This window comes from Lolium perenne, chromosome 2 (genome assembly GCF_019359855.2).
Source record: "Lolium perenne isolate Kyuss_39 chromosome 2, Kyuss_2.0, whole genome shotgun sequence".
Classification (NCBI taxonomy): domain Eukaryota; kingdom Viridiplantae; phylum Streptophyta; class Magnoliopsida; order Poales; family Poaceae; genus Lolium; species Lolium perenne.
This window is the reverse complement of record NC_067245.2, coordinates 82,371,787-82,443,561: the sequence shown is the minus strand read 5'-3', so window position 1 is coordinate 82,443,561 and position 71,775 is coordinate 82,371,787. Positions and strand designations below refer to the sequence as shown.

At 48.4% G+C, this 71,775-nt stretch overlaps 3 protein-coding genes across 3 annotated transcripts; all 3 read right to left on the bottom strand.

The window, feature by feature from the left end:
- Positions 1-13,829: 13,829 nt before the first annotated feature.
- LOC127333101 (transcription factor MYB41) lies at positions 13,830-15,645 on the bottom strand. Its single transcript, XM_051359414.2, has 3 exons — positions 15,339-15,645; positions 15,113-15,242; positions 13,830-14,993 (listed from the first exon to the last, which is right to left on the bottom strand). The coding sequence occupies exons 1-3, from the start codon at positions 15,469-15,471 to the stop codon at positions 14,207-14,209; spliced, it is 1,050 nt and encodes a 349-aa protein (XP_051215374.1). The 5' UTR covers positions 15,472-15,645; the 3' UTR covers positions 13,830-14,206.
- Positions 15,646-63,988: 48,343 nt separating this feature from the next.
- On the bottom strand, positions 63,989-64,534 carry LOC139835525 (putative F-box protein At1g30930). The gene has a single exon (XM_071825383.1). It carries the CDS (start codon positions 64,532-64,534, stop codon positions 63,989-63,991), a length of 546 nt encoding a protein of 181 aa, XP_071681484.1.
- A 526-nt stretch (positions 64,535-65,060) lies between these two features.
- LOC127333100 (putative 3'(2'),5'-bisphosphate nucleotidase, mitochondrial) lies at positions 65,061-69,600 on the bottom strand. Its single transcript, XM_051359412.2, has 9 exons — positions 69,443-69,600; positions 69,208-69,340; positions 67,652-67,754; positions 67,327-67,562; positions 67,184-67,243; positions 66,039-66,421; positions 65,679-65,757; positions 65,520-65,570; positions 65,061-65,407 (listed from the first exon to the last, which is right to left on the bottom strand). The coding sequence occupies exons 1-9, from the start codon at positions 69,541-69,543 to the stop codon at positions 65,264-65,266; spliced, it is 1,290 nt and encodes a 429-aa protein (XP_051215372.1). The 5' UTR covers positions 69,544-69,600; the 3' UTR covers positions 65,061-65,263.
- Positions 69,601-71,775: the final 2,175 nt, after the last annotated feature.

Genomic DNA, 71,775 nt, shown 5'->3' with positions numbered 1-71,775 from the left:
AATTAGCTTAGTTAGTTTCTATTCTTCAACAATAGTATAAGGCAACTTGAAAGTAATAAAAGTTATAAAAAAGATCTTTGGACCACCTGGTGACGACTATCAGCATTTGAACAAGCCAAAGGCATGCCGTCGTTCTCTTGCCTCACTCCTCACTCGTTGAAGCCGGACAAAGCTTGTCGTAGTAGATCTTGTCCTATAGAAAAATAGGAAGTCGTTGTGTTAAATCCCCAAAGGACCAGCAAACAAAAGCATCACCCATTGCCCATGAAAGGAAGAGTAGATTAAGAAACACAAACTCCAGCGAGATCCACCATAGACAAACCTCCAGACGCCCTTTGGTGGAGCTGGACGAATCACCGGAGCTGAGGCTAGATGGTGATGCCTTTATTCCATCTTTATGAAGTCAGGTCACCACCACGCTTTTCATGAGTAGGACACAAATACTAAACAGACTGGGGAAAACAACAAAAACTAAAGCACTCCCACAGTCCCACCGACAACGAACGGGATCCACCCCGCTTCCATGTTCCTAAGACCACATGAGGCGAGGCATATTGACGGCATGGCGCCAGGGAAACCCTAGTCGCCTCTTTGTCTCTCTAGCTCAATTAGTTAACTTACTTAGTTAAAGATCCACTGGATTCTAGCCTTGGCATTAATGTATTTATACCCTACAATGTGGGTGAATTAGAGTGTGTTCCAATCATCTCTCAACCAATATCTGCTTACACTTTTCGATAAAGTGAATATATTAATATCAGGAGATACCAATTACACATTGCCTCTGCAACAATGCAATACCCTAGTGGCAATACGGATCCATACAGCCAAAAAAGAAAAAGAAAACTAAGAAATAAAAATCCCCGCTGCGGTATTGCAGCCCAGTAGCAACAATACAACCACTACAAAGACAACACCTGAACTCCAGACTCTTCAAAGGCGACGCCTCTAAGAAGGGAACAATGCACTAACATCGTCGTCGCCCGATCAAAAGATCTTAAATTTTCACCATGAAGATAGTCTCCGCTCTCAAAACAATGTCTACAACAAGGTCATTACTAGGAACAACCAATTAAGGCCAGACCTCGGATTTTCACCATGAAAGGAAAGACTATGAAATTCACCTGTGTTGCTGCCCCCGCTTGCATACTACTGCTGCGAAACCTAGAACACCCGATGCATGTAAAATACATACATGAATTTTTTTCCTTTATCATATAGAATTCCCACATATTTGCAACATATATGATAATAATAACATGTTTTACATTAATTTATGGGGATTTACCAATGATACCATTTATTTAGTTTATAAGTCTGCAGAACAGGAAAACCCTGTTTCACATATTTTTCACTTTCAGAGACCTATATGGAGTCAAATTGACCTAGGATTTTTGGAGCGTCACTTTTTCAACTAGAGCTGCTCTTTCTATGGTTTAGTAAGAAGCTTCCTCAAGTATGTCGATTTGTAGTACGGTCAGTTCACTAGAATCCACTGATTTCATGCACGGGGACTCGACCATCAATCCTTTCTTGTGACGAGCTGTGACTGGGTGCTCTGAAACCTCCTTAAAAGGAGGGGTGGTGGGGTAAGGTAATTGAAGTAACTAGCCGGTATTAAGATTAGGCATAAGCATAATAAACTGATGCATCCGAAGACGGTGAATCTAGAATAGAGACCGGGTGGGGAAGCAAAACATGCAAGATTTTGGAGAAGTACACTGGAGCTTTGGAGGAGGCCTGGGGCCCAAAAGAGGGCAGGTGGCGCGCCCAAACATGTTGTTCGCGCCACCCAGCCTCTTTCGACCGTCGATCGCCCAATGGACCTGATTCTTTCGCCCACCGACGTATTTTGACCTAAAAGTCACTATATATATGACCCCGAAGAGCGCCACAGAAGACAAAAACATGAAAACAAAGGCCTGCAGCAGCGAAGATTGTAGGGGGGAAACTCCACCGGGACCACCGCCGGGGGATCTCCACCTTCTCCAACCTCTTCATCATCACCATGATCAAGGGGGAGTAGTCTACCTCTAGACTACGGGTTTGTAGCAGTAGCTTAATCTATTGCTCTCATGTTCTTCATAGTTCTTAGTGCCATATGATCCGTTCTACATGATTATGGCCATATTTGTAATACCTATGTGGTGGATCCTTATTCTATGATATTGTGCTATGAGATCTGACCTATTATGTGTAAGATGTATTGATAGATGCATATTATGTACCCTGTTCATAAGTATTTGTTCTGATCCAACATCTATGCAAGAGCGTGTGTGGGGTGATTGATGGGATTCGTAGCATAGAAAACAAAAATATTCCTACCGCAAGAACGAATAACAAGCCAAGATCTAATCTAGTAGATGGTAGCAACGAGAAGATCATGAGACTAACCCTCGAAGATTTCCAAAGCCTACGAGATTAGATCTTGTTGTTGATGTAGTCGATCACTTGCCGCTTTCAAAAGCGCGTAGAAGATCTTGACGGTGCCACAGTCGGGCAGCACCTCCGTACTCGGTCACACGTTCGGTGTTGATGATGACGTCCTTCTCCCCGTTCCAGCGGGCATCGGATATAGTAGATCCTCCTCGGAATCCCGCCAGCACGACGTCGTGGTGACGGTGGTGGTAGAGATCTCCGGCAGGGCTTCGTCTAAGCACCGCGGGAGAAGATGGAGGAGGGGAGAGGCTAGGGTTTGGGAGAGGGGGGCTGCTTGGGCGCCGGCCAGGGGGCCCTTTGGTGGTGCGGCCAACTTGGTGTGGCTGACCCCCTCCCTCTCCTCCTCATTATATAGGTGGAATCCCTAGGGTTTGCCCAAAGGTTCGAATAAGACCCCAATTAAAAAAACCTTCCATATGGACGAAACCTAGGGGGACAGGGACTCCTCCCTTTCCCTCCCTCTTGGCCGGCCAAGGTGGTGGAGTCCACCATGGACTCCACCCTCCCACATGGTTGGCTGGTTAGGGTTGGTGGAGTCCAACCGGGACTCCACCTTCCATGGTGATTTCTTCTGGAAAGTTCTAGAACATTCTAGCGCCTTCCATAAATGCACCGTATCATTTCCAAACTTGGAAAGTGACTTCCTATATATGAATCTTATTCTTCGGACCATTCCGGACCTCCTCGTGATGTCCTGGATCCCATCCGAGACTCCGAACAAACATTCGAACTCCATTACATATTCCATATCTACTTAAAACGACATCAAACCTTAAGTGTGTCACCCTACGGTTTGTGAACTATTGATACGTCCAAAACGTATCTACTTTCCCGAACACTTTTGCTATTGTTTTGCCTCTAATTTGTGTATTTTGGATACAACTAAAACGGACTAACGCTGTTTTCAGTAGAATTGCTCTGGTGTCTTGTTTTTGTGCAGAAATTCAACTTTCGGGAAAATCCTCGGAATTTATATCAATGGGCCTATTTTACCAGAAGACTCAGGGAGCCAGAAGGGCAAGCCAGGTGGAGGCCCGAGGGCCCCACACACCAGGCTGGCGCGGCCCAGGGGGGCGCGCCGCCCTAGTGTGTGGCCCCCTCGGCTGGCCTCCGATGCCCCCCTCTGGACTACTTAAAGGGTTCGATCTAAAAATCGAGAGGAAGAAGTCGAAGTCGCCAGAAACCCTCCAGTACGCCGCCAAATCGCGAAACTCCGTCTCGGGGGCTAGAAGTCGCTGTTCTGGCACTCCGCCGGGACGGGGAATTGGAGGAGATCATCGCCATCATCACCACCGACGCCTCTCCATCGACCAGCCATGTTTCCCCCATCCATGTGTGAGTAATTCCCCCGATGTAGGCTGAAGGGGATGGTAGGGATTGGATGAGATTGGTCATGTAATAGTATAAGATCGTTAGGGCATAGTGCCTAGTGTCCGTAATTGGTACTTTGATGATATTGTTGCAACTTGTTATGCTTAATGCTTGTCACTAGGGCCCGAGTGCCATGATCTCAGATCTGAACATGTTATTGTTTCATCATGATATGCATTGTTTTATGATCTTACCTGCATTGTATACACATGTCGCTGTCCGGAACCAAAGGCCCCGAAGTGACAGAAATCGGGACAACCGGAGGGGATGGTAGTGATGTGAGGATCACATGTGTTCACGGAGTGTTAATGCTTTGCTCCGGTACTTTATTAAAAGGAGTACCTTAATATCCAGTAGATTCCCTAGAGGCCCGGCTGCCACCGGCTGGTAGGACAAAAGATGTTGTGCAAGTTTCTCATTGCGAGCACGTACGACTATATATGGAACACATGCCTATGGATTGCTTTGTACTTGGACACCGTTTTATTATTATCTGCAAATGCCCTGCTTTGATTGTTACATGAGTTTCTCTCATCCATGCAACGCCCGTCATCCATCCATGTGCCTACAGTATTTTAATCCTGCTGTTTACTATAATCACCACTGCTGTTTGTGTTACTCTGCTGCTGTTATTTCACTACTGCTACTGCTATAAAACTGTTACTACTGATAAACTCTTGCGAGCAAGTCTATTTCCAGGTGCAGCTGAATTGACAACTCCGATGTTAAGGCTTTCAAGTATTCTTTGTCTCCCCTTGTGTAGAATCAATAAATTGGGTTTTACTTCCCGCGAAGACTGCTGCGATCCCCTATACTTGTGGGTTATCAACTATGCAGACATGGTCGAGACTCCTCTCCGACCAATAACCAATAGCGGTATCTGGAGATCCATAATGGTTCCCACACATTCAACGATAACTTAGTGATCGATTGAACCATTTACATACGATACCGATTCCCTTTGTCACGCAATACTTTACTTGTCCGATGTTCGATCATCGGTATCTCCATACCTTGTTCAACCTCGTTACCGACAAGTACTCTTTATTTGTACCGTGGTATGTCATCTCTTGTGGCCTAGTCACATGCTTGCAAGCTAATCAGATGACATTCCACCGAGAGGGCCCAGAGTATATCTATCCGTCATCGGGATGGACAAATCCCACTCTTGATCCATATGCCTCAACTCACACATTCTGAATACTTAATCCCATCTTTATAACCACCCATTTACGCAATGCCGTTTGATGTAATCAAAGCATCCTTCCGCTGTAAGTGATTTACATGATCTCATGGTCGAAGGACTAGGAAACTATGTATCGAAAGCTTATAGCAAATTGAACTTAATGACTTGATCTTATGATACGCTTATTTGGGTGTGTGTCCATTATATCATTCATCTAATGACATGTTCTTGTTATTAATAACATCCATTGTTCATGATCACAAAACCATGATCATCTATTAATCAACAAGCTAGTTATACAAGAGGCTTACTAGGGACTCCTTGTTGTTTACACAACACACATGTATCCGGTTAATACAATTATAGCATGGAGTGTAAACATTTATCATGAACACTAAGATATAATAATAACTATTTTATTATTGCCTCTTGGGCATATCTCCAACAGTGATGTGTGTATTAGATGGAGTAGCATGGTCTTAGTGATTGAATAGTGACAACAAATTCATGATCTATTATGGTTTTTCCTTTTATTTTGCTACCTCACTAGGGATAAAGTGAATGCATGTGCTATATTCGTCACGTGACAAAAGTGATGATCTTGTTTGTTAAAGGTAGCATATTTGATATTCAAACATCATGTCAAAGTAGTTATGGCTATGCTTTGTTAATTCTTAATACAAGATTGCATGGAATTTTCCCTTTCTTGTGTAGTATAAGAGAGATGGGTTGCATCCTCTCTATGTTATGACATGATGCCCTTATGAATGTGTATCTTTCACATGTTATTATTTTGCATCCTCATATCTCATTGATGAATTGCTATTTGTCCATTATAACTTAAAAGAGAGAATAGTAGAGTGAACCATGAACCATGGTCCAATTTTTATCATAAGAAACACTGTTATCTTGCTTTTATATTGTTCTCTATTTGCTGCATTATTTTACTCCGAAAATACAAAAATATTTACTTTTCTTATTTGCATCCAAAACACCAAAAACAATCAACCCTTTACAATTTATAGTTAGTTATTTATTCTATCTAGTTTTACTCAGTTTATTTTTACTTGTATTTTATTTACTTACACGAAACCTTCTGCTTGACAACCACACGGTGGAGTTGGGGTTACAAGGCTTTTATTTTACTTTGCAGGATTGCTAGAAGAAGAGAGAAGAGATTACTCTTTGCTCAGTTCCCTGAGAGTTTGATATAAATCCTTGAGTCACCCTTGTGGGAAAAAATACTGTGCTGACAGAACACTCTGCACTTGTAGTCCCAGCACCATCAAGATATTTTCTAGCGCTGTTGCCGGGGAGTAATCAAGACACTCCATAAAGCCCCATCAAGCGAAATCAAAGCATTTTCTGGCGCCGTTGCCAATGAGCTGAAAAGAGTTGCATTACAGTGGTTGTTGCGTGCGAGCTCCAAGCACTTCCCACGACAACAGCCCGATATTTTCTGGCACCGTTGCCGGGGAGCTGAAAAGAGTTACATCATAGTGGTTGCTTGATGCATGTAAAATGCATACATGAACTTTGCACTTTATTGCAACATATTACCACATATTTGCATCTTAAATAATGTTATTCCCATGTTTTATGATATTTTAGGGGATTTTCTAAACAATCTCCCCTCCTCCGATTCTAATTCTGTTTGGCAAAAATGCCACTTTTTAGTGTTTTTGACATTACAGAAGCTATGGGACTCTAAAAAGGGCAAGGTCAGGAGCCACGCTTCGGAAATTTCGAGACGAACAAAATAAGATTAAGTGGGCCACCAGGAGATCAAGGAGCTGGGAAAGAGTACATGTGGCGCGCCACCTGGTGTCGTTCACACCTCGTCCGTCTTATTCGACTGAATCTTTCGCGAACCAAACTTGTTTTTCCCTAAAATCCACTAAATATATGACCCCGGAGGTTTAGTCGAGGCTACGGCGGCGTAGAATAAAAACACAGAAATAGAGAGTAAGCAGGCTGCCACCGGCGAGATCAGAGGGGGGAGCTGCCGAAATCGCCTCTGGTGGACTCCACCCCCTCTGGTGAGAGCATCAACACCATCTTCATCATCTTCATCAACATTTACAGCAACTCTTCATCATCCTCCTCTATAATCTCGTGGCAAACATGATGTATGATGCAATCTATTGTTTTCCCATGATCTATTGTATCTCTATGTTGATGTTTGAGTAGTGAATTGTTCGTGGCAATTGTGATATAGTTTGTTATTGGTTGCATACAAGTATTTGTTATCTTCTATGATGATCTTTTGTATTGATATATGAGTGCACACATATGTCAAGGGGATGCATAAGGTTATCACCGTTACATGTTGATAGGATGAGGGATAGCGGGAGTGACAGAAACCTTGTCCTGATACTTAGATGCATGTTAACGGGGGGTCTAATTATCGGGACCTTTAAACTTACAACAGTGGTTGGACTTCATGTATTAATAATTCATTTGTTTTCTCATGAAAATGACCTTATGACCAATCACAAGGGGTGTATTTGCGCTTATCAATGGCTACACCTATCTATGGCTCCTATCTAGAAGAAACACTAAAAAGTCTACAATGAGCTTCAGTAATTGTGTCAACAACACAAATGAAATAGCAATTTTCCTGAACACTTGCTCTATTGAGTTACTCCACTTCCCTTCCCTTCCCTTCATCTCATTGCATTTTACTTTATTGCACTTTAATTTCCTTGCATTTATTTTACTTGCATTTCATTTTTAGCATATATAGTTATAGTAGAAACATCCACACACACACACACACACACACACACTATATCTTATAGTTTTGCATAGAAGGCCATATAAGTGGGTTATAGGGATTTAGAGAATAAATAGTTTACTTTCAGCTCCTCGTGGGTTCGACACTCAAGTACTTATCAAACTATACTGCGGTGATTCCCTTCACTTGGGGGTTTTCATTGCTGCGTAACAGGTATTTTCTAGAAGGATCTTCTTACAACTGCGTCTTACCTAAACTAGGGGAGGTAACACCACTGTGAGCTCTCTTATCTCTTTTAGATTTTGTATCATATTTTATTTCTCTTGTTTTTAGTCTTCTCTTGTTAGTTATTTTTCTTAAAAAATGAAAAAAACATAAAAAATAGTTTCCTATTAAGCAAGTATAATTAGGGAGCACAAAAGGGTGAGAATGGCAATGCAAGGTTGCAATCATGCTATCCATCATAAGAAACTATACAACAGCATAAATCCCATGATAATGATTACAATCTATAATACTAGGTTTGCTAATGGGAATACCACAACCGCTGAGTTGCATGTTAAAAAACTTGATGAACTTTGTGATAAAATTAAACCTCCTAATATGGATCCTGGGGTGTTAAGAGTCAAGTTATTCCCACACTCCATGATAGGACTAGCTAGGACATGGTATTAAGATGTACCCGAAAAAGAGAAAGTATTATGGTTCCATCTAAGAGCTTCATTTCTAGGAAATTTTGGAAAATGCACCATTGAGCATCAAAAACTTATGCTTGATTTTAAGGAAGTAGAAAAGGAGAGTGTTATTCAAGATTGGAAAAGGTTTAAAAAATACACCTGCAATTTAGAACATGGGCTAAGGGATTATATGCTTTTGAATAGTTTCTACTATGCCTTAACTCAGCATAGCAAGCACCTTTTAGACAAAGAATCCGATATACGCTTCCTGTTTAATAAGCCTTATGATGTATTTATTATTTTGGATGGAATGTTAGTAGAAGATAATATATACAATAGCATTAAACACGCTGGAATTAGAAATATGTATGTCAAGGAAGATAATGAAATAGAAATAGATGAAGAGGAAAACATTGATTTGAATACTATGGATGAAAAATAAACTCTTATGATTGCTAATGATAAACAAATTATAGAAGATAAAATGCTTAGTGAAGCAAGGGGAATCACTTTTGGATCTCGATAAATGTAGCTTGCATGAATTCATTGCTATACTTAAGAAATTTGCTAAAGATCCCACTATTAATGTCAATCAAGCTGGTTTTGGTTCCTATATTGCTAACTATGTCATTAAAGAAAAGATACAATAATACAATAATGAGGCTATGATACCACCTAATCTTGGGGATGCATGGATCCCCAAGATCTTAATTTAAATTGATAAAGAAACACATCATGTCATTCTAGATTTAGGATCTAGTGTTTCTGTCATATCAAAAGAGTTATATGAATTACTAAATCTCAAAAATATGGAAAAATGATTGATTTATTACTTGCTGATGATTCAACCAAAAAGGCTTTAGGAAGAGTAAATTATGTAATGGTTGAATTGCATATGACATATGTGTATGTTGATTTCATTGTTATGGACATTGGTAGAAATATATGTAGTCTTATAATCCTTGGAAGACCTTTTCTGAGAACAACAGGATCTATCATTGATTCTAAAGAAGAGAATATTAAGTTCCAATTCCAACATAAGAAGTGTATGGAGCACTTTCCGAGGAAGAAGGAGGTAGCATAATTCATGCTACCACATAATTTCCATGACACTTGAAAAAGTAAGTAATTAAGCCTAGCTATATGGCTATAAAGAAAGCGCTTTACGGGAGGCAATCCGAGATGTTTTTATATTTGGTTTTTATTTTACATAGTTTCTGTAACATGTTTGTTTTATTTCAGTTTACTCTCTGGTTTTTAAATGAAGTATCAAATTTTTACCCATTTGGATGTTTAAAGTTGCAAACATAATATGAAGTTGATGTTTTCTACGCTGCACTTTTAAGTGCATAATTTTTCTAATTTATTTGGTAACTCCAAAAATATTGCTAAATTAAAAGTAGCTGTAACTTTTCATCCTCTATATGAATGTAAATTGGCTAAAATTCATGACGTGTCTAAGTTGTGCTAAAACTTCACTGGACAGATTCTGCCTTTCTATGTTTGATCCATTCTTTTGAGTACCAAATGATTTTTGCTTGGAACTTTTGATATGATAGAATGAGTAGAACATTATTTTCTCTCCGGTTCATTAATATAAAATTTTATTTATGACTAAAATAGAAGCAATCATGATTTTTTTACATGAAATGGAGGAATATCACACTAAGATAATTCCAGTATGATGAATATAAAAATCTTGGGAATGCCCATGAAACCCCACTGGACTCATTATAAAACTCCCGATTTGAGCACCTCAAAACTTTGTTATTTAAGAAACATTGAATTTTCACAAAAACTTGAAGTGTCCTTGTTTTATTTGTGTATAGTTTTATTTTTAAAATGAAAGGAACGTCATATTGAGTATGCATAATGCACATGCATGAGATAGTGGACCAAACTCTCTATTTCTGAATGTTTAAAGTAAATTAAGTTGCATGATTATAAAAGAAAAGAAGGAATGCCTAAAGTGAAATTTATTCTGTGTATAGTATTTCTAGTTTCACATGCTCTATTGAGTGATGATTTGATGTGTGCCTTATTCAGTGCTACTTTTTTCTAGTATACATAGATGTTTAATTTTAATTATCATTGTTTGATGATGAAGGAATAGCTCTATGGATACTATTGCATACTTTTAGACCTCTTGCTAGCTAAAAAAATTGAATTCTTACACAAGCATAGATTTGTTTCCAAGCTCACTCAAATCCAATGTCTATCATACCTACCTATATAGCACTTTCTATTCCAAGTACAATGTGTGTGTTATGCCTCCAATATTTTTTAAATATCCTTATTGTGTAATTTAAAGCTCATAAGAAAGTAAGGTTTGGAAGGAAACTACCGCTATGCATGTTGTGGGTTTGACTAATTATGAGTAATAAGCTAGACCATAACCACGTTTACCAGGGACGTCTTTCAACATTGCACCAACAACGTACTACACCCTGCGTTGATCATTATTTATTTTGTTTTGTTGATGGCTATTTCTTGTGAAATAAGTGGAGGTTATAAAGAGTAAGTATGCATGCATTGTTAGAAAAGAGCAATAGGCCGCTAACCGAAGCAATGCTTAATCATGGTGAAAGTTTTTTTTTATATAAAATCATGCTGAAAGTTTCAGCAACGAGCATCCTCAATAGGAAGAGTGAAAAAGGTAAAAGAAAAAGAGTTAGTGAAAAAAGAGAGTGAGTGGAAAAAGGAAAGAAAAAAAGAGTGAGAGGAAAAAGTGGGAGAGAGTTAGAGAGGATGCACAACGTTTGCGGTTCATGTTGTCCCGGTATGGATGGCCTATAGTTGAGATACTCATCTCCTTTGATCCTTTGTACATGCGGCATGAAGGTGCGCCTTACAAGAGTTTCATGGTACCCCATCCTTATTATTATTGTTGACATGAATTGCATATCTCAAAACCTTTTTTTTCTCTATACTTTTTATGCTATTGGAGATTTAGCACATACATTTCCTGCTTACTTTCTAGTGTTCAAGAGTCAAAAAAATATTCAAGAAAAGAGAGGAAAAAGAGTCTTCCAACAATTCTATAGGATTCTCCTAAGCATGCTTTATGATTCATATTACTTATCATTCATGTTTCTTACAATGATATTTACTATTATGCATGCTTTGTAGAATATAAGAGTTATCACTTGATGAGTTCATATTACTTATTGTCATTCTTTATTAACTGAATATACTTTGCATGATTATTTAGAGGATATACATAATAAACTCCAAAGTTCATGTTAGTCTTATCACCTTTATGCTCATGACAAGTATAGGTTGATGCATGTAAAATGCATACATGAACTTTGTCCTTTATCATATTGAATTTCCACATATTTGCAACATATATGATGATAATAACATGTTTTACATTGATTTATGGGGATTTACCAATGATCCCAAACCCTGTTTCGCGTATTTTTCACTTTCAGAGACCTATACGGAGTCAAATTGACATGAGATTTTTGGTGCGTCACTTTTTAATCGGGAGAAGCACCCTTGAGCTTTGGAGGAGGCCTGAGGCCCAAAAGAGGGCAGGTGGCGCTCCCAAACATGTTGGGCGTGCAGGCCTCTTTCGTCCGTTTATCGCCCAATCGACCTTATTCTTTCGCCCACCGACGTATTTTGACCTAAAAATCACTATATATATGGTCACGAAGACTTCTCGGGAGGAGAGCGTTGTAGAAGACCGAAAAACTAAAACAGAGGCATGCAACAGCGAAGATTGGAGGGGAAACTCTGCCGAGATCACTGCCGGAGGGATCTCTACCTCCTCCAACGCATTCATCATCATCACCATGATCAAGGGGAACCGGCTCCTCTGACGTGGAGGAGACAAGTCAGAGTCTGACGTTGCTTCTTCACCAGAGCAATTCCCCTCCAAAAAATAAGGAAAAAGAAAAGAAAACTCTCCAAGAAAAAAAAGGAGACGAAAAGTAAACTGTAAAGTTTTCTCGCCGCCGCTTGACTCGCCGCCGACGGCTTGCCCGCGCTCATCCATTCTTCCACCTCGGCTGTTTAGACCACGCCTCCATTGACTTGCCGCTATGCTAGCGTCCGTGCCGCCTTCGACAACGGGGAATCGCCCGCTCCGCCGTCCCTTCGTCGACTTGTCGTTCCGCCCATCGGCACTTCGTCTTCTTCACCGACGGCTAGTTACCCGCCCTGTCGCGCGCGCTCAGTTCCGCCCTGGCTTCAACTGCTTCCTTTCATTTTTCATTTTATTGGAGGAGAGTGGCCCGGTTGAAGAAGTGAAGTCAGTCTCTGACTTCTCTCCTCAATGTTAGAGGAGCCGGTTCCTGATCAAGGGGGACTAGTTCACCTCTGGACTACGGGTTCGTGGCAGTAGCTTGATCTATTTTTCTCATGTTATTCATAGATCTTAGTGCCATATGAGCTTCCCTACATGATTATGACCATATATGTAATACCTATGTGATGGATCATTATTCTATGATATTGTCTTATGAGATCTGATCATATTATGTGTAATATTTATTGATAAATGCATATTATGTACCACATTCTTAAGTATTTATTCTGATCCAACATCTATACAAGAGCGTGTGTGGGGTGATGTGTGTATTAGATGGAGTAGCATGGTTTTAGTGATTGCATAGTGACAACAAATTAATGATCTATTATGATTTTGTCTTTTTTTGCTACCTCACTAGGGATAAAGTGAATGTGCTATGTTCGTCACGTGACAAAACTGAAGATCTTGTTTGTTCAAGGTAGCATATTTGATATTCAAACATCATGTCAAAGTACTTATGGCTATACTCTGTTAATTCTTAATACAAGATTGCATGAAGTTTTCTCTTTCTTGTGGAGTATAAGAGAGATGTGTTGCATCATCTCTATGTTAGGATGTGATGCCCATATGAATGCGTATCTTTCACATGTTATTATTTTGCATCCTCATATCTCATTGACGAATTGTTATTTGTCCACTGCAATTTAAAAGAGAGAATAGTCAAGTGAACCCATGAACTGGATCCACTTTTTATCATGAGAAACACCGTTATCTTGTTTTTATCTTGTTTTCTATTTGCTGCACTATTTTATTTCGAAAATACAAAAATATTTACTTTTCTTATTTGCATCCAAAACACAAAAACAATTAACCCCTTTATAGTTTTTAGTTAGTTACTTTATTTTTTCTAGGTTTACTCGCATTATTTTTTACTTGTGTTATTTACTTACACGAAACCTTGTACTTGACAACCACACGGTGAAGTTGGGGACACAAGATTTTTATTTTACTTTGCAAGATTGCTAGAAGAAGAGAGAAGAGAATATTATTTGCTCAGGTCCCCAAGAGTTCGATATAAACCCTCCACTCACCTTGTGAGAAAAATACGTGCTCACACAATACTCTCCACTTGTAGTCCCATCACCATCAACACGAAGCAAGTGGCTCAACACCAGAGGGACTCCAACCTCCATTGCCAACTCCGTGCGGAGACGACGGGCCTCTCCTTTTTTTTCGGCAACTCACAGAAAACAGAAGCTAGTCAAGTTACATGGTATCAACTTAACTCGATTTCCAAATTCTTCCGCTCCCCACTAGCAACTATGGACTCCAACAGGGCATCGGGATCTAGGTCAACACTATCCCTGCCGCCTCCCCCACCGTCAACGCGACCTCTGTCATTATCCCCTTGCACTTCAATGTTCTTGTTTTGCTCGCTCTAGGTCGGTACGCGGCCAACTGTTCGATCGACTTTGGTCTCCACTATCCAAGGACTGAGGTGGAGAACCGTACGTACATGGAATAATCTCGCTAGCTAGCTACAGGTAGTCGCTCACATCGAGGAGACCGGACAGGTGCATGTCGAACAGGCCGGCGGCGTCGGCGCCGATCGCGTCGAAGAAATTGCTCTCGCTCGCGCAGAACGTTGCCGTGGAAGCCGAGCTCAGCCGGCCCACGGGGCTCGACGACGGCGTGGACACGCAAGAACCGACGTTGAAGTTGTTGTCGCTGCTGGTGACCGTGCCGCTCCACTGTTGCATCTTGGACGTGTCTGAGGCCATCTTCATCAGCGGCGGCACGTAGTCGAGCTGGCTGTCGTAGCAAGGGAGGTTCGTGTAGTCACAGGCTACCATGTGATCCTGGTGCTGCTGCTGCCCGGAGTTCGCGTGGACCAGGGCTGGCATTTGGCACGCCGATCTGGGCGGCATGAACTGGTCCGCCGCCGTGGCATGCTGCGGCGGCGGCGGCGGCTGAGACACCTGTTGCGCCATCTGCGCCTGGATGAGCCAGGGCAGGAGCATCTGCTGCTCGGCCGTGGTAGAGGTGGGCGTCGGCGCGGCGAGGAGGGTGGAGGCGAGGCGGAGGAGGTCCGGGTAGCCGGCGAGCGGCTCGAGCGCGCGGAGCGTGTCGAGGTCGCCCTGCGTCGGGTAGTATGCGGCAGCGGCGGGCTTGAGGAGCGTGGAGAGGTCGAGGAGGTCAAGGCGCGGCGCATGGGTGACGGGGTCGAGGCCCATGCGGAGGAGGCGCTTGCGGATGTGCGTGTTCCAGTAGTTCTTGATCTCGTTGTCCGTGCGTCCCGGCAGCCGCGCCGCAATGGCTGACCACCTAGGCAAGCAATCATGCACAGGGAAGAACATCAAAATCACGAAACCGTACGCCTAGCTGTCCTGTTGCAACAGAGACGTACTTGTTGTTGATGTTAATTGAGTTGAGTTAGTTCTTACTTGTTGCCGAGGATGCTGTGGAGCTGGATGATGGTCTCCTCCTCCTCGAAGGAGAAGCGGCCGCGCTTGATGTCCGGCCGGAGGTAGTTCGTCCACCGCAGCCGGCAGCTCTTCCCGCAACGCTCCAAGCCTGCACGCACAAGGCACAACACAGAACATGAGAAACGGTAGCTTTGCGTGAGAAAGGGTATAGCTGACTTGCGAGCGCAAGCAGGTGGATGCTCACCGGCATGCTTGGGCATGGTGCGCCAGTTCGCCTGGCCGTGCTTCTTGATGTAGGCGACCAGCTTCTCGTCCTCCTCGTGCGTCCACGGCCCCTTCTTCAGCCCGCTCCTCTCGCAGCACGGCGCGCGCCCCATCGACCGAGATGGTACACAACTGTAGAGATGGATCAGGCGCCGATCGAGCAGGAAATGAAAAGGCTGGGTTTGTCTCGCAGCTGGGAGGTTACTGTGTACACGAGAGGATGGCCGGAGAGCTAATAGCCGAGTGTGAAAACTGAGGCGATGGAGGTACAAGTACAAGAAGGAGGACGAAGGTGTGTGGGGGCGATGGAAAGGCTTATAAGGGCCAGGACGGCGACGGGCGACGGGGGTGGCGGTCGAAGTCAACAGGATTCGGTGCCGGCCTTTGTTTATCGCGGCCGCGACGTGGCCGCGGGTTGCGTCGCAGGGCCAAGGTTGAAGAAAGGTTGCGCGAAAAAACGCACGCGGGCCTGGGACGTACTCAGGGCACCCCAAAAGTGGCCAGGCAGATCGCGCGCCACGCGCTGGCGTGCCACCCCGACTATCCCATCGCTCAAGGCAAAGCTAGAAAACTAGAAGGAAAATGATTCGTTACCCCCGGGGGATAATGCGCTCCCAGCCCCCGGGTCCTCAGCCATCGGATCAACCATTTTGATGGTTAGATTTGCATGTAGCAAAAAAACACCTCCGGCAGCAAAAAATCACCCCCGGCAGCAAATAACTGAAGCAAAAAACGGTTCGTTCAGAAAAAGAAAAATAAAAAGGCTGGGCTCGCTGAAGACCTCCCCGGAGACCACGTAGCAAAAAAAATGTGATAATGTAGCAAAGATGAAAATCGTCAGAGACATCGCCGGAGACAACGTAGCAAACATATTATCACGATGTGATGCTATTTTTTTTGCTATAATTGTTTTGTTGTTTTGCTACTTTAATTTAAAAAAATTGCTACGAGCTCTCCGGCGAGATCTCCGGCGAGGTCTCCGGCGAGCTCAGCCTTTTTTTTTTATTTCGTAACTGAACCGTTTTTGCTACAATGTAGCAAAAGCGGGTTATGTTTTTGCTGCCGGGAGGTATTTTTTGCTACATTCAGTAGAAGTAGATCTGACCGTCCAAGATAGCCGATCCGACGGCTGGGGACCCGGGGGCTGGGAAATCAGATCCCCCGGGGGACGCCCAGCACTTTCCAAACTAGAACTACCCTCATGGAACATAGTCGTATCTTTTGGCTCGGATAATCTTACATAGTAGAGTGTCGATCCTTAAAGGCCAGAGTGACTGTGCTTTCTTCCTCCCCCTTGCCCTATCCATTATGAACATGCTATTTTCGTCGACCATATGTTGAAACACCAGCCAGCCTATTTAGTATAAGGTGCACATGCTTTCTAAGACAAAACTTTGACTAAAGTTTTGATCAACAGTATCTCAAATAGTATGTTATAGAAAATTGATATTCCACTTTCTCAGTATATCAACCACTCTCTCCGCTCCGAATTGATTATCTTAACTTTGTCTTGAATAATAAAGCTAAAGTGGAAGGAGGCCTCACATGCTTTGACTATTTTTTTGTCAAAGTAAAATCTTGTAATAGGCATGTAGCTTACAACATCCCAGTCGCGCCCTTATAGCCCTCTCCAAAGGGCTATTGGGAACGGAGAAAAAAGCACCCAGTCGCGGCCCCATAGGAGCGCCGGACAAAAGGCGTTCCTGATGCCACGTCATATACCGACAGGTGGGCCACCAAACTTATTAATGGCAGCAGTGGTTTCATCGGCAGAGGTAGGCGAGATATATGTCGCTGTTGCGGTTTCATCGGCAGAGGTAGGCGAGATATATGTCGCTGTTGCGGTTTCGCCGTGCAGTAGATGCATGGAGAGAAGGGTGCATGCATTTGAATTCAAGGCAAATAGGCGGGTGCCGGCCATGAGGAGAAGGACGGCTACGAGGTTGGTCCCTCTCGCCCTGCAAGTGACTGCGAGTATATTAGAATAGTTTTTAGTTTAAATTTAGTTAAATCTCATTCTCATTTATAATATATATATATTTAAATATAAATGAAATTTGTGTGTGTTGTTTTAATGGACGTTTATATTTTTATAAAAACTAGCATGGTGGCCCTCGCAAATGTGAGGGCAACATCCATATATATATATAAATAGTTTTTAGGTGTGTCGTAAATTATAGAAAGTGTAATCATTACTATATAATACTCCCTCCGTTCCTTTCTATAGTGCCTATAGATTTTTGGCATTTGTTTCAGAATATAAGGTTGTAGCTTAGCTTTTTTTCAATTACACCCTCCCCGTTCAGCTCCCAAATCGTTCAGCTCCCAAATTTGTTATGGTAAGTTAGTAAGATATGGATTTCCCATATTTTATGTTGATCTCAAATCGTTCAGCTCGGGGTCTTGTGTAAAAAATACTCTTCGCTAATTTCCATGCCAAAAAACTATAGGCACTATAGAATGGAACAGAGGGAGTATATAAATAATCTTGTGAGAAAATAATACTACTACCAAGCATTGCGTCAAATACTCTTATTTCGAGATTGTAATGCCACCAAGAATTCAGTGTTAAGATGACGTTTCAATGTTGATGTATGGCAGACATATTATTCTTGTGTTTGTAGTGTAGAATAAAAGTTGAAAACATGAGGACAGAAAATTGTAGCTGTTTCACATATTTCCGAACCAAACTCTCAATAAACAAAAAAAATTGCTTGAAATTTAGCTATTGGAGTCTTGGCAAGGATCCGCACTCATAGGTAGGGCATTTCCCATTGATATAGAAACTATTGGTCTCAAACAACATGAATTGTATGGCGTTGAAGTCCTAAGCCTTTCAAGTAATACAACAAACTTGTGTACTGATATCTTCATATTCCTCTTCAGTCTTATCAACAATGGTATAGAACATAGAGTTAATGATTCCACCGGAACATTGATGGATCATTGTAAATTATTGGGCATTCTTCTTCCACCTAAATGTTTAGTGGTTATATTGTTGTAATGTTTTGGTCCACGCATGCTCAGGTACGTTAATTCGATCAGCCGCATTCTCATCACGGTGATGTAAAATACACCAGCGTACATTCATTATATAATGCAACAAATCATCCCTTAACATACCATCTCTTGCTTCATATATCTAATTGTACCAAGTCTCTGCAAATTCACTATATTTTTTGGCACAACTGAATCCACTCACTAAATGCACCCTATGTCTCCAATATGAATATGTGACTTTTACTATTCTTTGACATAGTATGATTTTTTTCGTAATGAACACGCAATGGTACAATACCTTGCTGCTAGAATTTTTTTATTTGTTGACTAAAAAATAGTTCATGATCCCTATGTGCCAGTTGCAGTTGACATGATTTATTATCTGTCATGATTAATGAATATTTCCTCCCATTTATATAAACTAAGGGTAATAACTTATTTTCCCGTATTGTAGTGCGCACTTTGTCATTGTATATTGCAAGTTTGTTGGAACATACAAATTATTCGTGAGCTTCATATATAACTCATATTTTTCAGACTTTATAAATATAGTTAGGTTCCTCAAATTTCAGACTTTATATATAAACTTTTATCTCTCTTAACTAATAAACTTACAAAGCTGAGGTGAATTTTAGAAAATCACCATCGCCGCCGTATTTTATGGTTAATCTTCGTCACCGTCCGTATGTGTTTATGCGATGCATGCACAATATGACTCTAATCGTGTAGCACCTTGACGAATTGGGTTTCCAACAACAGTTTGGATACAAATACATGAACGTTGCTCTAATTTGATATTTAGATATTAAATGAAACATAAGTTCCGTTGTTTGACACGTGGAGGGTCAACTTGTCAGTGAGGGGCAAGGTTTTTTTTTTGCTAGGCGAGATCTTCGAACTCTGGCAATAAACCGGTTATTTCGATTACCATCGAGTTGCTCAAATTTAAAAAAATGGATAAAATTTGGACAAATTTATAAATCTGGTTGACAAATCTCCGGAGATATTATGAATGGTATTTTCGAAAGCCAGTAATACCGGTGCCTACTGAATTTTTTTGCAACCGAGAAGATAAACGTTGTCAGGATGACGATCTAGTTTCTTATGTGAAAGGTGCCGGGAGGAATTATAGTGCCATGATAGGTGTGATATTTCAGTCGCTTTTTCACGATTATATGACGATCAGATGTGATTTTTTTTTCTAGTTTTCAAACGAAATCGTGCAGTCATACCACACCTAGTTTTACATTAAACTATGTACGCTTTTTATTGGACATTTTTATTTTACACATAAAACAAACAGGTAAAATTTATCTCAGCATAGTTAGATTCGTGTATGTTTGATGGATCAGCTTCCACGTGTGAGCTTTGCTTGCATCGTTTAAATGGAACCATGCAGTTATATGGGTCTCTTATTAGACTTTGTATGTCTTTTATTTACGCATGCGTGGATCTGCTTCCAGCGTCATCGTTCCTTGCCTTTTATATGGATAGCATCTACATATTATTTATTGGAGCATGGGACTACTTTACTGTCGTGGTATCGTCACGGCATATGCCATAGGGTGGCTAATCGAAGTGGTTCCTGAGGGATCTCACGGCGGTATCCGGATGCGGGTATGGGCACGAGCGACACGGCGACGTACCCAGGTTCGAGGCCCTCCGATGGAGGTAAAACCTCTATTCCTGCTATGAGTGTATATGATGATCACACAATACAATGGTGCTCCTAGAGCTGTGTTCGGCTGCTCCTGGGAGGCTAAGGGAGACGATGGTCTCTCTCACAGGGCAGCGCTAAGGGTGAAATGAAGTAAGAATGATCGATCCCCTGCACGAGAGGGGGTAGTGCGGCTTATATAGGCACCGGCACTTTACATAAAAGACCCTATAGTTTACTAGCCGGCTTGGCCGGCTCCGGCTTCCGCTCCTTCCCGAGGCGGTGACGTCAGGAGTCGTTGAGGCATCGTGGCCTGTCCCATCCGGCTGCCACGGGCAGCGGTATGGAGAGGAGGTGTCCCTGTCGCCGTCAGCCACTGTAGCCAGTACGGATCGTCGTAAGCCCTGACGGCCTGTCCGGCGCGTGGCACTATTGCTCCACAGTGCCCCGCGCTTTACGGAGGATGAAGTCAGCGTGGACTTTGGGAACCCGGATCACCAACCCGGTTCCTTCCAGTGCAAGACTCGCCAGCCTCGAGTCGGTCTGAGGTACAAACCCCAGTCGGATATGGCTTGTGGAAGCCGGCCCAGCTACAGCATTGGTGGCCGTAGCCAGGCCGACTAGGACTTAGAGCCAGCCGGCTTCCGGACCAGCCGGCCACGGCGCCAGCCGGCTGCTCCTCAGCCGGCCTTTGCCGCGAGCCGGCCAGTGGCCAGCCGGCTGCTCCGCGTCCATTGCCCTATCCGGGGTCTTCCCCCCGACATTAGCCCCCGAAGCTGGCAAGGTCCTGCGTTTAGAAGGACCTAGGCAGGTTTTCCTGGCTTCTCCAATATATTTGACGGCACTTGGAGGGGCCGACTGAGAATTCCCATTCAGCCGGCTGCGCCCTCATCCGGCTCGTTCCTGCCGGCTGCTTCTAGCCGGCCGCTTTTTACACTTATGCAGCTTTTGCTTTCTCGCAAGTTTTGGTGGCGTCTCCGCCTTGCTGATGACTTTCGGTCCGAGTTGAACTTATTGTCCGGCTCCGGCTTGCGGCGCGCCGGAGTCTCCGCCGCCTCGGGCCCTGCGCCCGACTTGACCGGTCTGACGCCTGGCCCTGCGGTCGGTTCGTCTGGTCACATCAATGTCCCTCCGGATCCGGTGCGGTAGTGGGCGACGTGGTGTGGCCGTTTTCGGTAACCGTCGTGGTCGTGGGAGGAGTTACGGCGCAGTAAATCCCGATCGTGGCCCACGATTGCCACGTGGCCGCGCAACTGGCGCGTCAGGCGGCTATAAATGCCCCAGGTAGCGGTACCGAGGCGCCCTTCTTCTTCCTTGCGCTCTTCGTCCTCTCGCTCAAACTCTCTCCTTTCCTCGCTCGAGCGCTCCGTCGCACGCCAATACTTCTTCTCCAGTAACCTCCTGGCGAACTCCGGCGAGCAACCGCCCCGACATTCTTCCGCCGGGCCGCCGCCGCCACGCCACCAATCCGGCGCCACGGGGCCGCGCGTTTCGACGGCGCGTCCTCAGCCGCCGTTATCGCCGCCGCGGTCGCAAGGCTCCTCCTCGCCGTTTCGCCTTTCTTGGTCATCTTCTTCCTCAGCCTCGACAATGGCCTCCCCTAGCGGATCGTGGAGGGGCTCATACATGCGGGAGGACGACATCGAGCGGCTGGTGCGCCTCCGGCGGATCCCGCGGTCGGTGGTCACGCGGGTGCCCGGCGAGGAGACGGAGCCCGAGCCGAGGGACAGCGAGCGCGTCGTCTTCGGCGCGCACCTCGATCGCGGGCTGGGCCTGTCGGCTTCCACCTTCTTCTGGCAGTTCCTCGACAACTTCGGCCTGCAGCCGCACCACCTGCCGGCCAACGCGTGCGTCCTCCTCAGCTGCTTCGTGGCATTCATGGAGGCCTACGCCGGCTTGTGGCCAGACATCGACTTCTGGAGCCGGCTGTTCTACTTGAAGGCGCAAACCACCGAGGGCCGCCTGCGGGCCTGCGGCGCCGCCTCGATCTACAGTCGGCCCGGTATGCCTTTCCCCAAAATCCCCACCGTTGACTCGGTGAAGAACTGGCAGATGTCGTTCTTCTATGTGCGCAACGAGGGGCAGCTCGTCGACCGGATCAACTTGCCGGAGTTCAACCCGGCTCCTCCAGTCGGCCGGATCAACTGGAGCTACAACGCCCGCACGACGGATCCGGACACTGAGGTGAACCAGCTCTGGGACTTCCTGGGGGCAGCCGTCGAGAATGGGCTGACCGCCGAGGACCTCCTCTGCACCATCGCCGAGCGCCGGGTGCTGCCGCTCCAAATGCGCACCCACAAAATCGGGCACATGTCCGGCCGGTTCGACCCGAACCGGACGTCCAAGGCACTGCTCTCCAAGGCCCAGGTGGCCAGCCGGGTGAATAACATCACCAAGGCAAACATGCCGGACGACTGGAACTACGGGCTGGCGCCCCGCGACAGGGCCCACCCGCCCGAGCGGGTAAGCTTGGTGTCTTTGCCAATTTCCGGCTTGCGGCTGCGAGGCCGACTTCCTTTGCTTCTGCCGATTTCCGGCTTGTTGTTTGCTCATGTTTTCTATCTTTCTAGCTCTTTGAGCGCCAGAACGCCGAGGACGGCGACCTGGCGATGAGGAGGTGGACGCCGGATCACATCGATCCGGCTGACCAAGCCGGCGACCAGGCTGGCGACGACGACCTGCTGCAGGCGCCTGATCTAGGCGGCCAGGGGGAGCACAATCCGCCTCCTTCCCCGGAGCAGCAGGAGGACGAGGAGCCGGCGACGTCCGCCACGGGGCCAATCCCCGCCGTGCCTCTGCGCACGAGGCCGCCAAGCACCACAGCGACTTCGGCGCCCAAGGGCACGAAGCGAGTCGGCTCCACCGCCGCCTTGGAGTCGAAGGCGAAGAAGCTCCGCCGGCTTCAGCCGAAGAAGGTTCCGGAGCAAGCCGGGTGAGTTCTCTTTTCTCTTTCTTGTTTGATTCCTTTTCTTTCCTTATTTCTTATGCTTATCTTCTCTTTGTTTGTCCGGCTAGGGCCCCCATCAAGTTTGCCCAGGGCGGCGGCTCCCGGCAGGCTCCGCGCGTCGCGTCGCCGCCTCTGCGCCAAAGGAGGGAGCCGACGCCGCAGCCTTCATCGCGCGCTCCTACGCCGCCGCCGCCTGCGGGTACTCCGCCTCCCGCAGGGGCGCCTTCCTTCGCCGTGCCGCTGGCCTCAGCGCCTGATCGCGGCACGCGGGCCGAGCCGACGCGGCAGCCGACGCTGGATGACATGTTCCCGCGCCGGACTCGTCTTCTGGACCCCGCTGCGGGGCCGGGCGGGGCATGCCGCCTTCAACCGGCGCCGGAGCCGGCAGCTCTGCACCGCCCGCGACCGGAGCCGGAGCCGGCAGGGCTGCGCCGCCCGCGACCGGAGCCGGAGCCAGGCCGAGCGTGGTGGTGCTGGATGGGAGCCCGGAGGGGCACCTCAGGCGCCGGAGACGGCCGCGCCGACTGGGCCATCTCGCCGCCTGCAGCGCCGCCACCACCGGAGCCGACGACGGGGGAGCCGGCCAGGCAGGAGCCGGCAAGGGACGAGCCGACGCGCCCGGAGGGCGCCGACTCGCGCGCGCTGGTGAGGACGGGAGCCCCATCGGCGCCGCAGCAGGGCCTGCACGTGGCCAAGGGTGCCATGCTTCTGCATGTGCCATCCGCCTCCGACTCCAGCCTTGGCTCGGCTGGCACTATGGAGCATGCGTGGCTCCGCGCCGACTCCTACGAGGTGACCAGCCGAGAGGGGAACCCCGGCCAAGCATCGGTGGAGATGTTCTTCTCCAGCCTGCAGGCCAACCTCAAGGCCAGGGCTGCCGAGGCCGCGGCCAACGTTGCCAAGGTGGAGGAAGCCGGCAAGGTGAGCTTCATCTGTTTTTGATTTGGTTATCATCCCGGTAGCCCTCCGAGGCATGGGCCGGCTGCTTGGAGCCGGCCCGGGTTTCGCCTAGCTGACTGATTTTCTCTTTTCCTTAGGCTGTGATGGATCGGCGCACCACTCTGTACAACCGCGCCATGACCCATTACCACAAGGCCAAGCTGGACCGGGCCGACTTGGCTCGCGAGCTGGAGGCCGCCAAGGGTAGGCTCTTGCTTCTTTCGACTCGATATCTTATTTTCTTTTTAATCTTCGTTGGCTGACGTTTCTTTCCGCCTGCCTTGCAGTTGAAGCCGCCAAGGTTCCGCGGCTGGAGGCGGATCTCCGGGCTGCTCGCGCCCAGTGCGCCGAGAGCGAGGAGGCGGGCCGATCTGCCAACGCCAAGCTCAAGCTGGCTGAGCAGGAGCTGACGCGGCTGCGCCTGCTGGAGCAGAACCACCTCACTGAGCTCAACTCCCTTAGGACGGCGGAGAAGGAGAAGGTGGAGGATCTGAGCCGGCGGCTGACGGAGGTGGAGAAGCAGCGGCTTGCGCTGTAGGAGGAGGTCACCGCCAAGTCCACGGAGCTGACGGCTACCGCCAAGCGCTGGACGGACGAGTTTGGCGCGCTTGATCGCGGCTTGGCAGGTGAGTGCATCTCTATGTTCCTTTCCCTTTGCCGGCTTTCGGCTGTCGGCTGCCGGCTTTCGTTGGCAGCCGGCAGCAGAAGCTTCTGATTTCTTTGCTATCCCATCTTCAGGCTGGGGGCAGTCGGTTCTTGCCGGCTGCCGCCAGGCTTACTTTAGGACTTCGGAATCTCCATCTTCGGGCTGGGGGCAGTCGGCTCGTGCCGGCTGCCGCCAGGCTTACTTTAGGACTTCGAAAATTTGCATTTTTCAGCTTATTTCGGCTTCGATGATTTCTGACTTGCTTCTTTTTGCAGCGGCCTTCCAGGAGACGCAGGACGCGGCTTTAGCAGCCGTTGGCGTTGCGCGCGAGTCCAGGAGGCGGGAGACCGGCGAGGGCAGCTCAAAGTACTTCTCCATGGAGGACTACATGGCGTCCATGGCTGCCCGCATTGATCCCATCACCAAACTTGGCTGGGAGCTCCGGAAGGCGGCTGAAGAGCTGGTGCCGATGCTGTGGCCTGAGGAGGCGGTGCCGCAAGATATCTCCAGTCTCACCTCCTTGATGGAGCGGGCGCCGGATCGCTTCCTCGACTGGAAGGAGTCGGCCACGCGCGCTGGTGCCGACATGGCGCTGTCCTTCGTCCTCTCTTGGTACAACGAGGTGGACCTGGGGCAGCTCGAGTATCGGCGAGCCGGCGTGGAGGACAAGCTCCCGGCTGAACACAAGACCGCCCGGCTTGCCCGAGCCAGCGCCATCGCCGACTTCGTCGACAAGAGCCTCTTCGTCGCGGACCCGAACCCTCCTCCATCCGATGAGGATTACATGGAAGATGAGGAGGCGGAAGACGCGCCCGAGGACGACCCAGCAGCCGGCTCCGCTGACGCCCCTCCGGCTTAGTTTACCTGCTTTTCAGTTGTTCTTTTGCCAAGACAATTTATTAAATCCCCGGGATGCCGGGTGCACATGTATGAATATTATCGCCCTTTAATTATGTCACACTTTAATGTATTTGTTAATCATTTGTGTGCCGAGTTGCTTTCTTTCGACTCGTTCGCTTTTTCCCATCTGCCCCACTCTTTGGCTGTGCTCTTGCCGGTCGTACGTCCGACTTGCGATCCGTCGCCGGATCAAGAGCGGGCCGCTAGGTGAGGCCGACAGTATTTCGGTCGAACGAGCTGAATTCGGCAATCCGGCACTTATATGAAAAGTTGCAAGTCAACTCGCTTTTACTCTTTCCCTTAGTCGTTTTTCACGTGCCGGCTCCCTAGGCCTTACTCCCGCCAGCCGGACAGCCGGGTTGCGGTCTGTAGCTGGATCGGAAGCCGGCTGTCGGAAACCGGATCACATTACTGAGCCGACTGCGTGAGAGGGTTCAAGCCAATTGGCGAAACAAGGTAGAGTACGCGAAAAACTTGTCGGAAACGGCGCTCTTGGCGCGTGCTTTTTCATAGCTTACAAAAGGGATACAAGGGATACATACATTCCTGCTCTCATGTGTAAAATGGGCGGAGTAAGTTGACATTCCAGGGACGTTTAGTCTCCTCGTCAGCCTTGTCCGGCTTGTTTTTCTTAGCCTCTTGGGCATCTATGAGATAGTAGGAGTCATTGCCTACTGCCTTGCTCACGATGAAGGGACCCTCCCATGGGGATGACAGTTTATGCTGTCCGGCTGTCCGCTGGATCAGCCGGAGCACTAGGTCTCCTTCTCGGAATGCTAAGGGCTGGACCTTCCGGCTGTGATAGCGTCGGAGGCTTTGCTGGTAGATAGTAGATCTGGACGCAGCCAGCAGCCGGGCCTCTTCAACCAAGTCAACTCCATCTTCGCGAGCTTCTTTGGCTTCGCCTTCTGTGTAGAGCTTGATCCTTGGCGCGTCATGCTCGATATCAGTCGGCAAGACGGCTTTGGCCCCGTATACGAGGAAAAATGGTGTGAAGCCGACTGAGCGGTTTGTCGTTGTGCGCAGGCTCCACAGCACATTGGGCAGTTCTTCAATCCAGCAGCCGGCTGCTCGCTCAAGCGGCTCCACCAGCCGGGGCCGGATGCCGGCTAGGACTAAGCCGTTAGCCTTTTCCACTTGTCCGTTGGACTCTGGGTGCGCCACAGAAGATAGGGCCATCCGGATCCCCATTTCCCCGCAATAGCGAGAGAAGATGCCTTGGGAGAAGTTGCTGCCGTTGTCAGTGATAATGCTGTGGGGGTAGCCGAATCTCACAATGATTTCCTTGAGGAATGTGACGGCTGTGGACCCGTCCAGCTTCTTGATTGGCTTGGCTTCGATCCACTTGGTGAATTTGTCAATCATCACCAAGAGATGTGTCATGCCGCCTCGCGCCGTTCTGAATGGGCCTACCATATCCAAGCCCCATACGGCGAATGGCCATGTGATGGGGATGGTTTTCAAGGCGGAAGCCGGCTGGTGTCTCTTCTTTGCGAAGCGCTGGCAGCCGTTGCACTTCTTCACCAACTCTTCTGCGTCTCTGAGCGCAGTCGGCCAGTAAAAACCGTGCCGGAAAGCTTTGGCCACTATGGCTCTGGAGGAGGCATGATGGCCGCACTCTCCTTGATGGATTTCCCGTAGGAGTTCAATCCCTTCAGCCGGCTCCACGCACCGCTGGAACACCCCACTTACGCTGCGTTTGTACAGCTGGTGGTTGATGATTGTATAGGCCTTGACCCTTCTCTCAATCTGCCTGGCCTGGACTCTGTCATCAGGCAGCACACCGTCGGTGAGGTAGGAGAGGAATTCTTGTGCCCATGAGGGTACGCATCTTATCTCGAATACGCTGACCCACAGGGCCTCCTGCGTGGGAGCTTCCGGATTCGACTGCGTGGTCGCCGGGTTCGGCTTGCTAGCCGGCGGGTTCGGCTTGCTAGCCCCCGAGTTTGGCGATGAAGCCCCCGGGTTGGACTGAGAAGTCCCCGGGGCATGCCGCCTTCAACCGGCCGGGCGGGGCATGCCGCCTTCAACCGGCGCCGGAGCCGGCAGCTCGGCACCGCCCGCGACCGGAGCCGGAGCCGGCAGGGGCTGCGCCGCCCGCGACCGAGCCGGAGCCGGGCCGAGCGTGGTGGTGCTGGATGGGAGCCCGGAGGGGCACCTCGAGCGCCGGAGACGGCCGCGCCGGCGGGCCATCTGCTTCTCCCAGAGCGCCGCCACCACCGGAGCCGACGACGGGGGAGCCGGCCAGGCAGGAGCCGGCAAGGGACGAGCCGGCGCGCCCGGAGGGCGCCGACTCGCGCGCGCTGGTGAGGACGGGAGCCCCATCGGTGCCGTAGCAGGGCCTGCACGTGGCCAAGGGTGCCATGCTTCTGCATGTGCCATCCGCCTCCGACTCCAGCCTTGGCTCGGCTGGCACTATGGAGCAGGCGTGGCTCCGCGCCGACTCCTACGAGGTGACCAGCCGGGAGGGGAACCCCGGCCAAGCATCGGTGGAGATGTTCTTCTCCAGCCTGCAGGCCAACCTCAAGGCCAGGGCTGCCGAGGCCGCGGCCAACGTTGCCAAGGTGGAGGAAGCCGGCAAGGTGAGCTTCATCTGTTTTTGATTTGGTTATCATCCCGGTAGCCCTCCGAGGCATGGGCCGGCTGCTTGGAGCCGGCCCGGGTTTCGCCTAGCTGACTGATTTTCTCTTTTCCTTAGGCTATGATGGATCGGCGCACCACTCTGTACAACCGCGCCGTGACCCATTACCACAAGGCCAAGCTGGACCGGGCCGACTTGGCTCGCGAGCTGGAGGCCGCCAAGGGTAGGCTCTTGCTTCTTTCGACTCGATGTCTTATTTTCTTTTTAATCTTCGTTGGCTGACGTTTCTTTCCACCTGCCTTGCAGTTGAAGCCGCCAAGGTTCCGCGGCTGGAGGCGGATCTCCGGGCTGCTCGCGCCCAGTGCGCCGAGAGCGAGGAGGCGGGCCGATCTGCCAACGCCAAGCTCAAGTTGGCTGAGCAGGAGCTGACGCGGCTGCGCCTGCTGGAGCAGAACCACCTCACTGAGCTCAACTCCCTTAGGACGGCGGAGAAGGAGAAGGTGGAGGATCTGAGCCGGCGGCTGACGGAGGTGGAGAAGCAGCGGCTTGCGGCTGCGGGGAGGAGGTCACCGCCAAGTCCACGGAGCTGACGGCTACCGCCAAGCGCTGGACGGACGAGTTTGGCGCGCTTGATCGCGGCTTGGCAGGTGAGTGCATCTCTATGTTCCTTTCCCTTTGCCGGCTTTCGGCTGTCGGCTGCCGGCTTTCGTTGGCAGCCGGCAGCAGAAGCTTCTGATTTCTTTGCTATCCCATCTTCAGGCTGGGGGCAGTCGGTTCTTGCCGGCTGCCGCCAGGCTTACTTTAGGACTTCGGAATCTCCATCTTCGGGCTGGGGGCAGTCGGCTCGTGCCGGCTGCCGCCAGGCTTACTTTAGGACTTCGAAAATTTGCATTTTTCAGCTTATTTCGGCTTCGATGATTTCTGACTTGCTTCTTTTTGCAGCGGCCTTCCCGGAGACGTAGGACGCGGCTTTAGCAGCCGTTGGCGTTGCGCGCGAGTCCAGGAGGCGGGAGACCGGCGAGGGCAGCTCAGAGTACTTCTCCATGGAGGACTACATGGCGTCCATGGCTGCCCGCGTTGATCCCATCACCAAACTTGGCTGGGAGCTCCGGAAGGCGGCTGAAGAGCTGGTGCCGATGCTGTGGCCTGAGGAGGCGGTGCCGCAAGATATCTCCAGTCTCACCTCCTTGATGGAGCGGGCGCCGGATCGCTTCCTCGACTGGAAGGAGTCGGCCACGCGCGCTGGTGCCGACATGGCGCTGTCCTTCGTCCTCTCTTGGTACAACGAGGTGGACCTGGGGCAGCTCGAGTATCGGCGAGCCGGCGTGGAGGACAAGCTCCCGGCTGAACACAAGACCGCCCGGCTTGCCCGAGCCAGCGCCATCGCCGACTTCGTCGACAAGAGCCTCTTCGTCGCGGACCCGAACCCTCCTCCATCCGATGAGGATTACATGGAAGATGAGGAGGCGGAAGACGCGCCCGAGGACGACCCGGCAGCCGGCTCCGCTGACGCCCCTCCGGCTTAGTTTACCTGCTTTTTAGTTGTTCTTTTGCCAAGACAATTTATTAAATCCCCGGGATGCCGGGTGCACATGTATGAATATTATCGCCCTTTAATTATGTCACACTTTAATGTGTTTGTTAATCATTTGTGTGCCGAGTTGCTTTCTTTCGACTCATTCGCTTTTTCCCATCTGCCCCACTCTTTGGCTGTGCTCTTGCCGGTCGTACGTCCGACTTGCGATCCGTCGCCGGATCAAGAGCGGGCCGCTGGGTGAGGCCGACAGTATTTCGGTCGAACGAGCTGAATTCGGCAATCCGGCACTTATATGAAAAGTTGCAAGTCAACTCGCTTTTACTCTTTCCCTTAGTCGTTTTTCGCGTGCCGGCTCCCTAGGCCTTACTCCCGCCAGCCGGACAGCCGGGTTGCGGTCTGTAGCTGGATCGAAAGCCGGCTGTCGGAAACCGGATCATATTACTGAGCCGACTGCGTGAGAGGGTTCAAGCCAATTGGCGAAACAAGGTAGAGTACGCGAAAAACTTGTCGGAAACAGCGCTCTTGGCGCGTGCTTTTTCATAGCTTACAAAAGGGATACAAGGGATACATACATTTCTGCTCTCATGTGTAAAATGGGCGGAGTAAGTTGACATTCCAGGGACGTTTAGTCTCCTCGTCAGCCTTGTCCGGCTTGTTTTTCTTAGCCTCTTGGGCATCTATGAGATAGTAGGAGTCATTGCCTACTGCCTTGCTCACGATGAAGGGACCCTCCCATGGGGATGACAGTTTATGCTGTCCGGCTGTCCGCTGGATCAGCCGGAGCACTAGGTCTCCTTCTCGGAATGCTAAGGGCTGGACCTTCCGGCTGTGATAGCGTCGGAGGCTTTGCTGGTAGATAGTAGATCTGGACGCAGCCAGCAGCCGGGCCTCTTCAACCAAGTCAACTCCATCTTCGCGAGCTTCTTTGGCTTCGGCTTCTGTGTAGAGCTTGATCCTTGGCGCGTCATGCTCGATATCAGTCGGCAAGACGGCTTCGGCCCCGTATACGAGGAAAAATGGTGTGAAGCCGACTGAGCGGTTTGTAGTTGTGCGCAGGCTCCACAGCACATTGGGCAGTTCTTCAATCCAGCAGCCGGCCGCTCGCTCAAGCGGCTCCACCAGCCGGGGCCGGATGCCGGCTAGGACTAAGCCGTTAGCCTTTTCCACTTGTCCGTTGGACTCTGGGTGCACCACAGAAGATAGGGCCATCCGGATCCCCATTTCCCCGCAATAGCGAGAGAAGATGCCTTGGGAGAAGTTGCTGCCGTTGTCAGTGATAATGCTGTGGGGGTAGCCGAATCTCACAATGATTTCCTTGAGGAATGTGACGGCTGTGGACCCGTCCAGCTTCTTGATTGGCTTGGCTTCGATCCACTTGGTGAATTTGTCAATCATCACCAAGAGATGTGTCATGCCGCCTCGCGCCGTTCTGAATGGGCCTACCATATCCAAGCCCCATACGGCGAATGGCCATGTGATGGGGATGGTTTTCAAGGCGGAAGCCGGCTGGTGTCTCTTCTTTGCGAAGCGCTGGCAGCCGTTGCACTTCTTCACCAACTCTTCTGCGTCTCTGAGCGCAGTCGGCCAGTAAAAACCGTGCCGGAAAGTTTTGGCCACTATGGCTCTGGAGGAGGCATGATGGCCGCACTCTCCTTGATGGATTTCCCGTAGGAGTTCAATCCCTTCAGCCGGCTCGACGCACCGCTGGAACACCCCACTTACGCTGCGTTTGTACAGCTGGTGGTTGATGATTGTATAGGCCTTGGCCCTTCTCTCAATCTGCCTGGCCTGGACTCTATCATCAGGCAGCACACCGTCGGTGAGGTAGGAGAGGAATTCTTGTGCCCATGAGGGTACGCATCTTATCTCGAATACGCTGACCCACAGGGCCTCCTGCGTGGGAGCTTCCGGATTCGACTGCGTGGTCGCCGGGTTCGGCTTGCTAGCCGGCGGGTTCGGCTTGCTAGCCCCCGAGTTTGGCGATGAAGCCCCCGGGTTGGACTGAGAAGTCCCCGGGGCATGCCGCCTTCAACCGGCCGGGCGGGGCATGCCGCCTTCAACCGGCGCCGGAGCCGGCAGCTCTGCACCGCCCGCGACCGGAGCCGGAGCCGGCAGGGCTGCGCCGCCCGCGACCAGAGCCGGAGCCAGGCCGAGCGTGGTGGTGCTGGATGGGAGCCCGGAGGGGGCACCTCAGGCGCCGGAGACGGCCGCGCCGACTGGGCCATCTGCTTCTCCCGGAGCGCCGCCACCACCGGAGCCGACGACGGGGAGCCGGCCAGCAGGAGCCGGCAAGGGACGAGCCGGCGCGCCGGAGGGCGCCGACTCGCGCGCTGGTGAGGACGGGAGCCCCATCGGCGCCGCGGCGGGGCCTGCACGTGGCCAAGGGTGCCATGCTTCTGCATGTGCCATCCGCCTCCGACTCCAGCCTTGGCTCGGCTGGCACTATGGAGCAGGCGTGGCTCCGCGCCGACTCCTACGAGGTGACCAGCCGGGAGGGGAACCCCGGCCAAGCATCGGTGGAGATGTTCTTCTCCAGCCTGCAGGCCAACCTCAAGGCCAGGGCTGCCGAGGCCGCGGCCAACGTTGCCAAGGTGGAGGAAGCCGGCAAGGTGAGCTTCATCTGTTTTTGATTTGGTTATCATCCCGGTAGCCCTCCGAGGCATGGGCCGGCTGCTTGGAGCCGGCCCGGGTTTCGCCTAGCTAACTGATTTTCTCTTTTCCTTAGGCTGTGATGGATCGGCGCACCACTCTGTACAACCGCGCCGTGACCCATTACCACAAGGCCAAGCTGGACCGGGCCGACTTGGCTCGCGAGCTGGAGGCCGCCAAGGGTAGGCTCTTGCTTCTTTCGACTCGATGTCTTATTTTCTTTTTAATCTTCGTTGGCTGACGTTTCTTTCCACCTGCCTTGCAGTTGAAGCCGCCAAGGTTCCGCGGCTGGAGGCGGATCTCCGGGCTGCTCGTGCCCAGTGCGCCGAGAGCGAGGAGGCGGGCCGATCTGCCAACGCCAAGCTCAAGCTGGCTGAGCAGGAGCTGACGCGGCTGCGCCTGCTGGAGCAGAACCACCTCACTGAGCTCAACTCCCTTAGGACGGCGGAGAAGGAGAAGGTGGAGGATCTGAGCCGGCGGCTGACGGAGGTGGAGAAGCAGCGGCTTGCGCTGCAGGAGGAGGTCACCGCCAAGTCCACGGAGCTGACGGCTACCGCCAAGCGCTGGACGGACGAGTTTGGCGCGCTTGATCGCGGCTTGGCAGGTGAGTGCATCTCTATGTTCCTTTCCCTTTGCCGGCTTTCGGCTGTCGGCTGCCGGCTTTCGTTGGCAGCCGGCAGCAGAAGCTTCTGATTTCTTTGCTATCCCATCTTCAGGCTGGGGGCAGTCGGTTCTTGCCGGCTGCCGCCAGGCTTATAGGACTGCGGAATCTCCATCTTCGGGCTGGGGGCAGTCGGCTCGTGCCGGCTGCCGCCAGGCTTACTTTAGGACTTCGAAAATTTGCATTTTTCAGCTTATTTCGGCTTCGATGATTTCTGACTTGCTTCTTTTTGCAGCGGCCTTCCCGGAGACGCAGGACGCGGCTTTAGCAGCCGTTGGCGTTGCGCGCGAGTCCAGGAGGCGGGAGACCGGCGAGGGCAGCTCAGAGTACTTCTCCATGGAGGACTACATGGCGTCCATGGCTGCCCGCGTTGATCCCATCACCAAACTTGGCTGGGAGCTCCGGAAGGCGGCTGAAGAGCTGGTGCCGATGCTGTGGCCTGAGGAGGCGGTGCCGCAAGATATCTCCAGTCTCACCTCCTTGATGGAGCGGGCGCCGGATCGCTTCCTCGACTGGAAGGAGTCGGCCATGCGCGCTGGTGCCGACATGGCGCTGTCCTTCGTCCTCTCTTGGTACAACGAGGTGGACCTGGGGCAGCTCGAGTATCGGCGAGCCGGCGTGGAGGACAAGCTCCCGGCTGAACACAAGACCGCCCGGCTTGCCCGAGCCAGCGCCATCGCCGACTTCGTCGACAAGAGCCTCTTCGTCGCGGACCCGAACCCTCCTCCATCCGATGAGGATTACATGGAAGATGAGGAGGCGGAAGACGCGCCCGAGGACGACCCGGCAGCCGGCTCCGCTGACGCCCCTCCGGCTTAGTTTACCTGCTTTTCTGTTGTTCTTTTGCCAAGACAATTTATTAAATCCCCGGGATGCCGGGTGCACATGTATGAATATTATCGCCCTTTAATTATGTCACACTTTAATGTGTTTGTTAATCATTTGTGTGCCGAGTTGCTTTCTTTCGACTCGTTCGCTTTTTCCCATCTGCCCCACTCTTTGGCTGTGCTCTTGCCGGTCGTACGTCCGACTTGCGATCCGTCGCCGGATCAAGAGCGGGCCGCTGGGTGAGGCCGACAGTATTTCGGTCGAACGAGCTGAATTCGGCAATCTGGCACTTATATGAAAAGTTGCAAGTCAACTCGCTTTTACTCTTTCCCTTAGTCGTTTTTCGCGTGCCGGCTCCCTAGGCCTTACTCCCGCCAGCCGGACAGCCGGGTTGCGGTCTGTAGCTGGATCGAAAGCCGGCTGTCGGAAACCGGATCACATTACTGAGCCGACTGCGTGAGAGGGTTCAAGCCAATTGGCGAAACAAGGTAGAGTACGCGAAAAACTTGTCGGAAACGGCGCTCTTGGCGCGTGCTTTTTCATAGCTTACAAAAGGGATACAAGGGATACATACATTCCTGCTCTCATGTGTAAAATGGGCGGAGTAAGTTGACATTCCAGGGACGTTTAGTCTCCCCGTCAGCCTTGTCCGGCTTGTTTTTCTTAGCCTCTTGGGCATCTATGAGATAGTAGGAGTCATTGCCTACTGCCTTGCTCACGATGAAGGGACCCTCCCATGGGGATGACAGTTTATGCTGTCCGGCTGTCCGCTGGATCAGCCGGAGCACTAGGTCTCCTTCTCGGAATGCTAAGTGCTGGACCTTCCGGCTGTGATAGCGTCGGAGGCTTTGCTGGTAGATAGTAGATCTGGACGCAGCCAGCAGCCGGGTACGTCGCCGTGTCGCTCGTGCCCATACCCGCATCCGGATACCGCCGTGAGATCCCTCAGGAACCACTTCGATTAGCCACCCTATGGCATATGCCGTGACGATACCACGACATGTCGACGTACCCAGGTTCGAGGCCCTCCGATGGAGGTAAAACCTCTATTCCTGCTATGAGTGTATATGATGATCACACAATACAATGGTGCTCCTAGAGCTGTGTTCGGCTGCTCCTGGGAGGCTAAGGGAGACGACGGTCTCTCTCACAGGGCAGCGCTAAGGGTGAAATGAAGTAAGAATGATCGATCCCCTGCACGAGAGGGGGTAGTGCGGCTTATATAGGCACCGGCACTTTACATAAAAGACCCTATAGTTTACTGGCCGGCTTGGCCGGCTCCGGCTTCCGCTCCTTCCCGAGGCGGTGACGTCAGGAGTCGTTGAGGCATCGTGGCCTGTCCCATCCGGCTGCCACGGGCAGCGGTATGGAGAGGAGGTGTCCCTGTCGCCGTCAGCCACTGTAGCCAGTACGGATCGTCGTAAGCCCTGACGGCCTGTCCGGCGCGTGGCACTATTGCTCCACAGTGCCCCGCGCTTTACGGAGGATGAAGTCAGCGTGGACTTTGGGAACCCGGATCACCAACCCGGTTCCTTCCAGTGCAAGACTCGCCAGCCTCGAGTCGGTCTGAGGTACAAACCCCAGTCGAATATGGCTTGTAGAAGCCGGCCCAGCTACAGCATTGGTGGCCGTAGCCAGGCCGACTAGGACTTAGAGCCAGCCGGCTTCCGGACCAGCCGGCCACGGCGCCAGCCGGCTGCTCCTCAGCCGGCCTTTGCCGCGAGCTGGCCAGTGGCCAGCCGGCTGCTCCGCGTCCATTGCCCTATCCGGGGTCTTCCCCCCGACATTTACGTAGCTTTATTTAACACGGTGCACAAATGTGACACTATATAAATGCACAAACGTGGGTTTGTGACACTATATATGTTTGCGTAACTTTTAGATCTATTAAATCTCAACCGTTAGGAGTAAAATCAACGGTATATTTATTTCTAGTCTATGTGGATTAACGTGATGGCTCTATTTAAAACATCAGTATTTTGCTTTTAATATATAATAATAATAGATAGAATAGATAGATATATATTCTACCGAGGACGCGGCTAAATAGAGACAACCCGTATCACCGATTTTCCGGTTGCACGGCCTGTGTCGCGCACCTTGTGGGCGACCTCGCGCCCCTCATGAATCTAACATTACGTGTGGAGTATAAAATTAGACAAATCTGCGACATATTTTCCGGACGGATGGAGTATTAAAAACACTTTCTAAGTATATCAACTGCTCATCAAATAGTCATCAACTCATCATATGGTTGGATTAATTTTTGGTCAAAGTGAAATCTTGGATTATGTCGTGCGGCTTATTAATTCATTAAAATGGCAGAGAGAAAAACACAACTAATTAATTAGTCGGCCGGATTAATTTCTTCGCGGGTAAAGCATGCATCCAGTCCAAGGAAGCAATCACCGATCCTTGGGGTTTTCCATGGACCTTTTTGTTGCTGGCGAGGCGTTGACGGACGGGCCTGCGCTGTGGCGCCCGCGTCCTGCTCCGCCTGGCGCCGCTGCTGACGGCACGGAAGTCGCTGGGGACGCCGGCCAGGTCCGGCGACCCAGACCTGCTCCCGGGAAGAACTGCACGCGCACTGCTGCATGGAGGAAGGGAAGGCTCTGCTCCGACGGGCCAAACCGGAGCAGGAGCGGCGGGGTCAGCGATAGAACTGACAGTGGCCCGCTTCCCGTAAGCGCAGCTTTCCGTTTAATTCCTGCCCAGCGCTGCCGCCGCACAGCCCGCCGGCCGGCCACATGCCGTGCCCATCTCGCCGTGGTCCGTAGCGAAAACCAACGTGAAATCTGAAAAGGAGAGGCGGCATATCATATATGTATGTGCTCCAAATCCAACACGAGACCACGCTGCTGCTCCCGCGCGTCGATCGGGCCATCGATATCAGCCTGCGAATCCTGTAGATTTCGACGTGACTATATTCTACATTTTGCTCGTTTTCTTAGAATGATCGATCATGTAAAACGATGGATGGATCCCTCATGTGGCTGACAATTGCGCAGGTGTGCACAGGTGTGTCACCTGCTGATGTGGTGTGCCGCAAAAAGGCTTGTTGTTGACTCGTGCTTCGTGTCTCTCCACAACCAAGCAGGCGAGGTTTTCTTTGCTCATATTGCTAGTTAAATATGCAAAGTGAAAACAAATGTCAAAAAAATTTGCACAACCAAAGCAGAGGGTGTAAAGGGGGAGCGACGGCGACAACAAGACAAAATACAACCAACAGAGTGTACGGATGCAAATCCGGTGAACAAGTCTAGTAACAAGTGACCAACCTAGGGTTTCCATGTCGCTCTCGCCATGCGTAATAATAAGGCCCCTTGCCCAACGCCATGCCCTCGCCATGTCTAGTAATAAGACACATTCTCTCGCCAGGGCGTGGGGCTTGGCAAGGGGCGAGGCAGGGGGGCAGGGACGGAGGGAAGGGGGGACGAGCAGGGGCTAAGCCCCTCCTAACAATATTGTTTTTCTGAAGTATCTCTTCATACATATGTAGCACAACTAAGTGCACTTCGCCACCCTCAAAGTCTCTCTGCCCCCTCTATACGTGATTGCTGGATTCGTCCCTGGGGTGGGCCGGGGGGGCTTGCAGTGATGAAGCGGAGGGTTCTTGTCGGCTAAGTGCTCGGGGTCATCCCATGATGACGAGGGGTGGCCCGGGTTACCGACTCCTTGCCTGGTCTGTGTCTCTTCGCCTAGGTTCGGTGGGGGATTGGGGTGGCTGGCCTCCTCTAGTGGAGTGGAGTCGTAGTGGCACTGGTGAGCCGCCGGCAGTCGTGGTATCCGATTCGATCTGGTTCTCAGGGATGTTCAGGGCCTATGCTCGCGCGAAGCTACCTTCTGCTCTACAGTCAGTCCGCCAGGGAGTGGACTGTTAGAGATATATTTGGTATACGTACGGTTTAGGTAGTCTAGGATAGAGATAGATCTTGTGTCTTGTCTTGCACTCCAAGATGATCCCTGTACGCCTATATATACTCGCCCATAAGGCTCAATAATACATCCATCATATTCCGCATATCTCTCTCCCTCTCTATCCTTCTACATGGTATCAGAGCGGCACGCTCCTTGACCTAGCCGCCACCCGCGCTTCCGCCCGCGCCGCCCCTGGGGAGGTCAATCTCCATGGCCTACTCCGGGGGCCGCGCAACCCGTATGAGGGTTCGTTCGCCGATCTGTTGATCCGCTGCCCTCGAGTCCTTTTTTCCAATCCGTAGATTGGTTTTCTTTTTGCGTCGCCGGTCACTCGACCGGCGTTTTTTCTTTTTTGGTTTACCGATCATAGATCGGATTGAGTCGCCCACCGCCGCCGTCACCGCGCGCCTCTACTCCGACAACGGCGTCGATCTACACCGGCCATCTTCATCAACCGCGCGGCACGGCCGCACGCGTCACACACGGGACGCCTACGTGCGACGCAGCAGGCTGTCTCGCCCGCGCGGTCTCCATCGCCGGTCTGTCTTCGCCGTCATCGCCCGGGACATCCACGACAACGTCGCCAACGACTCCAATCTGCGGCACGTCGTCCACGCCATGGCGCGTACAGCGCCGCCGTCGGTCTGATCAACCGACCGCGCGCACGTCTCCGCCAAGCACGTCCCCGAGCACGCGCCTACCACCGATCGAGCTACGGGTTGCCGCTGCGTCGCCCCTTCGGATCGCAGCGCCGCCGCCTTTGGTCCACGCTGCTAGCCAACGACGCGCCTTCTGAGGCGCGTACGTCGCTGGTGGCGTCCCGCCGCTGCACCGACTCGCGCCCTGCAGCTACGCCGGCCCCTCAGGCCGTAGCGTCGCCGCACGCGGTCGCCTTCGCCGTCCCCCGCGCGTCGATGTCCGAGGCCACCACAGCGCCGCCCCTTCGGCGCGGGTCGCCTCCATCTGCGCAGGGTCTTCGTCACGCCGCAGGGTCTTCCTCGCCTACTTCGTGTACCGCCGCCGCGCCCCCACCCCAGGTCGCCGCTGGGCTCGCCAACTGCTCCAGGTCGCGCTGAGCTCGCCGACCACCGCAACGCCCGTCTAGGCGTCCAGCATGACCACCCCTGGTCACCGCTGGGTTAGCCGCCTTCTACGTCTTCGTACACTACAGCTTCGCCGCCAGCGTCCTCGCCTCTTCCCCGACTACGTCACCTGCTACTCTACTCCGACACCCGTCGTCGAGACTCGCCTCTTCCCCGACTACACCACCTGCTCCTCTTCTCCGACACCCGTCGTCGAGACCTCCTCTACTAGTCTACTCCGACATGGCGCGCACTGTGTAATGTTCCCTACCCTCGCATGCCCGGTACTGGCAACACCGGAAGTGCCTTCGTCCCCGACACGTTCCCGAGTCTGGCAAACTCGCGTCGGACGTCTCGTCTTCATCGGCTTCGACAACGTTTTCTTCGGCATCGCCTCTACGACTGCCTCGACCGCGTCACCGACTTCTTCTATGTGTACTCGGTTCTGGCAAAACCGAAGTATGCCTTCGTCCCCGACGTGTGCCTGGTTCTGGCACAACTATGGTTGCACTTCGTCCTCGATGGCTCCGACTGCATCGACTTCGGCATCGACAAACCTCCACGACTGCCTCGACGCGTCTCCGTCACTCTCCTCGCGCACTACGCGCTTGCGGCTACATCGACACCGGCACCCGCCCACGACATCGACCACGGCAATCCCTCGCGCGGCTCCCTCGACCAAGGTTGCAGCACACACGCTCTCGGCTACCTCGACATCGGCATACAGGGCTACCACCTCGCTTGCGCCTCACCAGCCTCCTCTCCAGTCCAAGCATCCGCGACGCAACTCTGTCCACGACGCTCCCGCTACGACTGCGGGGGAGTGTCAGCCTTCTGGGGTCTACTTCAGTTTATCTCCAGTCTGACCGTCCGCGACGCTACTGTTGTTCACGTCACTACCGCTACGACTGCGGGGGAGTGTTAGAGATATATTTGGTATACGTACGGTTTAGGTAGTCTAGGATAGAGATAGATCTTGTGTCTTGTCTTGCACTCCAAGATGATCCCTGTACGCCTATATATACTCGCCCATAAGGCTCAATAATACATCCATCATATTCCGCATATCTCTCTCCCTCTCTATCCTTCTACATGGACTAGCGGCGCGGGGGCTTGCCGGTCTTGCGAATAGTCGTGGCAGTCGTAGGATTGCTCTTCCACCATGACAAAGATCTATAATGTTTTTCCTCTTTGACCTGCCCGGAGTGTCGAGTTACGGAAGGCTACACCGGCGAACTCCTAGTGCACCTTATAACAGTCGGATTGGATGGGAATCGGTTGCGCACAACTATTTTTTCTTGCCATCTAGCTTTAGAGGGAGTGTAGTGAATCTCTGCAGTATGTTGCTTTCATGGGGCATGTCCTTGGTTTCATGATGAAGTCACTCAAACAGAATGACATATGGAAGCCAAGATGTGAGCACTAGTAATGGTGGTTCAAGTACTCGTGGCGATGAGAAATTGGTTTGGTGATTGGTAACTTGGAGCAGCAACAATGGCAAGTGGGGGTGAGAGAGTACATGAGAAGTTTAGAGTCTAGACTTCCATGGTAAAAATCCAAGGTTTGCCTTTAGTATATTGCTTGTGCCTGGCAATGACCTTGTTAACGGCATTGTTCTGTGGACGCGGACTTGCTCTATGGTGAAAATCTAAGATTATGATCAGGGCAACGATGAAGCTTGTGTACTATTTCCTTCTCCTTGAAATAGGCTTTCACCCCGCTTTATAAATAAAGTCACATGGCTGAACCGATAGAAAGTGGGGAACACGGGCTTTCTTTAGGAGATAAATCAGAGACAAATAGAAGGGAACAAGAAGCCCCTTCTGTCATATCTATTGCACACACCCTCCTTTTGTTATTCCACATTGAGTGTAGTGTAGTTGGGGAGAGGAGATCCCTAGGGTCAAGGTTGAATCAATAGATCATAGGCTTGGAGCAAAGGCTAGGGAACAAAATAAGGACCCTGTCAGACCTCAAAAACCCTTTCCTCTAATAGCTCGTAGCAACCAGACAAACAACAACAAAATAATTAAACATCAACCCCTCATAAAATAAAGAAGTGACAATTAAGATTCATAAGACTTCCCGCTCGGAAGAACTGGCTTTTCAACTGAAAGGAGGTGGAAGCTCTACTAAGACGGAGATGGAAAGGAGGGCACTTAGCTCGGCGTTAGGTAGTTAGGAGCAAAGGTAGTACGAGGCGGGCTGCCTTAGTGGTAATCTTTACATTTTCCCTTTCACTCGTAGTATGGGGAGAGGGAACCCTCTTACAGCAAGAAAAGCAAAGATAAAAGAAAAAATAGGAGTAGCTACACCCCAAAAAAGCACTCTTGAATGCAGACTACAAGTGACACTAAGCCTCCTTGTGGAACCACCGGACATCGCCGCACTGCACCCACCAAGTCGTCGCTGGAGAGAACGACATGTTCTGTCGCTCCGGTCTGTGGAGCACAGATCCTGCTAGAAGACAGCAAGGACGGCGCAGTGACACCTCAGTCACGTGTAAAAGATAGAAGGCACCGAAGGGCTTCGAGATAGGATCTGAACTTGCCCGCCGATGACGATGAGCCGTGACCGAGGGTAACCTTGGCTCCACGACAACACCCTCTAGAGGGAAACGATGCTAAGTGTCGCTGTTGCCGAGACCGAATGGTCAAGGGTTTTCACCCCGAGCCCTGGCAGAGGGAGGTGACCACAGTGATGCCCCCAAGAGGGACATGAAACCCGCAGGTGCCATTGCTGGTGGCGCTGAAGCGCTGGACTTTCGTCCGAAATCACAACAACACGACACATGGTCAACCTGTCATCAACAAACCAAGCCTCCAATACACGCTTCGGGAGCCTCCACTGCCGAAACACCGATGACCCCAAGGTCCCCCATCGTCCACTCCTCGCCACCCATGCAGCCAAAGTGATGAACCACACCACCACCACAATGTCGCTCACCGGAGAGCCGGGCGCGCGCTCCACCTTCCAGGGTCGCCACCCTGACTTCGTGGCTCGAACCCGAAGCTGCAAGCACCACTACAACTAGTCCAACAGCTTGAACAAGAGGTGACGGCGAATGTGACGGCGATGAGAAAGATGGATGTGACACCTCCACACCATCCACAAGTCGCACCTAGCACACGGTAGCCGATGGACCTAGGCTCACCTAGCACAGATCAGGCTCTCTAGGCACGCGACAGATAGGGAGAGGCATGTGCCGCCCAGCCTCCTGCAGTATCATCGAGGTGCCACCAGCACGCGCCATCGGCCGAAGCCCATGGCCCAGATCAGGCCCAGACTGGCCTAGATCGAGCCCATATATGTCCCACGCAGCCCCAGCCACGCCGCAGCGCCAGGAGCCGCCCTTCCCCACACCAGCATCTGGCCGCCACTACCACCAGCCGAGCCGCAGTTGGTGGTCGCCGAGAGCAGCCCCTTCCTCCACCACGGATACGCCCCACACCGCAAAGCCACCACGCCGCTGCGGAGACAGCAACACCACATGTCACGACAATATTTCCTTTTTGGAGGCGTCGCTTTTTGAGAAGAGAATTTCTGGTGTTGTCTTGGTGGTATTTCGTCCGTTGCTACAAGGAATACATCATTATAGCGGAATTTTTTTTATGTAATTCTTCTTTACTTTTTTAGTTGTGTGTATGCATATTGCCATTAGGGTACTGGGTTGTTGCAGATGTTAGTTGTAATTGCTATCTTCGTGATATTAACAAATGCGCTTTGCTGAAAAAAGTCCAGTGAACGACGCATGAACGATTCATGCCGATGGTGAAAGAAAATGCACTAGTACAAGAGCACATCTGATTAATTAGGTGAAATTGAAAACCAACCTGTGGTTGGATTGTTAATTGAGAGGGCACTGGCATCTCACCCCACCAGAGTTAAAACCCGGAGGTGCTCATAGGGGTATGGTGTGCGTGTGTTCATAGGGATAAGTGTATATGCGTATGTGTGAAATTGGCATTGGTTTCGTTTTTTGCTCTAGCTTTACTGCAATGAATAATGTATTAATATATACTCCATCCATTGTCAAATAAGTGGATAACTAGGTTTAAAATTTATCTACAGAAAAATATAATTATCTCTTTTCAATGCATTTGAAGTAGGAAAACATATTTCTTTCTCATCACACGGGAATCAAGATAGCACATGGTATTTTTTTCTACATGCACTTAGCTCACTGAATAAGGAGAAATTAAAGAGGTGAGAGATGGTGGTTGACACTTTCTAATTTAAAGTCCTTAATATGCCTTAAAGAATCCAGAAGTAACGGAGGAAGTATTAAGTACTAGTACATAAACTCAATTCGGCTCCCGGTGCGTATGATCCCTCTAACATAAAAACATATTTTCAAGTGTTAAAATATTTTGACAAAAAAAATTACATGTACATCTCCATAATATATATGTATTCGCCAAGTTTCACGAAAAATTATATTTTTTGTAGTCTAAGCGAAAAAGAGAAAATTTAATATAAAAAGTACTCGTAGTAGTCGAAGAGTCTTTTTTTTAAGGAATACAGTAGGGGAAACCCCTACAATGATTTTGTTTTTTTAATAATAATAACCCAAATTCGCGTCCCTGGAAACTTGAACCTGGGTGGCTGGGTTGTACATCCACTTCCCTAACCAAGTGAGCTAGGCTCACTTCTTAGTCGAAGAGTCTGGTTAACTGAGTGAAAGTTAAATTTAACTCCATAATTTGAGTGCCATGAATCACAACGAAAGCACAATTGGTAAGCTTTCATCCTTAGAGCAAGAACAATAGTGTAGCCGACAACCGGCTATAACAATTTGCCATATCATCTATGGTCAACTTATAGCTAGCAGGTACTACCTCCATCCTAATGGTTAAGGCTTATATTTTTTTGGAAAAGTCAAAGCAAGTAAAATTTGACCAAATTTTCAGAATAATCTATCAACAAATATGATATTTTAAAGATAGCACGTGAAAATATATTTCATTATCTATCTAATAATATTAATTTTCTATTTTACATTTTAATGATTTTTTATAAAATCTTGGTCAAACTTGACATAGTTTGACTTTCTAAAAAAAATATAGGCCTTAAGCCTTGGGATGAAGGTAGTACAATAGTAAGCTATAAAAGTGTAGTACACTTTTACAATACATGGCCCACCTTTTAGTTTCACATAGTGCCTAGGAGCACGTGCTAGAGCTGGCTAATAGATAAGAGCTCACTTTTCTTTTCTCTTCTAATCTCTCTCCTTCAACTAAGCAAACTTATAATATTTTATCTCTTATAGCCAGCTGACTGTACCTTATTGTACATGGTCTACTGACTCGTGTCTGCAAACCGAGCTTCAGTTGTCCATATCAGTTGACCTTGTAGGCATCACAATAATTGCTCGACACAAACACAAAACACATTAAAGCCACCCGGCTGTAAGTGCCAGTACAAAACGAGGGCACACTTTTATGGTCTAACATTTCTTCTCTAGCTGTCAATTTGACCATCTTAGAATTTTTTCCAACACGAAATCTTGAGCGTTAGTCTTGTTTATTATTGGAGCATTGCTACTTCAGTAGTAGCACATATGAAAGCAGTGCGCAGGCTTAGTTTAGCTGACGGACATAAGTACAAATGTAAGAAGGGGTTAGCGGAAAAAACGAGAAGAAAAACAAAATTTTAACCAAATATAGAAGCTTATCGGAAGAAACGAGAAGAAAAACAAAATTTAATTGTCCCTTTCGACAAGAAACCTAACAATGCAGAAAATCTCATCCACTCCATCAAACGCGCAACCAAAACAGTCAATCCATACAAAATGTGCTTCCAGTTCATACTAATATAAGACTAATTAAGTTTGTTGCCCAACTACATTAACCCCTCGCCGTTTAGCCAGAATAGTCTAAGATCTCCCAACTAAGGCACTCACCTTAATTAGTTTAAGCAAGAAGAGTTACTTCCTCTATCCTAAAATAGGATGTCTATAATATTTGGATAAAATTAACTGTCAATGACCAACTATATAGAAAAAATATCAATATTTATAATTCTAAATTAATATTTTAGAACCATCGTGAATATATTCTCACATTATGTGCATCTAAAATTTTAGATGTTGATTTTTGTATATAGTTGCTCAAACTTTGAAATTTTTGACTTTGACTAAAAACTATAAGCATCCTATTTTGGGGAGGAGAGAGTACCAAGTCCAAATTAGGCAAAAGAATTAGTATGCAGGTCGCTCCACTAACGGTACGGATTCCACTTTTGGAGCTCACTAATTCCAAATGCAAACATAATTTACTCATGTCATGAAAATGACCCTGCGTCCAATAGAACAGTGCTTCTTCAGACTAGTTTGGCACAACTGTCCTTCTCAGACTTAACTGAGGAGCATAGGTCTGCATGCAATATGATCAATGATCTAGTACATCACCTATCACTGTTTCAGTCAAGTACATGCTTGCGCTTAATAACCTTTACTCCCAATAGTCGAATTAATTGAGGTGAACACAATTGGACGTGCCAATTGATCAAACCCGATGTAGCATTAGATTAGCAGAGCGTAACTACGACAACGCGCCTCCAGCACACGTGGGAAGTGCCAGCGAGCAGTGCTTGCGGATGCTTCCAGCGATCGACCCGAGTACTTTAACCTATCCATACATTGGTCGCGCGCTATATGTTATTACGGAAATTATAGTGAGAGTACGACCAGTGAGATCACACACTCTCGGAGCTTCCACTGTCATTGTCATTGATACGGTGACAGTCTGACAGATACGCCTAGACATACACGCAGAGTATTCGCACATAAAGGTCTTGGCTTGAGTGAAAAGATAGATCTAAAATTTGGGGGCTTCAAAAACCCATGTTCCAAAGAGGAAATGGAAATCTTGTACACCGCAACCACCAGTACCATTGGTGATGGTCGCAAGACTCCTTTTTGGGAAGCCCCTTGGCTCGATGGGAGGAAGCCCATGGACATAGCTCCGCTCATCTTTGCTTCTTCGAAAAGGAAAGCTTGAAATGTCAACAAAGCATTGGAAGATAATGCTTGGGTGCACATGATCAACCTTGATGTGCACCACGGACCATCTCACACAATTTGTGGGTTTATGGGTAAAACTTCAAGATGTGCATCTACATGACGAGGCCCCCGATGATATTTCTTGGAAGCTCACGGCCAATGGCCAATACTCGGCCAAGTCGGCCTATCAATTGCAATTCTTGGGCTCCACTTTCTCCTCCCTTCACAAGTCGGTGTGGAAGGTTCGGGCTCCTCCTAAGGTCAAATTCTTTGCATGGCTACTCACTCAAAATAGGATTTGGACCGCGGACCGGCTACAAAAGAGGGGGTGGCCAAATTGCGGGTTGTGTCCCCTATGTAAGCAAGTGATGGAGTCGGTTAGTCATCTTTTCATCCATTGTCGGTTCGCCGTGCGGCTTTGGTGCTCCGTGCGGGATTGGCTTGGCCTTCCCAACATTCAACCAAACCAATGGGCGGGTCTTTCTACCAAGTCTTGGTGGGACTATATGACCACTAATGCCGTTCCTAGTCGCAAAGTTGTGGCCTCCATCTCCTTGCTTGTCCTTTGGAAAATTTCGAATGAGAGGAATGCGAGGGTTTTTCGCAACAAGCATGCCCCACATGTGGTTATTCTACAAAATGTTAAGAGTGAAACCCGCTTGTGGGCTTCCGCGGGAGGAAAACACCTTAGGGATATTTTGTCGGGAGAGTGATCCCTTTGTTCCGCGGTTTTATACTGATTTGTAAGGACTATCTTGTCCAAAAATTTCTTCTTAATTAATAGATTGAGGCAAAGTTTTTGCCTCCGTTTTAAAAAAAAATCAACCTACCCTAGCTCACCCAGCTGCTTTATCAGGTGGAGCACAGAGCGATAACCTAGCATGATAGTTAGATTTGGCAACATAATCCCAATTAGACTATGGCCGCACGTATGCCCCCCATGTCTCTCGCCATGGAGACACGACACCAGCCTCCTTTCATGCAGTTTAATTTTCAAGCTAACACCACTAGTGGAAAACAGGCCTTTTGACCCGGGTGGTAAGGGCCTTTTGTCGCGGGCGGCCAGGCGCGACAAGCAAGGCGCGATAAAAGGGAGGCCTTTTGTCCCGGGTCGCTTACGACCCGCGACATAAGGTCCACCACGTGGCAGCCGCGGGGCGCGCAGGGCACAGGCCCTTTTGTCGCGGGCGGTATTACCACCCGCGACAAAAGGCCCTCTACGTGGCGCGCACACAACGCTGCTGCTTTAGGGTTTGAGGGGTGCAGCACCCCTCCCCCCCGCCACCGACCGCCTGTTATTTCATTTTTTTCGTTCGAAAATAAAAGTTGCATATATTTGTACGCTACTAGAAGTTGTACACGTTCATTCATTATATATATATATAGATCGATCAAACAAATATTGGAAGCAAAAGTCGATTCCCCTTACACATATTCGTAGATTCCCTACATATATACATGGAGCTCACGATCGACAAGCGGTACTAACGACCGTCTATTTGGAGGTAGAGCATCTATTTGGACTAAACAAGCCTTTGTTGTTTATTACTTCTCTAACCAAAAGTCCCGCCAGTTCCTCCGCGATTCCTAGTGCGTATTCCTTTGGTTGGAGTCTGTCCCGCATGAAGTCGACCTATATACGAAAATGAGATGAGTATGACTATATCAGTCTTGATAACGAAATATTGATGATAATAAATAAAGTTGTGAATGTTATTGCTTACGTCAAATTTATTTTTGTTCTGCTTCTCAGTGGTTAACATGCGAATGGACTCGCAAACGTAGTATCCACATAGATTCGTCCCTTGTGGCTGCTGGGGGCACGGTACAGGAGTAAATGTTAGCTTCTTTGCAAAGGTAATCTCCTTATGAAGATTCTTCAAAGCTTGCCAAGCCCTGCCAGGCAAAAGAATGATTGAATGAGTGGATAATTAATTGATATCTCACGAAAGATAAAGCGCGGCGATGAAGGAAATTACACTTGGAGCAACTTCTGCAAGTCCTGGAACCCGTCCACGCCTCTACTCAGTGGGTCTTTTACTTCAACTATTCCCTTATCAGGTTGAATGTCTAGTAGAATACAGTGGAAGCTGCACATGTTATGCATATACGTCAGGAATTACACTTAACATCGAGTAAGAAAAATTGAATGTGCATAAAAGATCATTAAGACTCTCACTCGTAGTTGTAAGGAAACAATATTGAATCACAGAAATATTGCTCCCCCAAAAACCTTAGTAGGTTTCCCCCCGTTTCTTCGCTTTTATGCTTCACCGTTTCAACATGTATTTTATCTGGGTCAACAAACCCAACATTGATAATATTATTACTTTTGCATTCAACGATCTTGATCTGCATAAGAGAACTCATAAGATATAATGAGTATATATATGCAATGAAAACGAACATGAACTGAATGAAAATGAACTTATATGTAGTTAACAACTTACAAGCAATAGCAACTCATGAGAGATTTGTCGAGGGCATCTAGATTGAATAACTGCCAGAGTTCATTCATCTCAATATGGATCTCCTCCTTTCGGTAGTAATATTCCCATGGTATACTCGCCACGATGTACATTATGTTCTCCTTGCATGCATCAAGGTACCACTGATGCAAATTCCGCATATGTGTTGGCAGTTTATGCAGCTGCTCTCTGCTGACCAAGTCGGCCCCGTAGACAAATTTAGGAGCTATATCAGCAGTGGGTAGTGCAGCATCTGCTGCAGACAGCAATTCCTCCACGGTAACTGAACAAGCAGCCGCTAGCCTTGCAGCTTCTTCCATATCGATACCACCATGATGTTCCTGGTACAGCTTGGGAACATTAAGCACTTTGAGTGTTGGGATCGATTGTTTGGGCTGAGCACAGAGGAGGGGAACTTCCTTTCTCTTTTTGCCTTTTGTCGTTTGCTTGGCCTTGAGGGGTGCACTTGTTGAACTTGACTTTTTCTCAGCTGCACTTCTAGCTGATGATTTGCTCGTGCCAGCAATGTCCTTCTCCTTAGCCTTTTCATCCTTCTTTTGGTCAATTACCTTCGCAAGAGTGCGTGTATAGTCATCCTTCTTCTCGTGTAACTCATACTGCGATGGTGTGTTCAGAAAACTAGTAGCATATTCTATTTGCTTCTCTGTGTATGGCTCTGGCGCTGGAGGTTTTGGCTTATGAAAAAAATCATAATTGTATTTCTTAACAATGGCATCATTTTCCTCCGGGGTACGATCGTAAGGACGGGGGGGAGGAACCTTTGGTACTTTTGGGAGGGGCGACTTCTTGCGGACAGGACTCTTGAAACGCTTCCGGCTGGGTGCATTCCGAGTCTTAGTGGGCGGAGGCGGCGGCGCTGGAGATGGAGATGGACTACCGATGTCGTGGTCGACGTCGTACCCACGGGGTGATGGTGGCGACATGTGATCAGTAGGAGGAGGTGATGGTGGCCTGCGATCACCTGGAGGAGGTGATGGTGACCTGCTGGGACGAGTGGTACTAGGTGCTACCCAGCCTGGCAGCCTGATGTTCTTCTTTTCCCAGAGAATGATTTCTCCCAGCACCTCTCTGAGTGTAAGCCCCCCATCACCTCCAGGGATATCGAGCTCCAATGTCTCCCACGACGGGACAACTGAATCCACCCCAACACGAGCATAGCCAGCTGGAATCGGATTGCCATGCCATGTTGCCGGCTCACCTTCAGGTCCAAATGCCGGTAAGACATAGCCGACCGCCACCTTAACAGAAACCTTCATGAACACCTCATGGAGATCACAAGGTGTTTGCTCCTTGATTCCATCCAAGGGGTCGCCAGGACCGGCATCTATCATCATCCGTGTAGGAGGGGCCTCCGAGTCGGCCACGCTGCTGTCTCGTCGCTGAGATATGTCAGCGGTATTATCTGGCGGGCGCTGTCCTTTTAGTTCATTTATCTCCCGGCGCTGCTGCTGAAGCTCCCGCTGCTGCTGGTCAAGTCGGCGTTGGAACTCGGCCATCCGGTCATTCTGCACCTCCGGTGGCGTTGTTTAGCTCTCGCTCGGCTTCTATAAGTCTCCGCGTCGGCCGGAAACCCAAGCGACCACGGAACACTAGGGCCGAAGCCTCTTGTTCGTCCTCCCTTCTCAGGATTACCGAGGACAAGCGTCAGCAAGTCTTTCTCTCTATCGGGAGCAAACTTTAGTTTTCCCGCCTTTATATCTGTCGTCACTTCAATCCATTTTTGCCTGGGTACCCTAACCCTGGTGTCACTTTCAACAATGTTCCCTGTCTTCATGTCATACTCACAGCCATGCGCGAGGAACCAATTTCGAGCCCTAGTGTCCCATCCTTCTCGCGTGGATCCTGGAGTGATCCCGTTCAGCTCCATCTCAGCCTCTTGTGCATCCCACTTAGGCATGGCTCTTCCGTAGCCCCCTCGCCCCGTATGATGGTGATATTTCTTCTCGCTTGCATTCTTCTTGTTTTTCGTTGACAGGTTCACAGCCTCCTCTGATTCTTTGTACCTCACAAATTCTTCCCAGTTATGCTCCTGCTTCGCTAGGTAGTTCTCGAATAATGGAGGCTTCTTGTCTTTCTTATAATTTTTCCATAACCGGTTCTTATACGCCCGGAAAAGTTCCCCCATCTTCTTAAGAGCCCATTTCTTCACTAGCGCTCGCTGCTTAGCATTCTCAGACTCCGATCCCAAATCTGGCAAAGTGAAATGTGCCATGAGGTCTCTGAAAAGTGTGTCTTTGTACCTATCGGCAACCTGATTTTCGGACACATTCTTGGTCTTGTTCCATTCTCTGACAGTGATCGGGATACGATCTCTAACCACAACTCCGCACTGATTTTTGAACTTCACTCCGACATTCTCGGGTACCACCGGTTGGCCTTCCGGTGATATAGCTTCAATTGTGAAGTGGTCTTTTTTGGTCAACTTCTTTGCCGGGCCTCGTTTCTCTATCTTATCTTCGGAGGCCTAAGAGAATACATATAGAATTGCATTAATGCCTCTATACTAATGCCTCAATACATATGTACATATAGAATTCCATTAATACCTCGTCATGACCGGAGCCGTCGGCTTCTCCGTCACCGGAGCCGTCGTCGGCTTCTCCGTCACCGGAGCCGTCGGCTTCTCCATGATCGGAGCCGTCGGCTTCTCCATGACCGGAGCCGCGGGCTTCTCCATCACCGGAGCCGCGGTCTTCTCGGTCGGCTTCTGTACCATCGCGGATTATGTCCGCGAACATGTCTTCCTGTTCCAAGTCCCGTTCGAATGGATCCATTGTTTCTGCAAAAGAATTAAATCGATAAGTACATGTTCTAACCCTAACCCTAATCAAACACAAACCAAACCCTAACCCTAATCAAACACAAACCAAACCCTAACCCTAATCGGCGACACGTGTTTGCGAGAGGGAGAGGGTGTCGGCGACGCGTGTTTGCGAGAGGGAGAGTGTGTCGGCGACGCGTGTTTGCGAGAGGGAGAGGGTGTCGGCGACGCGTGTTTGCGAGAGGGAGAGTGTGTCGGCGACGCGTGTTTGCGAGAGGGAGATGGTGTCGGCGACGCGTGTTTGCGAGAGGGAGAGGGTGTCGGCGACGCGTGTTTGCGAGAGAGAGAGAGAGAGGGTGTCGGCGACGCGTGTTTGCGAGAGAGAGAGAGGGTGTCGGCGACGCGTGTTTGCGAGAGAGAGAGAGAGGGTGTCGGTGGACGCGTGTTTGCGAGAGAGAGGGTGTCGGCGACGCTAGCTAGTTTGCGAGAGAGGGTGTCGGTGGAGGAGTCGTCCGTATACCAAATACATATACTAAAGCACAAACTAAATCCATATACTAATTATAAACTAACTATACAAAATACATATACTAACTAATTAAGTACATACATATACTAAATTACAAACTAAATCCATACATATACTAACTAACTAAATACATAAATATAAGAATTAACTAAACTAACTAACTTAATACATATACTAATTAACTTAATACATACTAACTAAACCTAAAACTAATTAAAACTATACTAACTAAACCTAAAACTATAATAACTAAATCTAAAACTAAAACTATATATAGTAACTAACAAAAACTATACTAACTAATTAAACCTAAAACTAAAACTATACTAACTAACTAACTAACTAACTACAAACTAACTACTAACTACTAAAATTAACTAAAATTACATAAAACAAATTAACTAAAAACTAAAAAATTAAAAAAATGGCCGAAACGCGCCAGCAAGGCTGCGGCGCGGCGGCGTCGGAGGACTACCCGAGAGGTCGACGCGGAGCGGGGGCGCGGCAGAGGAGGTCGAGGCGGCGCGGCGGCGTCGGAGGAGGTCGACGCGCGGCGGCGCGGCGAAGGAGGAGGTCGAGGCGGCACGGCGGCGTCGGAGGAGGTCGAGGCGGCGCACAGCGAGGAGGAGCGCGGCGGCGCGGCGAGAGGAGGTCGAGGCGGCGCGTCGGAGGACGAGGGAACGCCGGCGAACGGCGGCGGCGGCGACTTGGGCAGCTTTGGCGGCGCAAATTCGTCTAAGTGTTGGCCTCCAGAGTCGCGGGTGGCGGCTCCGCCCGCGACGGCCCCTCTTATACCTACCCCTTTTGTCGCGGGTGGGGGCTTGACCCGCGACAAAGACCCCTTTGTCGCGGGTCAAGCCCCCACCCGCGACAAAAGGGGGGTCTTTGTCGCGGGTCAAGCCCCCACCCGCGACAAAAGGCCTTTGGGGCTGATCCGCGGCACAGCCCATCCAACGGCTCTGGCCGGTTGAATCCAACGGCCTAGAGCCGTTGGATGGGCTGTGCCACGGATCAGCCCATCTAGAGGCCTCTTCACCCTTTATTTTTTGTATTTTAAATTAATAAAACTATTATTTCAATAACTTTTGAATGGTAACTCAAATACAAATGTTTTATATATGAATATTGATCAGAAAAAGGTAATGAACATGAATATGACATCCATATACCTATTTGCATCTCGCGTCATATGAAACGTTGATAGTCGGGTATGTTTCACCCCTGTGCACCGCCGCCGTGCCACACGTGTCGCGTCCCCGTGCCACGTGTCGCGTCCCGTCGACGCCGTCGTGCGACGTGTGGCCACCGCTTCCACGTGCCTCACCCGCCGACGCCGTCATGCGACGTGTGGCCACCGCTTCCACGTGCCTCACCCGTCGACGCCGGCGTGCGACGTGTGTAGCCGTGGCTTACACGTGCCATGCCCCGCGTGCGCTATATATAGCGACGAGTGCGGGTGCAACCACACGTCGCCACCGCCTCCTCCGCTCATTCATCTCCGGGATGCCTCCACGTCGTCGAGGGGCGTCCAGTTTCCGTGGCGTTCGAGTGCGTCCGAGCGGTAGGTTCTACGCCGAGATACGCGCCGGTGGCTTCCGCCTCACCCTCGACACGTACAACACGTCGGAGCTGGCGGCGCGCGCTTACGACGCGGCGGCGTGGCGTTTTCGGCGGCCACGGCGCGACATGAACTTCCCGGAAGTTGAATCGCTAGAGGAGGCAGAGTTCCTCGCGCCACCGCCGTGCCTCATCGACGACGAGGACCGTCGACGGCACCGCCAGGTGCAGCGCAGGATCGCCATCGCCGAGCACGACGAGCAGTTGATGCGCCAGTGGAGGGCGCAGTTCCCCAACGACGTCGAGAACACCGACGTGTTCTTCGCTATCCTTAGGGCACAACGCAGGTCCAACAGGCGCCACCGTCGGGCCGTCGCCAACTTCGAGCTCGAGAACCCGAATACAACTTGGACCGAAGACGACCCTCGGTGGGATGACATTTGGACGGAGACAACCTCCGACGACGACTGAGACTAGACTAGTAATTTATCTATTTTATTGTAATTTCAATAAAGTCGTTGTCGGTTCTATTAGTTTAAATTTAGTTTATAAAGTCGTTGACGGTTGTTTGTTCAATAAAGTGGTTGACACGAAATTTATTACGACTGAACTGAAATTAAAGTACAGAGCTCAACTGAAAATTAAGATACATGGCCAGATTCGAATGTTGGAGCCATTCAATCATAGTCGTGCCTAGCCCTATAATACTCGCCACTGTAATCATCATAGTCGCCGACGTCATCGTCGCTAGCATCGGGGTCGCGGTTGTCCAACCTCGGCGGGTGAGCACGCGTGGGCTGGGATTGAGGGTAGCGCAGGCGGGGGCCACGATAGGCCAGGACGCTCTGGAGAGTCCGGCCGCGCCACCACATCCGACGGCCGGCCTCGTTGAAGTTCGAAGGAGGCGGGCCGTCCTCCTCGTACCTGGCAACCGCCCTCTCACGCCGATTGATGAAGAAGCTGTCCCAAGTCGGGCTGTAGTCGGGATGCCACTGGGGATTCCTCCGCTGCTCAGGCGTGAGCTCGAAATAGTAGTGGTTCGTGATGGCCATCTCGCGTGGCACACCAAGAGGGATAGGAGGGACCGGTACGCCTCCGACGCTCAGCAACCAGCCGGTCGGGACGCGGTAGCCGGGCGGGCAGGGGTAGTTCGAGGCGCAAAGCGCCTCCGCCTCCCGGGGTGTTAGACATACGATGGAAGCCATGGGAGAGAGTGATGAGGTTTGCAGATATGAGTCCAAGCCTACATATATATAGTGGAAAAATGGCGGGAATGCGGGAAGAAAATAGGCGGGAACGAAGTGGCGCGCGAAACTTTCATCCCGGGTGGAGGCTCAAACCGCGACAAAAGACTGGGGGAGGCTTATCTAGGAGGGCCTTTTGTCACGGTTGGTGGCTGCAACCGCGACTAAAGCTGTCGACAGGATAAGGATGTGTCGGTAACCTTTTGTCACGGTTGGTGGCTGCAACCGCGACTAAAGCTGTCGGCAGGATAAGGATGTGTCGGTAACCTTTTGTCACGGTTGGTGGCTGCAACCGCGACTAAAGGTGCCGGCTGGATAAGGACGCGTGGGTGGACGCACTGCTCGATGAGATAAAGCATGTAGCGCACGACGGCCTGTCGAAGGAATAAGATAAAGTAGAAGCGGTGCCGTGCCTATAAAAGGAGCATCAATACGCCTTGCCAAGAAGATCAACAAGCCAAGCACAGTTTCATTCCCATGGATGAAGGAAAGGGTTGGAAAATCTCCCGTGGCGCAGCTTCTCGAAGATGTCGTTGGTGCACACGCCCTACGGCATCTTCGGAAGCTGCTCCTTGGAAAAATTTCCATGCAAGCCCGTGAAAGACTCCGTCTCCTCTAACAGTGTTGGGGAAAGGGTTCTCATTATTACATAAATGTAGAGATTGTCTTGGGAACTATATATGAAGAATACATTATTACATCGCCATTTAGTGTTGTGATCTTCTACGCCGTAGCCATGGAGAATCTTCATCATTTAGCAAGATGCTTGGGTCAATTTTCACCGTGAAGGGCGGAATTTCTTTAAACTTATTATAATCTTCTGACATGTCTGTCTTGTCATCCACTCCCACGATGTTTCTTTTCCCCGAAAGAACTATGTGGCGCTTTGGCTCCTCGGTTGATGTATTCTTTTGTTGATTTCTTTTTCTTGATTTGCTAGACATGTCCTTCACGTAGAAAACTTGAGCCACCTCGCTGGCTAGGACAAAAGGCTCGTCCAGGTACGCAAGATTGTTGGGATCCACTGTTATCATACCGTACTTATCGTCAATATGTATAGCGCTGAGCTTCACCCATTTGCACCGAAACAAAGGGACCTTAAAAGTGGGACCATAGTCAAGTTCCCATATCTCCTCTATGTATCCATAATATGTGGTGGTCTGCCCATTCTCGTCTGTTGCATCGAAGCGGACACCGCTGTTTTGGTTGGTGCTCTTTTTATCTTGGTCGATCGTGTAAAATGTATTCCCATTTATCTCGTACCCTTGGAATGTACATATGTTTGAAGATGGTAACCTGGCCAACAAGTACAGCTGCTCCACCGCAGATGGGTCATTAATGAGATGTCTTTGCAACCAACTGCCGAAGGTATTCATGTGTTGACGTGTAATCAAGGACTCGGGCTGGCCGGTTTATTTCTCGTAAAACATTCTTATGTTTCTCGATGTACGGAGCCACCAAGCTGGAATTGTATAGAGCGTGTAGTGTGCTTGATTGAAAGAAATCTAGTCCCTCCACACCGTTGCTTTCCTTCCTAGTGTGCCTTTTCCAGTCAGCCTCCCCTCATACCGAGATTCAGGAACACCAATCGGCTTAAGGTCAGGAAGAAAGTCAACACAAAACTCAATGACCTCCTCAGTTCCGTAGCCCTTTGAGATACTTCCTTCCGGCCTAGCTCTGTTATGAACATATTTCTTTAAGACTCCCATGAACCTCTCGAAGGGGAACATATTGTGTAGAAATACAGGACCGAGAATTCTAATCTCTTCAACTAGGTGAACGAGGAGGTGCGTCATAATATTGAAGAAGGATGGTGGGAACAACAACTCGAAGGCGACAAGACATTGGACCACATCTTCCTGTAATCCCGACAAAGTTTGGATCCATTACCTTCTCGAGAAATTGCGTTCAGGAATGCACATATCTTCACAATGGCTAGTCGAATATTTTCTGGTAGAAGTCCCCTCAATGCAATCGGAAGCAATTGTGTCATAAGCACGTGACAGTCATGGGACTTCAGGTTCTGGAATTTTTTCTCCTTCATATTTACTATCCCCTTTATATTCGACGAGAAACCAGACGGAACCATGATCGAATAGGGCTTCAAAAAGATCTCCTTCTCTTGTTTGGTAAGAGCGTAGCTGGCGGGCCCTACAAAGCGCCCTGGATGATTGCCGTTTCGTCCTTTATGAAGTTCCTGGTCCTCCCGTGCTTCGTTGTATCTTTTGTCTTTCCATACACGCCCAGAAAACCTAGAATATTCACACAAAGATTCTTGGTCAGGTGCATCACGTCGATTGCAGAGCGGACTTCCAGGACTTTCCAATATTCTAGCTCCCAGAAAATAGATTTCTTCTTCCACATGGGCGCGTGTCCGTCATCGTCTTTCGGAACAGGTCATTGCCTGGACCCTTTCCAAAGATAACATTTAAATCCTTGACCATGTCAAATATATCAGCACCACTACGGGACAGGCTTCGGACGGCGGTGCCTCGCCATCGAAATGCTTGCCTTTTTTCCTTAAGGGATGCTTGCGCGGAAGGAAACGACGATTGAACGGGTACACAACTTTTCTGCTTTTTCCCAAATATTTACTTTCAGTCTCATCTAAACAGTGTGTGCATGCATTGTATCCTTTGTTCGTACGTCACGAAATGTTACCGAGAGCAGGCCAATCATTGATGGTTACGAATAGCAACGCTCGTAGGTCAAATTCTTGCTTCGTGTGCTCATCCCACACACGTACACCTGGTTTGGCCCACAACTCCAAAATTTCATCGACTAATGGCCTTAGGTACACATCAATGTCGTTGCCCGGTTGCTTTGGGCCTTGGATAAGCACGGCATCATAATGAACTTCCGCTTCATGCACAACCAAGGAGTAAGGTTGTAGATACATAGAGTCACGGGCAGTCTTTGTGGCTGCAGCTCTGCTCCCCAAAAGGATTCATGCCATACTGTACTTAGACCAAAGTATAAGTTCCTTGCCTCACACTGCAAAATCCGGAAACTCTCTCCCGATGTTTCTCCACCGCCGACCATCGGCGGGGTGCCTCAACATCGCGTCTTTCTTACGTTCTTCCATGTGCCATCGCAATAACTTGGCATGCTCTTTGTTTCGAACAAACGTTTCAACCGTGGTATTATTAGAGCATACCACATCACCTTCGCAGGAACCCTCTTCTGGGTGGCTCGCCCTCAACATCACCAGGGTCATCTTTTACGATCTTATACCGCAATGCACCACATATCGGACATTTATTCAAATTCTCGTACTTCTCACCGCGGTAGAGGATACGATCATTAATGCATGCATGTATCTTCTGCACATCTAATCCTAGAGGGTGAGACAAGCTTCTTTGCTTCATATGTCTTGACGGGCAATTCATTATTTCTTGGAAATAGCTTCTTTAATATTATCATCAATTTCTCAAATCCCGAGTCAGTCACACCGACCTCTGCCTTCCATTTCAGCAATTCCAATATGCTACCCAGCTTTCTATGCCCATCTTCACAACCTGGGTACAACAATTTGTGGTGGTCCTCTAACATCTTGTCGAACCGCAACCTCTCCTTATCCGTGCCACAGTCTCTTCTTGCATCGAAATGGCCCGACGAAGATCATCATCAACGGGATCATCGATGCTGTTCTTCACCTCCTTCTTCTTCATTGTCGTCCATTGCGGTATCAAAGCATTCAGAGAACATAGATCGGTACTTCTCATCATTATCTTCTTCCTCATCGCCGTCTTCCATCATAACCCCTTCTTCTCCGTGCTTGGTCCAAACATTATAGCTGGACATGAACCCAAACCGAAGCAGGTGGCTCTTAATATCTCTTGAGCAAGAGTAATCCTTCTCGTTCTTACATTTTAGACATGGACAGCACATAAAACCTTGCTTCGACTTGTTGGCCTCGGCCACAAGCGGGAAAGAATTCACGCCCTCTCGAAAGCGGGAGCACATCGGTTACCGTACATCCATGGATGACTCATCTGCATCATAAGTACAATTATATATGTATCAGATGCAATCACCTTGCTAAAATTAGTATTGTACGGACTATGCATATATATATAGTCGAGAAAATAGTTGCTAACCTTTTAGGATCAAAAAGAGGAGAAATCTTATCAAATAAAACCAAGTGGCATCCCTCTCACAAGCATTCCATCAAACACCTCTTGTGCACATGTAGAAAAAATGAGCTAGCATACACCTCCACCTTCACCACCAAGGAAAAAATGAGGTGGGGGGTGGCTGGCTGCTTCTATATATATAGGCATGGACATTTTGTCGCGGGCCGTATTACGACCCGCGACAAAAGGGGTGGCCACGTCGCTCCTACCCCTTTTGTCGCGGGTCGTAATACGGCCCGCGACAAAAGGCCGCGACAAAAGCCTCTGCGCGCTCCACATGGTTTCGGGGCGACGTGGCCAGGCCATTTGTCGCGAGTGCAGGCGCGCCCGCGACAAAAGGCTCCCACGGAAGCCCTGTTTTCCACTAGTGCACACACGCCCAAATTAACAAGCATTAACCGGTCAGGCACGAAGAAGTTCTTAACTATTCCCCTAATACCCGATTGGGGTGTCACGTGGCGCAGGATTAGGGTTCCCTGCCCGAAAACGGAGTGTGCTCACGTTGTCCATTTGACCTATAATACGCAAGGAGTGGAGACTGACAGGGAGTAGCTGCCATAACACGACGATCACACGCGTACGTGTCCCTGGGCCTCCAATAATCTAGGTGCAGCAGCTTCCTTCTTTATGCGCAGCGAAGGGGATATGCCGACCCTGCAGATCGATCGATCATCAGCATTGTGGCCTGGAAAGATCTCCGTGAGGTCACCTGGTCTTGCCTGCTTCGTCCTAACATTGACGTTTAACGTATTCAAATCCCCTGAATCATCATTGTGTATTTTAACTCAGGGCGGATTTGATTGTTAATTTAGAGGGGTACCTGATGAAACGGTTTGAAAATTGCGAGTGTAGACATCGCGACTCGTGTCCGGCCAAAGATCGCGAGCAAATGGTGCGCTAGATACTGTAGATTAATGCCAAGCTGGCTGGCTAGCCAAGGCAACTCTAACTTCGTCTCTTGCTAGCTGCGCTTTACGCGGATGTGATCGTGTTTTCTACTCCCCACAGAAAAGGTGAGTACACTTGTTCAGGGGTCAGAGATTGCCACATTGGAACGCCATGCATGATATCGACAAGGTAAAAAAAGGAGTTGAACTCCTGAGCCTATAGTAACATTTACCAGCTGGTTTGTATAGGACATGCGCGTATACTATAGTAGTCTATCATCACCGAATCTGATTCTGTGCTAGAACAAGGAAATTTGGATAAAAATATTTGCATGTAAAGGACGCACGTGTCCCCAAATTACATACGAAAACTCGAAAAAATATAGCTTGGGAAAAAATTACAAGTTTACAATGAACAGTCTAAAAGAATGCTGCTTTCAAAAGGTCTGTAACTTAGTACGCCGACACCATGTAACTTAACAAAAATTGTAGTATAATTAATTTCAGAACTATTCCAATCAGAATCAGCAGCACATGTTCTGAAAATGTGCGTTAGCTAGAACATTCATCTGGTGATAGCTGTACTGACGCTCTCCTGTATTTCCTGTTTGGTGTCTATAGTTAGAGCGCAGCAGAATCAACCTATATACAAGCTGATGGAGCCTTGGCTGCATAATACCGATCTATCTGCTCCGCCATATAAATATTTGTCACTGGCCAGGATGATGTGCCTGTGGTTGTGTGCCGTTGTGACCTGGATAGTTAGCCAGAGTAGATGGCCGGAAACATTATAAATTTGCAAATCACCTCGATCACACCGCGATGCATGGCCCATGCATATCGTATACTTGCTCCTTGGATGCATATATTTGTTTATGCCTCCACATATGGCCTGGAATTAGATGGAAAGAACATTATATTTCTGGCGGTGTATCTTATTAGACATGATGTGTGAAGTTGGTGCCGCGCTGGCGCAGACAGAACACTAGATTCCGTTCCATACATGCATGCCTTGATCGATAGTGCGTAATTTGGTGCTACAGAAAGTATGGAGGTTAACTTTAAAATTTATAGATGTAAAAGACACCCTCATTTAAAATTCAGAATTATTCACGATGCTGCTATACCTGTTTTCAGCTTAAGTATATTCAGGGGCGTAGCTACAGGGTGGTCAGACTACCCAACCAAATTGCAAAGTAGTACGAACAGTTAAGAAAGCCCAAAAAAAATCTAAAGAACTTCATCAAAGACAAAGCATGACTACCCAAGAAAAAAAACATGGCTCCACCACTACCTGCATTGGCTGACAACTCTAGCATAGTGCCGCTTGCTGTTAACCAGCATAATCGCCACTGGACAAACTTCTCACCCAGCTATCTAACTGTGTGTTTTTCTGGTGTTAAAGTGACGATATAGTTGAGGAGGTACGTACATGACAGAGAGGAGGTGATCCAGAAAAACCAATCTAGGGTTTCGTCTGCCTTTATGAGGACGCTGCCGGTCCGCCCTGCCTCCGGTATCCTTTATATGGAAATCTGGGGCCGGGGGGGGGGGGGGGGGGGGTCATTCCCTTGACTCGTATTGATGAGAAGTTTTTTACTTCACGAGAAATAAACAAAGAACTGCCGAATTGGCCTATTTCTTGCGTATTTGAAGTATTTTGAGTACCCTTTTTATTAATTGAATTGAATGAAGTATATGGCGCATCTTCGGTTCTGTCTAGTGCTTGTAGACTTCACTAGGTGGTCCAAGAATCAATTTGTAATTTTTGTTGCTTTTTGAACTCTTTGTACTATTGACGATTATTAATAGATCGTCAGAATTTTCGTAGGAAAAAGGTGATGATATAGTTTGAGTTGCGTAGCACAAATGGCAGTTGATCAGTATGTATGCTTCTGAGCATTTGTTACTAAAATCTCTCGGTCAAGATAAAGTTTTAAATAGCCGGCTATAGCCTGGCTATAACCTTTCAGGAGACCTGCCGCTGTGGCAATGCTATTTATAAGCTAAATGAGAAAAAACCCGGCAATAGCCGGCTATAGCCCAATTTAGCCTCTAAATTAGCCGCTAAACCTCATGCACTTTGAATTTATTTTCTATTTTCTATTTTTATTTCTAGTTTTTCGAATTTGTGTTCAATATAATTAGATAAAACTTGTGAACTGAATAATTGAATACGTATTTTCCTTGAAAAGTTAAATAAGTTATATCACGAATCGTGATTGAGTCATAATTTTCCTCTTCTTTTGGTAAGATGTGACTGGAATATTCCAAATTCTTGAAAAAAGACTAAATGGAATAGCCCTCTATAACCCGGCTATAGCCTTTTATAGCCTCAAAAAAAATCGCGGCTAAATGAGTTAACCGGCTATTTAAACTATGAATGGGACTAGCTAGCTCGTCCCATATAATGCATTTCAACCGTGTCTGAATCTCATCCAATTGGCCACTTGTGCATCATCCAAGTCATTAATCATATCATTTCCATTCGTTAAACCATGCAGGATTTGCCGGAATAGTTGACTCCGGGCAAGCATGGGCGGTTCCTGCAGCAAGTAACAGACAGCATTTCAAATCATGACAGTTGACAGAGCCCTTCATGCCTGACGTACTATTTCACTCTGCTAGCTTGCATAACTACACCGAAGACGCATACGTAACTGCGACTTCTTGGACGCAGGAATATCTGATCGATCACAGTAGCCCCTCTTATGCCCACATCAAAGTCAACATAGGTTACAACAAGAAGATAACATCAAGTCATCAGTCCGCTGAACTGGCGGGCAGGCAGAGAGTACGTGTCACGAGAGAAGCTTAGAGATTAATGTTCAGACAGTGCTAAGCTCGTCCTAGTGATGGGAAGCTGCTATGCTAATCATGCTTACAAGCTGCTGATTTCGCATTTTCAGGGTGTCTTTTTCTTCGGTATTGAATTGGTGGCCAAACATGTTCACGCGGTGCAGCGCTGTCAGATCTGTCCGACAGATTTCGTTTCTCCCCCGTTGCAACCTTTGCTTAATTCAGCACTGGAACTGCGTGGACACTGTTCGACCATGCAGGCGACCATCACGGTTATCCAGCAGATTCAGAGACTGTCATGGCCAAAGATTGTATAGCTTTGGAACTACTTTGGATACCTCCACAAGGCAACTTCGAGCCTGTACCAAGTTCCACATGTATAGCTTCTTGGTGAAGTTGCTTAAGGAGTTCACTTCTGGCACTTACAACTGTGATAACTGATTTCGTATGAATATATTGTGGTGAACATTGATAGTAGTCTGAATAAGGCGAGGCCAAAACAATTTGATGGCCAGCGTGGTAAATTGCTACGAGCGAACCAAAATTGTTCTGGTGTTTGAAGCCGTGCAACATCGCGCTATTTGTACTCTGCTGAGATCAGTTCGACAAGCTTGTCATGCAGAGCGCCCTTTGTCACGAGAACACCGCCTTAAGGGTAGATGATTCTGCGACCTGTTAGGTCAGCTGCAAGATCCAAGGGTTTCATCACAGATCATTGTGAGTAGGAATCATCAACGCAAGGTGTATAGACAAATGACTCAAGCGTAGGTGCCCTGATAGGAATATGGTATTTTCCATTTGGATAAAGTAACCCCAAGTACTGCAGTTTGGAGCTACCTAAGTAGTAAGAAAATCCCTTGTAACGGCTGCCAAGGAAAACAATTTCCTTTTGAGGGTGATAGCCCAAAAAGTCCATCCCGTAGTAGCATTTTATGTGGCCGTCCTTGCAGTCTATCCCTTGTTCTTGCTCATCAATGATGTCGTCATCACTAGAGTCCCATCCATTATCTCCTCTCTCACTTGAATCTTCCTCATTGGGATCTAGGGTCCAAGACTTGCCAACCACATCTCCTTTAGCGTGTTTGTAGTATCCCTGAAAAGTTGTCTCAAGGTCTCGTTGGTACCTTAGCTCCCACTCCAGGGCTTGACATGTATTTGTTGCTTCTTGCAATACCCATACTGAAAGTTGGTAGCCGTGAACAACAGTGTAGTAGATCCCTTGCTTCAACTTTCCAAAGTACCCATGGGGTTCCTCGGATTCATCGACATTATGTGATCTTGATCCCCTAAAAAAATTATGCGGTGTTGGGGTTTTGATCACTAGATAGTTTCCATTTAGGAACGACAACCTAAAAAAAGGCGCTCGGTAAGAAGCTGCAGGTTAAGTTGAACACATACACTGGAGTAAAGGAGTAAAGACAAGAGCAGACAACTTCTTATGCTCCCTCCCTGTGAAAAAGAATGTCTCAACTTTATCTAAATTTTTATGTATCTACACACTCAAACACATCTAGATACATACATATCTAGATAAAATTGAGACATCCTTTTCAGGACGGAGAGAGTAACAATGAATGATGGTAAGGTACCTCATGATGAAGCCGACGCTGCAATGGAGATAGAAGGCTCCCTTCCAGTAGACACCATGGCGGCGAAGAGGACTCCATCCGTTTGCTGCATGCGGATCCGACCACACGTCTGCTACTGTAAATGACGTATTGCCTTGTCGAATAAAGTGCCTCGCCTGCCACTGACCAGTTGTCGATGAGAAGGCTTGAACTGCGTATGAGTAGGGTGGCCATTCCATGGAGCCGACAGTGTTCAAGTCATGCTCATATTTAGATTTCAAGGGCGGCGGCAGGTTCTCAATGTTCATAAAATTAATCACCCTCCTCGACGGTCGTCCCTTGACAAGTACGTCTCTTACCAGGTAGAGATGGCCTTTCAGGCACGTCAGGGAAGAATAGCACGTCGTAGTGCAAGGACACAGCTGGGTCGAACACAAGGTACGCACGGGTGTAGAGGAAAGGCACGCGCCGCGGCGGCGGCGGCAGCATTTCCCACCGCCGAGTCACAGGGTTGCACACATACATTGCATCCCCGTTTGCGTAGAGGATGAGGCCGTTGCTGTGGTCTAGGACGCGTGATCTGTCGACCATTGGCCGCCAATCGGGCAGGAAGAGGAGTTCGCTGCTGATGCTGCAGGTGCTGCTGGTCGGCGCGTCGCGGGAGAAGAAGCTGTGGCTCGATGTCCCGAAGAAGTTGATGAAGATGCCGCGAGGCGGACGCGGCGTGAGGTGCGCGAGCACCAGCCCACGACCGTCTATGACGGCGCGCCAGGTCTTGCATACGCGACGGCAAGCGGCGAGATGCCGCGGACGGACACGCTGGAGGATGTCGTCGAGCACCTCGCCGGGGAGATCCATCGAGGCGGCCGCCTGGTCAGGCTGGTGGCTGGAGGATTAATTTTGTTATGGCAGCAAATCGGGGGCGGTATGTGTACGTGTTGGTTTCGTCCTTCCCTTCGAGATTTGAGATACTACGATCGACCTAATCTATCTATCGTGACTCCTGCCTCCGGAACCTTATAAAAGCGACAATCAAATAACGAAAAGCGATAAAGGTAAACGCAGCGGAGACACAAAATTTAACGTGAAAAACCCCTTCCAACATAGAAGGGGAAAAAAACACGCCAGCCAGCAAAACTCCACTATTTCAGGGAGTGTTTACAAACACCGTGGTTATCTTATAATCTGATAAACCCTAAACCTAACAGCAACGGGTCTCGCTCCGCTCGTCAGAAGTTAGCTCTCTTTAGTATATGAATTTGGATCACAAAACAACAGAGGTTATCCAAAAGATTCAGATACTGTCATGGCCAAAGATTGTAGTACAATCTTGGATACCTCCGCAAGGCAACTTCGAGCCTGTATCATGCTCCACATGTATAGCTTCTCGGTGAAGTTGCTTAAGAAATTCATTTCAGGCTCTTAGAACTGTGATAGTTGAGTTCATATGAGTATATTGTGGTGACCAGTTGATTACATTGGTAATTGTCTGAATAAGGCGTGGCCAAAACTATTTGATGACCAACATGGTAAAATGTTACGGGCAAAACAAAATCGCCCTAGTGTTTGAAGCCGTGCAACATCGTGCTATTTGTAGTCTGCTGAGATCAGTTCGACAAGCTTGTCATGCAGGGCGCCGTTTGTCACCAGAACACCACCCGAAGGGTAGATGATTCTACGGCCTGTTAGGTCAGCTGCAAGATCCAACGGTTTCCCACTCCAGTCACTGATCTGTCAGTTTCAGAAAAATACAAAATAACCAAGGTTACAATGTTGATGTTGGTGAATAAGTAGAACAAATGTTCATTACACTGAGCCCTGACTTAACAGACAAGGTATATACCTGACCACCAGCTTCCTGCACACAGATTACGCCAACAGCATGATCCCAAGCCTATATAGTAAACAGTGGGAGTAGAAAAGATCAGAGTATGTGTAAACGTAGTTCACTCGTTGTTTAACTTGTCATGCAGAATGATCGAAATTTCAAGCAAGAAAGCACCTTGATTTGAGTATTCACCCGAGCTCGATTGAAAAATACCGTGGCTCTCCCAGATGCTACCATTATGTACTTGCACAAGCTATAAAACATCAGAAGAGCATTGATACTCATGCAACGGACCTGATATGATCATCCTAAAGATATTTCTTACTTAAACTAAGATACTTTTCCAGGACATCACATGAAAGCGAAAGTATATTCCTCATTTTAGGTTCTTCTGACAAACCCATCGTAAACAATAAAGCATGCTAACTATCTGCCAGTACTTGAAATGCCTTTTGCTGATTCACTAGCATCATGTTTACACTGGTTAGGAATACAAACAAGCATCCATAGTGGTAAACAGAGAATGTGACAAACCTGCCACAGCAAGCGTATTGGAGAAGGATTTTATTCTCATCTTTAGGATCAGATTCATCAGTTATTGAGCCAAAGAGGAGAGATAATGGTATCATATTCCAAGTCTGACTATCAGGAATGCAGAAGCGTGCCATGTGTACAACTGAGCAGGTATCAACAAAGCATCTCTTCCAAACATCCTGTGCTGTTATGAACTGGCCAAGCTCAGGAGACAGGTGCCTAGACCAAGTACCACATCCCGCATGAGATACCATAAGGATGCCATGGCCATTGCAGTGATCAAAACTTTCTTCTTGCTTGTTGGCTGTGGTTCCATTGGTCCAATTTGGGCATCCCATTACTCCAACTTCTACCTTACCATTCACCACAAGAGCCAACCCCACCTTAAGAAGAAACAAAAAACTTCATATCAGATGGTACTTAGAAAGCATGACTCCACAAATTCATACTTATAACACAGAATAGCCAACTTGTTATCCAGACATAGTAATTTGTCAAAATTGTATTGGCAGATATTGCAAATCCAAAAGAACATGTGTGTTATTAAGAAAAAACTGCAAAGCGTTCAATGTTGAACATAGTTTGTTTCAGTGAGGGGCCACGTGGAAATCGTCAAGCCAAAAGAATGGCGCTCCACATATACCTGCTATTCCCCCTTTGCTAAATATGCGTAGAGCACAATACTCAGCTGGCTAGGCTGTGAAATCATGAATCTTGTGGACTCTTACTGCTTTGTTTCCCTGCATCTTTGTGGCTAGAGGCAGGTAAACATTTCGAAAAGACAGCGTCAAAGAACTTCAGTGGATTAGTTAATTGCACCCAAAGTTTCCAAAAGAAAGTGTCAAGAGAAGAGGAATAGTAGAATCTTGCAGAAACAACACTTAAACCCAGAATAGATTGCACCCAAAATTCCTGAAGAAATGAACAATAGGAGGAAACAATGGCAGACTCCCAGCTACCTACTTAGCGTCAGCTGTCCTACTGATGTTTCTGCAAGCTCATGTACATATTAAATAGATTTGGCACCTAGCTGTTCGTCATTTAGTCCCCTGTACATAATCATCTTTCTATTCCATAAAGTAATTATGCACAGGTCCTGTCGTTCGTTCAAGAAAAAAGAAACAAATGAATGTGCAGAGCCGTACCACATACAGAGCATCATCTCCTTTCAAGAAACCTTTAGTGCCATCAATTGGATCAAGTACCTTCAAAACAACAGTATCATCTCTCTCAGTGGAACGAACTTTTACAGATCCTGATGTACGACTAATGAAACTTGGCAGCGTACCCAATAAGTAGCAGGATTTGAATCAAATGAGACAGCATCCTTGCCTCCTCTGTCAATAGCTCTCAACACATCATCATGAGTTAAAGGTGAACCACTGTTATTAACTTTGTCCGTCACAGCACTTGAAATTGACTCAATGAGTACATTACCACTGTTATCATCGGGATTAAATGACTTCAGAAATGTCGAGTCCTCTTCTGCCACCAGAGGTATTGATGGAAATAGTTGCTGGAGCTCTTTCAGTAGCACCAGGGTAAAAATGGCATCAGACGAAGGCGCAAAGTGCATATGGTAAGCTGGCCTAAGGAACTATGCGATGAATTACCGAAACTGATAAGGGCCTGAACTCCAAAATCTGCAATTGTCACAGGACTTTGGTCATTCTTTTCAAGAATCTTCCTTCCACCTGAAAGAAGCGATCTCTTCACCTGCAAAGGCATACAAGTTATCCAGAAAAATGAAGATCAGGTCATGGAATAGATATTCAATGGCATTCTATGCATCTGAATTTATTACATCACAATTAAATGATGCGTTGAGAACTCACAAACTCCATATTTGGATTCCGTGCAATATATTATTGCTGAAATCTCTGGGGCTTCTGTTTGACTTATGCTCTCTTTTCAGTAAATTCAAAAATTCTGACTAGACCAAATATTGGAGTTTTGCCTATCTGGACACGAAAAAAAGACCTGGTTGAGAAAAATAATCATGCCTCCAGTAAATTGCTTTCACCGCACCTTCTTTTTCGTAAGTATTCCATAGTTTATCGCTGTTTCCAGGCATATATGTTATATATTGCCAACAACTTTGACATATTCAATTGAGTGATGACGATGTTACATGTACATTTAAAAAAAAACAGACACAGTACGAAGCATCCTATTGTCATTTGACTCTCCTGTGGCTACAATTCACTAAATGAGATTATCTATTTTTATGAAAAGGTGTGATGGGGATCGCGAAGGGCGGGCCTGGTGCAGCGGTAGAGCCTCACCGCCTGTGACCGAGAGGTCCCAGGTTCGAGTCGCGGTCTCCTCACATTGCACTTCGTGAGGGTAAGGCTTGCCACTAACACCGCACAGTGCGAGAGCTCTCAGCACTGGGTACGTCCTTTTTGTGATGGGGATCGCATATTTACATTGCAACCACAAACCACAACAGTCATTTAGACCAGAGTGATCCCTTTAGATGGTTTCAGCAAAGCTATCGACCACTCCGTCGGTTCAGAAATATAAGGGGCACATGTTTTCCCAAGATTTTACTTTGTCCAACAATTGGTCCAAGTCGATTATTTGGTGCTAAAATCATACCACCAAAATTTTATTTTTTGATTATGAATCTAACAATACTGATTTGTTTCAAGTAATCCACGTATTGTTCAGCAAATTCTTGGCCAGAAATAAAACTTGGAAAGCGTATTATATTTCTGGACGGAGGGAGTACATGATTTGACCAAATTCTCTCTATGTTTAACATATTGCCGCACACATTGGATGCATCATATAAAAATAAAAAAGCTCTCCTCTTGCAAAACTTGACTCCAGAAATAAACTTTTTCGCACAAAAAATCTAGTGCTTTATCAGAGCTTATGCATGTGGGCATTGCAGGGGACTGACTATCTGGCGCTCCAAACAGCTTTTAAATCTTTTCTTGAAAAGAAAATGGAACACTGTATTTACTTCAGAGAACAAACTTTATGCAAATAGTTCATCATTTCTAAATACTATCCTTCATCAATTCTATTGCCATCCAGCTTTACATCAAGAGCTACTTCACAGTGTTACTGGATAAATTCACACAATGCCACGGAAAGGCAATCACCCGCGCCGGGCAACCAAATCTGAATATCAAGAGGAGAGGGGATGAAGTCAACTCACGTCTACGCAGAGGCGGCAGGCGCGCTCGACGGAGGCGGCTGCCGCAGCGAGCTCCCGATGGTGGGCAGCGCGCTCCGGAGGGAAGGGGAGATCGCATGCATCCTCCGCGACCCCTGATATCGACGCTGCCGCCCTGTCCAGTAATAAGAACAGATGAGCCAACGGGGCGACGGCGGCGGCGGCTCTGAATCACATCAGAGGATGGATTTGTGGTCTGGGGGCTAGCGGCAGTAACCTTACGGAGATGCGAGAGGGCGGAGGCGTCGGCGGGGCGTATAGCCGGCGGCGGCCGGCGAGGAGGCGGTGCGGCCGAAGCGAGAGGTGGAGGAGCGGCATGTGTGTTCGTGAGGCGCGAGCAGGACGGCTGATACTGTTGCGAAACGTACGTTGGCGAATACGCGACGTGATAGGATTTACGTGACAGAAATACGTTCAGCCTCCCGGTACATGTTCGGCCCAAAAACTACCAAGATTGTCCGATCCACAGCTCCGGTTATGAGACGGTTTTTATAAATGCAATCTGAAATTATGCCATGCGGCAATCATATTCATTCTCAATTGGCATAGAAGATTCTTCACCAAAAAAATTACAATTCACCATCAGCTATGAATGGTTTAATTTCCCATCTATTCGATTGTACACACTGACCCGAATGTTAAAGGGCAATACTATGTGTAGGGCACTATCAAACACAAACCCTACTGCTGATGGAACCAAAAAAAAATTATTTCTCGTGTTGCCTTTGTGTTGTTCTTCTATCGTTTTGTTTTATTTCCCACATGTCACGTTATCTTTTCGATGCCACCGCATGCACCGTTTCTTAGGGTGCACTCCCGTCTTCCCTTGCCCACCAATTCCACCTGCAGTCTAGAAGTTTTTAATATCTACTTTTCTAGAATTGAATAGATGAGAAGGTAATCTCAGAGAAAACAAGTAAATAACAGTAAGAACAAGTATAAGCACCAATAGGTAACATAATGGAAGACAAGTACACTTTAGACTTTAGAGTGCAACATCGAAGACTATGCACTGCAACATCTAGCATGAAGTATTGAAACACATATTACTATGTGCAGGTTCATGCTGTCACAACAACAACGATAATTATTCACTACGAAAATAACAATACCAACTAGATCATTGAATAACTATGTGGCAAACTTGTAAAAAAATACCAAAATTGAAAATGTTGTGTAACAATGTACAGAAAAAAAAAACTTGTGCGAGCAAACACATTATGATAAAGGAAATAAAAGAGATGTCCTACTTCTTAATTTCTACCTCATAGTCCTTCTATCATATGTGAATCCACAAAACCCCAAACCTCGTGATTAGGATTCACTCGTGGAGATAGATGTTGCAGCGAGAAAAAAACGCACTTATCTCTAACTTCTTATGTCAAATCTAAATCCACCAAGGGACATAGCGATTAAGTATCTAATAGTTTTTTTACAAACATCAGCCCATTTAAGTAAATTCTATTTCTTCACATTTTGCTTTTTTTTTGCCAAAGCATGCGGGCCCGAAAGAAAACACATATTTTCAAAACCTATTTTGGCATAAGGAAAAAAAAGGAAATCATGTAACTAGAAACATTAATAAGTGAAGCTATGATCAAAATAAGTCTAGTACCTATCGTTGTAAGATTGCCTTCCAACTAGAATTCTGTTTTCTCTATTTTATCCTCGGTATCTTTCTAATCACTATCCCTCAACCATTTATTGTGCATAGGGACCCCTAGATATTAAAAGGGGAAGTCTTATTTCTTACAAGTGGTATATGTGCATACATATCTTGTTTATCTACCGCGTCACCAAAAACGAGACTTTTCTCTTATGAAAATCAATTCTCAAACGAGTGAGTTGCTCAAAAATACATAAAATAAATTTTAAGTTTATAGCACTCTCTAGACTATCTTCAACATGAAAATTGTATCATCCGCATAATGTATAATAGTTATTCCATCATCTAGCAAACGTATCTATCAATTTAACTCAACCACGGTGGTTTGCTCCTCTAAACCATCAGATCTCGTACATAGACAACCCAAATCATGTCATCTCACCCGAACGTTGTTGCAACTAAGGGCATGTACAATGGCAAGGGAAACATGTCTTCTCTTAGTAGTCCACGTCATTTAGAGAAGACGATAAATATTAGGGATACAATGAATTAATCTCTTATTATCATCCCTTATAATAAATGAGAACTAATTATTTTTAGTAGGAAATTCTGTGGCTAAGGAAATACAAGTCGTACAATGGGGAAAATAGTCTTATTTTATTTCATAAGAGATCATCCCTTAGCTAATGAAATACAACCTTCTCTTTCTTCCTTCTCTCTCCTCCAACTAAGCAAAAATCCTACATGTCAAGCCTAAGAGAAAACTAACATCACCTTGTTGTACATGCCATAGTCAATCTGTTATACCACCATCTGTGGGCCACCCGGCCATGCCAGATAACTGGCACTATTGTGGGGTACCCGTTAATCATACCCACAACATTTAGCAATTTACAAACTTGTCCAATTTGTGATATTTTCTTCAATATTTCATCTTTAGTGTA

Coding starts and splice junctions, on each gene's coding strand:
- LOC127333101 (XM_051359414.2), bottom strand. CDS start 15,471: ATGGGGCGCGCGCCGTGCTGCGAGAGGAGCGGGCTGAAGAAGGGGCCG. Junction 15,243..15,338: donor CACCATGCCCAAGCATGCCG/GTGAGCATCCAC, acceptor TTGTGCGTGCAG/GCTTGGAGCGTTGCGGGAAG. Junction 14,994..15,112: donor CACAGCATCCTCGGCAACAA/GTAAGAACTAAC, acceptor TTGCTTGCCTAG/GTGGTCAGCCATTGCGGCGC.
- LOC139835525 (XM_071825383.1), bottom strand. CDS start 64,534: ATGGATCTCCCCGGCGAGGTGCTCGACGACATCCTCCAGCGTGTCCGT.
- LOC127333100 (XM_051359412.2), bottom strand. CDS start 69,543: ATGCCGCTCCTCCACCTCTCGCTTCGGCCGCACCGCCTCCTCGCCGGC. Junction 69,341..69,442: donor CCCTCTCGCATCTCCGTAAG/GTTACTGCCGCT, acceptor ATTACTGGACAG/GGCGGCAGCGTCGATATCAG. Junction 67,563..67,651: donor TCAGGCCCTTATCAGTTTCG/GTAATTCATCGC, acceptor TGCTACTGAAAG/AGCTCCAGCAACTATTTCCA.